Source organism: Arachis ipaensis, chromosome B5 (assembly GCF_059453495.1).
Source record: "Arachis ipaensis isolate K30076 ecotype BB chromosome B5, ASM5945349v1, whole genome shotgun sequence".
Lineage (NCBI taxonomy): Eukaryota > Viridiplantae > Streptophyta > Magnoliopsida > Fabales > Fabaceae > Arachis > Arachis ipaensis.
The window spans coordinates 143,331,777-143,403,865 of NC_142440.1; the positions used below are offsets into that span (position 1 = coordinate 143,331,777).

General features: G+C 31.5%; 4 protein-coding genes across 5 annotated transcripts; all 4 read right to left on the minus strand.

Moving 5' to 3' along the window:
* Positions 1-13,485: 13,485 nt before the first annotated feature.
* LOC110263026 (heavy metal-associated isoprenylated plant protein 47-like) lies at positions 13,486-14,120 on the minus strand. Its single transcript, XM_021103560.2, has 2 exons — positions 14,060-14,120; positions 13,486-13,742 (listed from the first exon to the last, which is right to left on the minus strand). The coding sequence occupies exons 1-2, from the start codon at positions 14,118-14,120 to the stop codon at positions 13,486-13,488; spliced, it is 318 nt and encodes a 105-aa protein (XP_020959219.1).
* Positions 14,121-36,493: 22,373 nt separating this feature from the next.
* On the minus strand, positions 36,494-40,700 carry LOC110263027 (uncharacterized). The gene is made up of 6 exons (XM_088488650.1): positions 40,617-40,700; positions 39,198-39,661; positions 38,983-39,109; positions 38,322-38,600; positions 37,238-37,345; positions 36,494-37,141 (listed from the first exon to the last, which is right to left on the minus strand). The coding sequence occupies exons 1-6, from the start codon at positions 40,698-40,700 to the stop codon at positions 36,494-36,496; spliced, it is 1,710 nt and encodes a 569-aa protein (XP_088344776.1).
* A 175-nt stretch (positions 40,701-40,875) lies between these two features.
* On the minus strand, positions 40,876-44,083 carry LOC148566066 (uncharacterized). The gene is made up of 2 exons (XM_088487360.1): positions 41,432-44,083; positions 40,876-41,343 (listed from the first exon to the last, which is right to left on the minus strand). The coding sequence occupies exons 1-2, from the start codon at positions 43,490-43,492 to the stop codon at positions 40,876-40,878; spliced, it is 2,529 nt and encodes an 842-aa protein (XP_088343486.1). The 5' UTR covers positions 43,493-44,083.
* Positions 44,084-56,082: 11,999 nt separating this feature from the next.
* LOC107642097 (heavy metal-associated isoprenylated plant protein 16-like) lies at positions 56,083-56,955 on the minus strand. Of its 2 annotated transcripts, XM_088488852.1 has the most exons (3): positions 56,934-56,955; positions 56,779-56,857; positions 56,083-56,708 (listed from the first exon to the last, which is right to left on the minus strand). In XM_088488852.1, exons 1-3 carry the CDS (start codon positions 56,937-56,939, stop codon positions 56,359-56,361), a joined length of 435 nt encoding a protein of 144 aa, XP_088344978.1. In that variant the 5' UTR covers positions 56,940-56,955; the 3' UTR covers positions 56,083-56,358. The 2 variants fall into 2 exon arrangements, with proteins under 2 accessions (XP_088344978.1, XP_016200900.1); XM_016345414.3 differs by having other exon boundaries at positions 56,779-56,941.
* Between the last annotated feature and the right edge of the window lie 15,134 nt (positions 56,956-72,089).

Consider the following 72,089-nt stretch of genomic DNA (forward strand, 5'->3'; position numbering starts at 1 on the left):
TAGACTTTCTGGATTCTCATGAATGCCGCCATCAGTTCTAGCTTATACCACGGAGATTCTGATTAAGGAATCTAAGAGATATTCATTCAATTCTAATGTAGAACGGAGGTGGTTGTCAGGCACGCGTTCATAGGGAATAATGATGATTGTCACGTTCATCACATTCATGTTGAAGCGCGAATGAATAACTTAGATAAGAACACACATGTTGAATAGAAAACAGGAATACTTGCATTAATTCATTGAGACACAGCAGAGCTCCTCACCCCCAACAATGGGGTTTAGAGACTCATGCCGTCAGAGAATACAAAGTTTTGATCTAAAATGTCATGAGGTACAAAATAAGTCTCTAAAAGTTGTTTAAATACTAAACTAGTAGCCTAGGGTTACAAAATATGAGTAGACTATGATGGATGATGCAGAGATCCACTTTTGGGGCCCACTTGGTGTGTGCTGGGCTGAGACTTAAGCAATTCACGTGCAGAGGCCATTTGTGGAGTTGAACGCCAGTTTTTATGCCAGTTTGGGCGTTCAACTCCAGCTTTTGATCCTTTTCTGGCGCTGGACGCCAGAATTGGGCAGAGAACTGGCGTTGAACGCCAGTTTACGTCGTCTATTCTTGTGCAAAGTATGGACTATTATATATTTCTGGAAAGCCCTGGATGTCTACTTTCCAATGCAATTGGACGCATGCCATTTCGAGTTCTGTAGCTCCAGAAAATCCACTTTGAGTGCAGGGAGGTCAGAATCCAACAGCATCAGCAGTCCTTTTTCAGCCTGAATCAGATTTTTGCTCAGCTCCTTCAATTTCAGCCAGAAAAATACCTGAAATTATAAAAAAACACACAACTCATAGTAAAGTCCAGAAATATGAATTTTTTTCTAAAAACTAATAAAAATAGACTAAAAACTAACTAAAACATACTCAAAACTATATGAAATTATCCCCAAAAAGCGTATAAAATATCCGCTCATCACAACACCAAACTTAAACTGTTGCTTGTCCTCAAGCAACTAGACAAATAAAATAGAAGACTAATAGGTTGAGAAGCAATAATATCTCAGAGTTTTTTGCATGAAGCTCAGATTCTAATTAGATGAGCGGGGCTAGTAGCTTTTTGCTTCCGAACAGTTTTGGCATCTCACTTTATCCATTGAAGCTCAGAGTGATTGGCATCTATAGGAACTCAGAATTCAGATAGTGCTATTGATTCTCCTAGTTCAGTGTGATGATTCTTGAACACAGCTTCTTTATGAGTCTTGGCTGTGGCCCTAAGCACTTTGTTTTCCAGTATTACCACCGGATACATAAATGCCACAGACACATAACTGGGTGAACCTTTTCAGATTGTGACTCAGCTTTGCTAAAGTCCCCAATTAGAGGTGTCCAGAGTTCTTAAGCACACTCTTCTTTTTGCTTTGGACCTTGACTTTAACCGCTCAGTCTCAAGTTTTCACTTGACACCTTCACGCCACAAGCACATGGTTAGGGACAGCTTGGTTTAGCCGCTTAGACCAGGATTTTATTCCTTTAGGCCCTCCTATCCACTGATGCTCAAAGCCTTGGGATCCTTTTTATTTGCCCTTGCCTTTTGGTTTTAAGGGTTATTGGCTGTTTGCTCTTGCCTCTTGGTTTTAAGAGCTTTTGGCTTTTTCTGCTTGCTTTTTCTTTTTCTTTCTATTTTTTTTTTTCTGCAAGCTTTGTTCTTTGCTGCTTTTTCTTGCTTCAAGAATCATTTTTATGATTTTTCAGATTATCAATAACATGTCTCATGTTCATCATTCTTTCAAGAGCCAACATATTTAACAGTCTTAAACAACAAATTCAAAAGACATATGCACTGTTCAAGCATTCATTCAGAAGACAGAAAGCGTTGCCACCACATGTTACTAATTAGAATTTTTCTTATTAAAAAATCGAAATTTTATTGCCTCTTATTCAAAAGATCTACTATTTTATTCATGTTTGCTGATGATGAGAAAAATAGACTATAACTTAATTGGGGATAAAATCAAACTAGACACTAATTACTACTAATGATCATGTAATGAAGACACAAACATAGATAAGCACTTAACATAGAGAAAACAAAAAATAGAGAAAGTAAGAACAAGGAACGAGTCCACCTTAGTGATGATGGCATTTCCTTCTTGAGGCACCAATGATGTTCTTGAGCTCTTTTATGTCTCTTCCTTGCCTTTGTGGCTTGATTCCTAGTGATTTTTGGTATTTCTATCCTCAGTTGCTTCCAATAATTATGTGGAGAGAAGTGCATCCCCTGAGGTATCTCTTGATTTGCAGCCACATGTTCTACCACTGAGCTATAGATCCTTCACATAATTGTTTTACCACACCAAACTTAGAATGTTGCTCGCCCTCGAGCAAAAGAAGAGGGAATAGATGAAAAAGAAGATGTGGAAAGAAAAAACTAGGATTATGAGGAGGGAAGGTGGGGATCCTGTGGGGTCCACAGATCTTGAAGTGTCAAGGCATTTACATCCCTGCACCAATTTGGGCATGCAAAATGCCCTTGCACACAACTCTGGGCGTTCAGCGCCAGGTTGGTGCCCATTTTGGGCGTTCAACGCCCATTTACTAGCCATTTCTGGCGTTGAACGCCAGAACCATGCTTGTTCTGGGCGTTCAGCGCCAGGATGTTGCCCATTTTGGGCGTTCAGCGCCAGAACCATGCTCTGTTCTGGCGTTGAACGCCAGACAGGTGCTTCCTCCAGGGTGTGATTTTTCTTCTGCTGTTTTTGATTCCGTTTTTAATTTTTAATATTTATTTTGTGACTCCACATGATCATGAACCTAATAAAATATGAAAAACCATGAAAGTAAATAAAAATTGGGTTGCCTCCCAACAAGCGCTTCTTTAATGTCCTTAACTGGACCTTGCTGAGCTTTTAATCTAGCTTCAGCCTTGAGCATTCTTGCTCAATGTTGCCTTCTAGATAATGCTTGATTCTCTGTCCATTGACAATGAACTTCTTATCAGAATCAATATCTTGAAGCTCCACATAACCATATGGTGATACACTTGTAATCATGTATGGTCCCCTCCACCAGGATTTCAGTTTCCCGGGGAATAGCCTGAGTCTAGAGTTAAACAACAGAACCTTCTGTCCTGGTTCAAAGATTCTAGATGACAGCTTTCTGTCATGCCACTTTTTTTATTTTTCTTTATATAACTTGGCATTTTCGAAAGCTGTGAATCTGAACTCCTCTAGCTCATTTAGCTGGAGCAATCTTTTTTCTCCTGCTAATTTGGCATCAAAGTTTAGGAATCTGGTTGCCCAGTAGGCCTTATGTTCCAGTTCCACGGGCAGGTGACATGCCTTACCATACACCAGTTGGTATGGAGAGGTCCCTATAGGGGTCTTGAATGCTGTTCTGTAAGCCCACAGAGCATCATCCAAGCTCCTTGCCCAATCCTTTCTACGGGTATTTACTGTCCGTTCCAGGATTCTCTTTAATTCTCTGTTAGAGACTTCAGCCTGCCCATTGGTTTGTGGATGATATGGAGTGGCCACCTTGTGGCGAATTCCATACCGAACCATGGCAGAGTAAAGCTGTTTATTGCAGAAGTGAGTGCCCCCATCACTGATTAGTACTCTAGGGACACCAAACCTGCTAAAAATATGTTTCTGGAGGAACTTCAGCACTGTTTTAGTATCATTGGTGGGTGTGGCAATAGCCTCAACCCATTTTGATACATAGTCAACTGCCACCAGAATATAAGTGTTTGAGTATGATGGTGGGAAAGGTCCCATGAAGTCAATTTCCCATATGTCAAACAACTCAATTTCCAAGATTCCTTGTTGAGGCATGGCGTAACCATGAGGCAGATTACCAGCTCTTTGGCAACTGTCACAATTACGTACAAACTCTCGGGAATCTTTATAGAGTGTAGGCCAATAGAAGCCACATTGGAGGACCTTGGTGGCTGTTCGCTCACCTCCGAAATGGCCTCCATATTGAGATCCGTGGCAATGCCACAGGATCCTCTGTGCTTCTTCTCTAGGCACACACCTACGGATAATTCTGTCTGCACATCTCTTAAAGAGATAAGGTTCATCCCACAAGTAGTACTTTGTATCAGTAATTAATTTCTTCTTTTGTGTCCTGTTGTACTCCTTGGGTATGAACCTTGCAGCTTTATAGTTTGCAATATCGGCAAACCATGGTGCTTCCTGAATGGCGAATAAATGCTCATCAGGAAACGTTTCAGAGATCTCAAGAGAAGGGAGGGGCGTCCCTTCCACTGGCTCTATCCGGGACAGATGATCAGCCACTTGGTTCTCTGTCCCTTTTCTGTCTCTTATTTCTATATCAAACTCTTGCAGAAACAATACCCATCTGATGAGCCTGGGTTTTGAATCCTGCTTTGTGAGTAGATATTTAAGAGCAGCATGGTCAGTATACACAATCACTTTTGATCCTACTAAGTATGATCTGAACTTGTCAATGGCGTAAACCACTACAAGTAGTTCTTTTTCTGTGGTTGTGTAATTTTTCTGGGCATCATTTAGAACGCGACTGGCATAATAAATGACATGCAAAAGCTTGTCATGCCTCTGTCCCAATACTGCACCAATGGCATGATCACTGGCATCACACATTAGCTCAAATGGTAATGTCCAGTCTGGTGCAGAAATGACTGGTGCTGTGACCAGCTTAGCTTTCAGCGTTTTAAACGCCTGCAGGCACTTTGTGTCAAACACAAATGGCGTGTCAGCAGCTAGCAGATTGCTTAGAGGTTTTGCGATTTTTGAAAAATCCTTTATAAACCTCCTATAGAATCCTGCATGCCCCAGAAAGCTTCTGATTGCCTTAACATTGGCAGGTGGTGGTAATTTTTCAATTACCTCTATTTTTGCTTGATCCACCTCTATTCCCTTGTTTGAGATTTTATGCCCAAGAACAATTCCTTCAGTCACCATGAAGTGACACTTTTCCCAGTTTAAAACTAGGTTGGTCTCTTGGCATCTTTTCAGAACAAGTTTCAGGTGATCAAGACAGGAGCTGAATGAGTCTCCATATACTGAGAAGTCATCCATGAAGACTTCCAGAAATTTTTCTACCATGTCAGAGAAAATAGAGAGCATGTATCTCTGGAAGGTTGCAGGCGCATTACATAGCCCAAATGGCATCCTTCTATAAGCAAACACTCCAGATGGACATGTGAATGCTGTTTTCTCTTGATCCTGGGGATCCACTGCAATCTGGTTGTAGCCTGAGTAGCCATCCAGAAAGCAGTAATAATCATGACCTGCTAGTCTTTCTAGCATCTGGTCTATGAATGGTAAAAGAAAATGATCCTTTCTGGTGGCTGTATTGAGCCTTCTGTAGTCAATACACATGCGCCACCCTGTAACTGTTCTTGTAGGAACCAGTTCATTTTTTTCATTATGAATCACTGTCATGCCTCCCTTTTTTGGGACGACTTGAACAGGGCTCACCCAGGGGCTATCAGAAATAGGATAAATAATCCCAGCCTCTAGTAACTTGGTGACCTCTTTCTGCACCACTTCCTTCATGGCTGGATTTAGCCGCCTTTGTGGTTGAACCACTGGTTTGGCATTGTCCTCCAATAGGATTTTGTGCATGCATCTAGCTGGGCTTATGCCCTTAAGGTCACTTATGGACCACCCAAGAGCTGTCTTGTGTGTCCTTAGCACTTGAATAAGTGCTTCCTCTTCCTGTGAATTTAAAGCAGAGCTTATGATCACTGGAAAAGTGTCACCTTCTCCCAGAAATGCATATTTCAAGGATGGTGGTAGTGGCTTGAGCTTGGGTTTAGGGGGTTTTTCCTCTTTCAGAAGAAAGTTCAGAGGCTCTTTCATGTCCCCTGAATCCTCCAAATCAGGCTGAACATCTTTAAAGATGTCTTCCAACTCTGATTCGAGACTCTCAGCCATGTTGATCTCTTCTACCAAAGAGTCAATGAGATCAACTTTCATGCAGTCTGTTGATGTGTCTGGATACTGCATGGCTTTGACAGCGTTCAACTTGAACTCATCATCGTTGACTCTCAGGGTTATTTCCCCCTGTTGGACGTCAATGAGGGATCGTCCAGTTGCTAGGAAGGGTCTTCCTAGAATGAGAGTAGCACTCTTGTGCTCCTCCATCTCCAGCACAACAAAGTCAGTGGGAAAGGCGAATGGCCCAACTCTGACAATCATGTCCTCAATCACGCCTGATGGGTATTTAGTGGAACCATCAGCAAGTTGGAGACATATCCGGGTTGGTTTAACTTCTTCAGTTAAGCCAAGCTTCCTGATAGTGGATGCAGGTATTAGGTTGATGCTTGCCCCAAGATCGCATAAAGCTGTCTTGGTGCAATTACCTTCTAATATGCATGGTATCAGAAAACTCCCAGGGTCTTTAAGCTTTTCAGGAAAGCTCTCTAGAATGACTGCACTGCATTCTTCAGTGAGGAGAACTCTTTCTGTTTCTCTCCAATCCTTTTTATGACTCAAGATCTCTTTCATGAACTTGGCATAAGAAGGTATTTGCTCAAGTGCCTCTACAAATGGAATCTTTATTTCAAGAGTCCTGAGGTAATCTGCAAAGCGAGCAAATTGCTTATCCTGCTCCTCTTTCCGGAGTTTTTGAGGATAAGGTATCTTGGCTTTATATTCTTCAACCTTAGTGGTTAAAGAAGCCTTTTTAGAGGGGTTGTTATCAGCACTTGTGTATGTCTGATCTCTCACTGGCAATTGAGTGCCAGAGTCAGAAGCTGGAGTGAAACTGGACGCCAGCTCCTTGTCTGCTTCTGACGTCTGAACGCCAGAACTGTGCCCATTTTGGGCGTTCAACGCTGGATTCTGCCCTATTTGGGCGTTCAACGCCAGATTTTTGCCCATTTCTGGCGTTGAACGCCAATCCTGCTTTGTTTCTGGCGTTGAACGCCAGCTTTGGGCATGGTCTGGGCGTTCAGCGCCAGCCTTCCACCAATTCTCTGTCGTTTTTGCGCCAGACTTATTTTTCCCTGGGCTCTTACTGTCCTCAGGTGAATCTTTGGTGGGTTGCTCATTTCTTGACTTTTTGATGCCTTGAGGTGGGGTATTTAATGTTTTCCCACTTCTTAATTGAACTGCTTGGCATTCTTCTGTTATTTGCCTTGACAGCTGCTGCTTTGTTTGCTTAAACTGTTCTTCCATATGTATATTAGCCATCCTTGTCTCTTGTAATCTATCTTTGAATTCGGCTAACTGCCTTGTTAGGAAGTCCAATTGCTGATTGAATTCAGCAGCTTGTTCTACAGGACTGAGTTCAGCAGTTGCTGTTTTAACCTCTTCATTCATGGAAGGGTTGCTGCTTAGATACAGATGCTGATTCCTGGCAACTGTATCAATGAGCTCTTGAGCCTCTTCAATTGTCTTTCTCATGTGGATAGATCCACCAGCTGAGTAATCTAGAGACATCTGAGCTCCTTCTGCAAGCCCATAGTAGATGTCTAACTGGACCCACTCTGAAAACATTTCAGAGGGGCATTTTCGTAGCATCTCTCTGTATCTCTCCCAGGCATCATAAAGGGATTCATTATCTCCCTGTTTAAAGACTTGGATGTCCAGCCTTAGCTGTGTCATCCTTTTTGGAGGGAAATATTGATTCAGGAATTTTTCTGTCAGCTGTTTCCATGTCCTTATGCTGGCCTTAGGTTGGTTATTCAACCACCTCTTAGCTTGATCTTTTACAGCAAATGGAAACAGAAATAGTCTGTAGACATCCTGATCTATTTCTTTATCATGTACTGTGTCAGCAATCTGTAGAAACTGTGCCAGAAACTCTGTAGGTTCTTCCTGTGGAAGACCGGAATACTGGCAACTTTGCTGCACCATGATAATGAGCTGAGGATTCAACTCAAAGCTACTGACTCCAATGGAGGGTATGCAGATACTACTCCCATATGAAGCAGTAGAGGGGTTAGAATATGACCCCAGAGTCCTCCTGGACTGTTCATTTCCGCTTAGGTCCATGATGGAGAAAGGGAGATGATGTAAAATAAAAAAAATAATTTATTTATTTATTTATTTATTAATTTATTTCGAAAATAAAATAAATCAAAATAAAATAAATAAAAATGAGTAAAAGATTTTTGAAAAAGTGAGGAGAGAAAAAGTGGTTAGGAGATTTTGAAAAAGATATGATTTGGAAAAGATTTTAAATTTTTTTTAAAAAAATCTGAATTTTTTTTTATATAATTTTCGAAAATTTGTTTTAAAAATGGAGAGAAAAGATAATTTTGAATTTAGTGAGGAAAGAGAAAAACAATAAGATAGCACAAGATTTAAAATTTTTAGATCTAATGCTCCTTGTTTTTGAAAATTTTGGAGGGAAAATACCAAGGAACACCAAACTTAAAATTTTTAGAAAACCACCAAAATTTTCGAAAACCAAAGGGAAATCAACAAGAAAACACCAAACTTAAAGTTTGGCACAAAATTTAATAGAGAAAATATTATTTATAAAAAAGAAGGTTTTGAAAAGAATATAAAAGACTCTAACCCAATTACCAAGAACACAGATTAACGCTCTAGCCAAATGAGTTATGGAAATTTTCGAAAATTTTAAGAAAAATCAACAAGAAAACACCAAACTTAAAGTTTGGAACAGGATTTAATAGAAAAATTATTTTTGAAAAAGGTTTTAAAAAAATATGATAGCCAATTACCATGAACATAAACACCACGTTCTAACTAACTGAGCTATAAATTTAAAGTGTTTTAACAAGGGATAAATAATAAAAGACTCTAAACCAAAAAAAGAGAAATTTTTCCTAATCTAAGCAACAAAATAAACCGTTAGTTGTCCAAACACGAACAATCCCCGGCAACGGCGCCAAAAACTTGGTGCACGAAATTGTGATGTCCAGGCTCGAACAATCCCTAGTAATGGCTCCAAAGCTTGGTGCTTTGATCTTAATTCATAATTGTCACAACTTCGATACAACTAACCAGCAAGTGCACTGGGTCGTCCAAGTAATACCTCACGTGAGTAAGGGTCGAATCCCACGGAGATTGTTGGTTTGAAGCAATCTATGGTTATCTTGTAAATCTTAGTCAGGAAGTCAATTATGTTTATCAGTTGAATTGCAAATAAACAATAGAGCATGGATTAAAGGTTACTTGTTATGCAGTAATGGAGAGTATGTTGGAGTTTTGGAGATGCTTTGTCTTATGAATCTCTGCTTTCCTCTGTCTTCTTGTTCACGCACGCACGTCCTCCTATGGCAAGCTGTGTGTTGGTGGACCACCATTGTCAATGGCTACCTTCCATCCTTCCAGTGAAAACTACGCTCACGCGCTCTGTCACAGCACGGCTAATCACCGGTTGGTTCTCGATCCGGTTGGAATAGGATTTACTATCCTTTTGCGTCTGTCACTAACGCCCAGCCTTCATGAGTTTGAAGCTCGTCACAGTCATTCAATCCTTGAATCCTACTCGGAATACCACAGACAAGGTTTAGACTTTCCGGATTCTCATGAATGCCGCCATCAGTTCTAGCTTATACCACGGAGATTCTGATTAAGGAATCTAAGAGATATTCATTCAATTCTAATGTAGAACGGAGGTGGTTGTCAGGCACGCATTCATAGGGAATAATGATGATTGTCACGTTCATCACATTCATGTTGAAGCGCGAATGAATAACTTAGATAAGAACACACATGTTGAATAGAAAACAGGAATACTTGCATTAATTCATTGAGACACAGCAGAGCTCCTCACCCCCAACAATGGGGTTTAGAGACTCATGCCGTCAGAGAATACAAAGTTTTAATCTAAAATGTCATGAGGTACAAAATAAGTCTCTAAAAGTTGTTTAAATACTAAACTAGTAGCCTAGGGTTACAAAATATGAGTAGACTATGATGGATGATGCAGAGATCCACTTCTGGGGCCCACTTGGTGTGTGCTGGGCTGAGACTTAAGCAATTCACGTGCAGAGGCCATTTGTGGAGTTGAACGCCAGTTTTTATGCCAGTTTGGGCGTTCAACTCCAGCTTTTGATCCTTTTCTGGCGCTGGACGCCAGAATTGGGCAGAGAACTGGCGTTGAATGCCAGTTTACGTCATCTATCCTTGTGCAAAGTATGGACTATTATATATTTCTGGAAAGCCCTGGATGTCTACTTTCCAATGCAATTGGAAGCATGCCATTTCGAGTTCTGTAGCTCCAGAAAATCCACTTTGAGTGCAGGGAGGTCAGAATCCAATAGCATCAGCAGTCCTTTTTCAGCCTGAATCAGATTTTTGCTCAGCTCCTTCAATTTTAGCCAGAAAAATACCTGAAATTATAGAAAAACACACAACTCATAGTAAAGTCCAGAAATATGAATTTTTTCTAAAAACTAATAAAAATAGACTAAAAACTAACTAAAACATACTCAAAACTATATGAAATTATCCCCAAAAAGCGTATAAAATATCCGCTCATCAGTGGGTACAACCAATCAAAGTCAGATCACATCTTGTTTACCAAACACAAGAGGAGTGGCTTCACCGTACTGCTGGTTTATGTAGATGATGTGGTGTTGGCAGTGAATGACATGAATGAAATCAATTCCATTAGGGCACTGTTGCATGAGAAGTTTCGTATCAAGGACATTGGTGATTTAAAGTTCTTCCTAGGGATGGAAGTTGCTCGAAGCAGGGAACGCATTGTTTTATACCAACGGAAGTATGCTTTGGATTTATTACGAGATTCTGGAATAGAGGAGTGCAAACTATCTTTGACCCTAATAGATTATATCACTAAGATGACAAAAGATGAGGGGAAATTATTACAGCGCGTATAGGAAGCTAATTAGCAAACTACTTTATCTGGCTAACACAAGGCCAGAAATCAGTTTTGCAATTGGCAAGCTCAGTCAATTTCTTAAGAAACTAATTACTTTGCACCTCAAGGTAGCATATAGAGTTCTGAGATACATCAAGAAGTCACCTGCAACTGGGTTGTTCTTCCCGTCCAAGTCTGATCTGCTAGTGTCAGGTTTTAGTGACTTTAATTGGGCAGCGTTCCCTGATTCACGAAGATCCATATCTGCCTACTGCTTTTACATTGGGAATTCGATTGTTTGATGGAAAAGCAAGAAAACAAACAACTATGGCATTATCTTCTGTTGAAGCAGAATATCAAGCATTGGCTTCAGCCACTAGAGAAGCAATTTGGCTAAAGAAAGTCCTAAGAGACTTAGGTTTTGAGCTGGAAAAACCTGTAAGTCTATACTATGATAGCCAAGCAGCCATTCACATCGCTCACAATCTAGCTTTTCACGAATGAATGAAGTATATTGAGGTTGATTGCTATGTGGTAAGAGTCAAGGTGATGGAAAAACTCATCCACCTTCTTCCTATCTCGACTCATGAACAAATAGCAGACCTATTGACAAAGCCACTTGCACTGGAAACCTTCTCCACTCTCTACGGCAAGTTAGGACTACTAGACATTTGTACTCCTAACTTGAGGAAAGGTGTTACCTGACATGTGAGTTGAGAGACTAACAACCTAACCATTTAGTTGCTAAGTAGCTGAATTAGTTAGTTAGCTAGTGAAATATCACAAAGTGGTTAGAGTAGAGTTTTATCAGCTGCTATGCATGTGTATACTAATATAGTGTGTGCGTGAACCTAACAAATGAGTTGAACTTAACTCATTATATCTATGGTTGTATATAAGGCTTGTCATGCCTCATGGTTAATTGAGTTTTGCCATTTTCTGATTCAAGTCACATTTCCATATTTCTCTTCTCTGTTTTCTCTGAACCTGCACAATCTCTAACTACTCTCACTGCACCTTCAACACAAAAAAAGATTTTTTCGAAGCTAGCAAAATACACTCTATCTTACAAGTGATTTACAAGGCCCAAAAGGTAAATTCAAAACTCATGCCTCGTAGCGCCCGATTCAGTAACGACATCTTATTACACTTACACTTAGATTTAAACATGTGTAATCTAACTAACAAAGTAACAAACACCTACTCTTTTAGCTTTCCCCAGCTATCCACATGCAAAACCCTTGCAACGTTGCAGCCCCTGTATCCAAATCTTCATCGCCGGATGTGACATACAATGAAAGATTCTTTCACAGCAACGCGACACATGTTTTCTATAACTGTAGAAAGAATTCTTTTTCTATACCGTAGCATTTGTCTTTATTGTAATGTAGAGACGATAAAAAAAAGCCAAGTCAGCTGATAATGTGTATCATGAAATCACTTATTCCAAGACTTTAAGTTATTACAAAAAGTACATGAATACTTAGATGTCTAACATGTCCCTCACTGCAAGAGTTTTTTTTTTTTTTTGCATAATTTTTTTTAGCTTTATTTATCTTTTATATGCATTACACTAAAATTATTATTTTGGGGTCATCGAAAATTGAACTTTAACTCTTTAGGTAATAGAATAAAAATTTTAACATTATATTATGAAATTATTTATCTCAAAAATTTAACCCAATAAAAAAATATACATAAATAATTATGTATCTAATAATGTTTAAATTACTAGTCTAGCAAATTCATTGCATTTTTAGTGAGAATGATCATATATAACTGGTAAGTTCTGAAAGTCTTTTAATTGTATTTGTTGTGTGTGAACGCGTGTGAATTTTTTAAAAGAAAGTATATATGGATAAATTAATTTTTGGTTAGTTAACATTAGCTAATTTTAAAGTTTAGCTTTATAATTTAGTATTTAAGTTTAAATGTTTATAATTTATAATTTAGAATTTAAAATAATTAAAATAATAATTAAAAAATTGACTGATATTAATAAAAAAAAAGTTAATTAACTATACTTTTTACCAATGCCTATTTTATAGCTACTTATTATATTTACTCAACGTTGAAATCTAACTAATACAAAAAATAACTTTGAATAAAAGGTAAAAACTAATAAATTTACGAATACATATCATCATTTTCTCTAAATTACACTATTACTTATAATTGATCAAAATTCTTTAAACAATACTTTGCCCCATTGAAAAATTTGTCATCTTTTCTATTTATTGGTGATTCTCTATGGGCTATATTATTTCAGTTATTCCCCAAAACATAGAGCAACCCTTCCGAAATAGAAACCTAATTATTCTTCTGTTTGTTAGAAAGATCGAGTTGAATTGACTAAGTTAAAAATCACATTAGTTTTCGATTGGATTGAATTTTACCAATTTAAAGTGATGGAATAATGAAGTGTAAAAGACACACTTCCATGTGACTAGAACAAAATAATTCAGCATGCTCTGTTTTACTTAATTAATTAATAATAAGGATATATTAAAATGAAAGATATCACAACCAACTTCTAAAATTATAGTAATTGGAAAAAAGAAATAGAACATGATAAAAATAAATCGTACATTTATTTAATTTCTTGCAACTACTAACATATAAGAAGCTGAGAAGACCTAGTAAATAATAATTATTATCATCATTAATTATATTAATATCATAATCAGTATAATTCGTCACATGATGGAACAATTATTCGGAGATGGATGAGAATTATAATAAACCGGATAGTAGCAATAAGGAGCAGATGGTGGAGCAGAAGGATTATGTTGCTTGCATTTGTTATCATCTTTCTCCTTCAATTCTTGGACACTCATGAGGTTTACATATTTAAACTTCTTCCTAAGAACCCTAACCAAACACACCGCATCAACTTTTCCAGTCACCACCAGTTGGTCTCTATCATCACCTTCCAATGCCACTGAGCTTACACCTGAATAATAATAATGTTGATGATGATGATGAATAATTTAGTGGTCATCAAAAATTCATTAGGGGAACCAAGTCTTGTTATTAACTAATTAAGATCAAACTATTAAGACCAATATTGAAAAATTTCAAACTTAGTAAGTACTTGTTAATAGGGTTGTGTAGAAGATAGAAGAGAAATATCACAAATGGAGGAAATTCAACAGAACTTTCACAATTCATACCCCTATAAGTAGTTGATGCTTTTGTTACCCCCTTTAACTAATTACTGAATTGAAATCATAGCATTAATTAATTACTTGATAGTTGATACGTGGTTACCTTTTTCTTGAGATGCAAGCTTGAGTGCCTTGCTTCTGCATTTGTCACAATCCAGTTGCATCTTTATGCTTATTTTTTGCTGCACAAGAATACATATATTTATAGTTAGTTAGCGTTTCACATGCATGTCATCACTTATCACACTTCCTTCCTATCATATAATGTTACATATATAGCTAGCTAGCTACTACAAAATTAGAAGCTTTATGTGCAAATTTATAGTTGAAAGTGGTCCTGCACACTTTATTCAAAGCCAAGTAGTTATAATTAAAGCACTATTAATTACAACTATATTAATTATTAAATGTCAAATTGATTTATTTTTAATTTTTTATGAATTTAACTAATATGTGCTCTAAAAGCACATTTTAAGATTCCTCTCATATACTACTTTTTTCAAAACTTTTAACTGATAAAAGAAAACAATGAATAGTTATATTTCTAATAATTTTAAATTAAAAAGATTTGTATAGAAAAAAGAGAAAGTTTAAATTTCCAATAATACATTTGTTGTTTATTTATTAAAGTAGAAAAAATTAAAATTTTTTATTAATAGTTACCTTCGACACAAGTTAACTAAACTCTAATTTTATTTAAAAAATTGTATTTGGATAATAAAAGAGTTTTCTTTAATCATTTTTTAATAGTTATTAAACTTTTAAAATTAAACAGTTTCTATATACAATTTTTTTAAATAAAATTTCAATGACAATAAATACACGGATTTTATTGAATTCTACAAAAACCTCTTCTTCTTCTTCTTTTTTTTTTTTTTTTTTTTTTTTTTTAACTTTTAACGAGTATTGTTAAAGTAATATTTAACAAAACCCATTAAAAATATAGGTGTTTATTAATGTTTAACTCACTCAAAGGATGAAAAAGATATTAGATTATGGGCTTATGGCATACTACAATACAAAAGTGGTAAAGTGTGCTAATATGATAAACTAGAAATTGAATATTCAAAACAATATCTCTCTATAAAATCAATACTAGGCAAAACCAAAGTTATTTTTTTAATCTCTCTCCAAAGACAATGTTCCCTTATTATAATAATCTAATTGACTTTAATTAATATATAATACGTAGGATTAAGAATAACAACGATAAAATGATCCTCTCCCAATAAATTGTTTCAAAGGGTTGGATTTTATGTATAACCCTAAAATTGAAACTGCTATAACGATTAATTTATTAATGAAATAAAAAATTTGCTTATAAGTTATTGCAGGTTTATTTATTTGTAGGTTTTACGAAATAAAAATGTAAAATTTATATCCTTAGAAAACGGTATACACTTGTTAAGGAAGTTAGAAATATCGCTCATAAATCATTGTAAGTGTATGAATTTTATAAACAAAATGTAAAATCCTATCACCTATAGCAATTTATGTAAATTAAAAAATGCAAAATATGTATACAAATTCGGTTTGAGATAATTTAGTAGCTCAATATTTTTTTAATTATATTTATGTATGTGAAAATAATTTATATGTATATAATATATAGTGTGATATGAGATGTTACCTTCATGATTGGAGACAAAATGGGTAGCTTTATGTAGTGTTGTTGAAACCTATCGGTGAAACAAGCCTTTCTTATTGGTTTTTCATGTAAAACTTTAGAATGAGGTGCTTATTTACTTTCTGCCTCTCTCTAAATATATAGTGGAGTGTATAGTAGTAGTTTCTTAATATCTTAATTATTTCATTTTTTAAAAATTTATAAAGTAAATATTCATATATATATATATTCTCCTCTTGATAGTGTAACTGTAAATAAAGTAGAAATAATTAAGGGAGTAGTAATAAGGGGAAGGTATGTGTTTTGGGTATAACTAATGAAATAATGCATCAAGCTGAATTGGTAAACTCTTTTGATGGGCCCAAAGAGAGTGAGATGTTATAATAAAATCTTCTACGAACCATATAAAGAAAGATTTAAGAGAAATTTGGTCTCAAGGAATGTCACATTTAGAGTAACGTGTGTAAAACTGTATATAGGCTAACCGTTCTTTTTTTTTTCCGTGAGAAAAACAGAACAAAGCTTAACTATCAAACTATGAAGCTAAATGTTTATGTAAAATATCTTACATTTAATGTCTTAGTTCTACCTATTCCATATATCCTCTTTTCTAACTAGTAGCATCTTTAAGTTTGCCATTCGATCTTTTAAGGAATTTTCAATGCATGCCCAAAGCCACCTCCAATCACTCCTAATATTTTACATAGGCTTCGACGAAAAAAAGTTGAATCAAGGTGTTTTAAGACTTTTCAGATGAATTTGCTTTCATTTTTTTGTATGAGATGAATTTTTTTACGGACAATTCTTACCATACTTGATAAATTGGGCTTTTTATTTGTTAAATCAATTCCGCTAGGTAGGCAACCGGAGTTGTGAACAATGTGAACAACGAACTGCACCCGCAGACCTAATAATATATTTACTTATTTTCACCTTTATCTATCTTAAACCTTAGTTTCATCACAATCATTCCACTGCCGTCATTATTGTCAAACTCGCGAGTTAACTCGTAAACTCGTACGAGTTTAGATATGGAATTGAGTTGACTCGGACATAGACTCGATCCTGAGTAAACTCGGCTAGACTTAACTGGACTCGGTCAAACTCGCGAGTCCAGAACCGAGTTAGCGAGTTTGTGTTTTTCTCCATTTTTGCTAAAAAAAAAGTGTCATTTTGAAACCAAAAACAATACTATTTCTATTAGGATTACGATAACACTCCCAAAAAATAAAAGAAAACTCACACAACTCACTCATCTATGTTGTTTCTCTCAGTCTCACTCTCTCCTTGTTCTATCGCAGTTACCGTTCCCCGTCGAGCTGTCGCTATTCGACTGCGTTTGCTACCTCTACTCTGATTTGTGCCATTGTCTTTGTGGATTTTATCTTTGTTACTCTCTGCTCTGTATTTCTTCGCGTCTCCACTATCTGCAACTCCGTCGTGTTGTCGTCGTTCACGAGTTCGACTACTTCTCCTATAGTCCTATCTCTGCTCTGGTTCACGCCGTCATGAAGTCTATGACTCTTTGTTGCCGTCGTTTCGTGCTGCTGTTGCACCCTCACTGTCGTTGTCTGCTGCACACTTGTCATCGATCCGCTATTGCTGAGCCTTTGCCCCTTCTTTGCTTCTGTTGTGTATGCCTTTGCTCCTTCTTTGAGTCTTTGCTTTTTAATTTAGGTTTTTTTTTTTTTTTGTTTTTTGAATTTTATTGTTTCTAATTTTAGCCTATTGGTTATCGTTTATGTTAGATGGCCAGATGATCATTCATTCATGTCTGTTAGTAATTAATTATTTTGATTAGAGTTAATTGTAAGTTGTAAACATATTGTTGAACTTGTATTGAATGTTGAATTGTCAAATATTTATTATTTTGGTTATTTAGAGTTAAAAATTTATAATTTTTTTTACTTTCAGTATTGCAGCTTTGATAAATTACAACGTTAGTATAATTTATAATTTGATTATTTGATATTGTTCAATGTTCAATTAAAGATTTAGTATTACAAATTTAGAATTTTTAATTTTGTGTGTTCTATGTTGTATAAGAATAATTATGGAGAATTTGAATGTATATTTTAAAATATTTGTTGTAATGTGTGCTATTTTTTAGTTTGTTATGTGCTTTAAAATTGATATTGTTAATTTTGAAGGGTTAGAATTGAGTATATATATATATATAAACTTCATAACAGGTAAACTCGTATGTGTCTACGAGTTAACTCGCGAGTTGAGTCTAAGTCAGCTCCACGAGTTTACTTAGACTCACGAGTTTGACAACCTTGACCGCTACAGCCCTTGTGACAACGCTCATCCCCTATGACGCCGCTTATTGTCGCATGGCACGAAGCTTCTCAGTGCCGTATTCACCCGCCGTCACCGCAATGAAGCCACCTTCTCCTTTTATATTCCGCCGCTGCCTCGACGCACCTTTGCTAGCATCCTCCCCAACGCCATGTCCCTGCCCAGTGTGGTTACTGTCGCAACCTAGAACCAGCGCCGATCGTCCTCTCTACCGCACATCTTCAACAGCCAAGCCCGACCGGGTCCGTCGTTGCCCCATCACCCTCCCCATCGTGAGTCCCTTGTATTTTTATCACATTCGTACCTGTTTCTTTTTTTAACCCATATATTATAGGGAGAAGAAATTGGAAATTTTCTTTGAGTGGTGTTTAATAATGAACATCTACATCTTAGTGAAAAGAACTATTTGCATACATAGTAAAATAAACATCTTGCAGAGCATGTGCATGCAGAATCAAAAAAATCAATTAAAATACTAATGGTATACCCAAATAAACATCCATTTTATAATGAAAAGAACCATCCGCATACATAGTAAAATGAACATCCTCCAATTTAGTGGATAAAAAACAAGAAACAAGATAGTAGCTGCGGGGGCACCAGGGTAGCGATACAGCAGCGGCGGTGGTGGCACAAAATTGTGAGAGAGCAGTTGCGGCAAAAACCAAAAAAATTCAAAATTATGATTAAACCTAATTAATTCAAAATTTGGTTTTTAAAATTGAAATTAACTTTCCTTTTTTAACCTATTGTTTATGTTGTTTAGAAAAAGCATTGTTCCCTATACTTTCTCTTGTCCAATTTGGGCATACAACACTAATAAGTACGTCTACGTAGCAAGAATATTTTTCTAATTTGTCATGTCTGCATGTCGTACACATTTCAGATACCACACTCATCGATACTCATTCGACAGGTGTATTTTCTGTGTTTAACCGTATCTTAATAAAAAGTAAAAAATTCTTCCTCAGATATTGTTAGACATACTTAAATACTGTTATATGTTAGCGTGTCTAGACTTATTCTTAACATGTATTCTTGAAATGAGTTTAGAAATGGTATATATTATTAATTATTAAAACAAAAAATATTTTAAATATTTTATATAATAAAAACATAAAAATAATAAAGAAATTAATGTATATTTTATTAATAATAATAATAATAAAATATTAAAATATTATTATAATTTATCTAAAAAAATAGTTTATATTTATATATATGTTATGTTAATATTTTATAAAAATTTTAAATTCGTATATCTACATATTTCATATCGTATTATGTTTCATATTCGTATCAAATATCTATATATCATAGACGTGCATTAAACAAGACTAAAAATTTGGACTTATCCAACCAGTGTTTTGTCATCATAAGATATATATATTAATTTATTTCCAAACTCAGTAGTCTTATTTATGAGGTCTTACTAGAACATAATTGTCAAACAATAACAAACTTATCAAGCAAGGCTACATTAGAAATCCAAGAGTCCTTCACTGCCAAGCCATCGTATCTCTTTGAAGCAATCATAGTGATCCAAGGAATAAATGAAATGAATCGAATGTGGCTGCGGACTAAAGAAATTTATATGAGAGAAGTTAAATATAAGAGGAATGTCAATGTCAAAACAAGCAGAATAAAAAAGATGCGAACAACAATAGTTTTTTTTGCAGAAGAGCTCTTTGATCGTGGAAAAAATCATATACACGGGGAGAATTATTTGAAGAGCGTGCAGACAACAGGACCAATAACAAAAGGGATCTCTAATGTTGAACACGACTACACCAAGGATATTAAAACACCTAATAAACCGATGAAGCTCCATTGGAACATGGCGGCGGAGATGATGACATAGGGTTCACAGGAGGATGATTAAGATGAGGGCAGAATGGTTATTACCATTGCGGATTTGGATGAATGGCAGTACGGGTAGGGGAGGATCATCGTTTTTTGTGGGAGAGGGGCATAATTTCAGATGCAATGACGGTACTATTGCAGTGACATGTGATGGCGAGTACTTAGTCATGCGTCTCCATAAGGCTGTGTTGGTGGCTGTCGCGGGGGCTTGTGACGGTGATACTGCGCCATCGAGGTGGAAGAGGGTCAAAGAGTTTGGACTTTGTGTAGGGGATGTGGAGGGTGCGACTCAATGTAGGGCCAATGGGACTGGTAGGAGAGAGGCAATGAAGGGGGCGAGAAGACCAACAGGCGGTGACGGTGACTGTGTGGAGTTTTGGACAGAGTACGCTAGTGTGGTGTTTAGTGGAGAGCGAGAACCTCATGGAGTCACTGTTGAACCAGTTTGCGCCAGGTTGGGGTCTGTCGAAGGTGCAGAAAATAATATAGTGACAAAAGAAACTGTGTTAGGAATGCGGGCACATTCTAATGAGAAGATGACCGTGATGCTCGTTGAGGCTGGTACAAATGCTTACATAAATAGTGACGGTATGGCAGAAAAAACAGTAATTAGGAAGGAGATAAGGAGTTTGAATAGTACTTATGTCACCGCAAATAGGCTAAATGGGAGTGTGAAGATGAACACTGCTCCAAGCAGGATGAGGGATGTTAAAGCGGAAGAATCAGATGTAGGGGGTTGAAAATTCAGTGATGAATGAAAATTGCTTTGAAGAGGAAGGGGATTTAAGGAACTTGGAGGATTCTGGAGGTTCTGGAAAGGATATAGGCAGTGAGCCAAATCTAGAAAAGTAAGGAAGAAGTTGGGAAGACGATTTATTTGAAAATAGAGTGGCTTGGAATTTGGTGGTAAAATCAGGTGCTATTCTTTATGGCGAGGAAGAAGACATTATGGCTATTCTTCAAGCCTCAGAAGCGAATGCACAGAAAAGAAGGCAAGCAAAACAAAAGGAGAAAGCAAGAATGAGTCGTCCTAAAAATTGGATACATGATATAAAGCTGGAGGATTTAACGCTGAATGACCGTAAGTTTACTTGGTTCAGGGGCCAATCGTGTGGTCGCATTGATCGGGTGTTGGTTAGAATGGAATGGGTTGAAGAGTTTCCTGAGACGCGGCTTAAAGGTGGGCATGCAGAGAGGTTTATCGGATCATTGTCCATTGATGGGTTTTGTACTATCATCTGGAATACTTGGCTGAAAAAGAATGACAGGATATTCAGGTATCAAGAAGCAGGTATTGCGGAGGTTATCAACAAGTCGATTAGGAGTTACAAAAAATAGGTTGCTTTTGATCCTTCTAATTGTTGATGACAATGTCGAAGATGACTACAGTTTAATTTTCTAGTTTGTTATCTAGTAACTTCAATTTGTACTTTCTAACTGTTTTACCTTATTGTGTTGAGTTTTTTGTTTTAAAAAAATCATAGTGTTCCAAGGAATAATAATATTAATATCCACCATTAATAAGGCGGCTTTTCACTTAAAATAAAAAATATAAGAAATTAGTTTTAATTTGTTAATATTAATTAATTTTTATTTTTTAATTTTAAAATTCTTATTTTTTGAATATCTAAAATTAAAATTAAAATTTAAAATTTAAAATAAAAAATTTATACTTTAAAATAAAAAACTTTGTTAAAATAGCTAAAAAAATTTAGCTCTCTAATATTATTTTGAAATAAATTAGCAAACTAAACTATCAATAAACTCTTTGAGAAACAAAAGTGACATGCATTCTGTAATTGAAATAAAAGAAATATATAACTAACATTATAATAATTAAAATATCGATTTAAATTTTAATTTTTATATATATATATTATAATTTTAAATGAGATCATTGACCTTGTAAAATTTTCACTAAATTTTATAATTTTACATACAATTTAAATTTTATTATAATTTTATATTTTATATATTTAAATTAAAATTTTAATTTTAGGTAAAATCTCGAGTTTTTTTTTTTTTTTTTTTTGTCTTGAACAAGACAAATGTGGCCAGCTCTATTCTATTGAGAAGCTTCTCCTTCTAAATGCTAAACAGCTCATTCAAGGAATGAAGCTTTATTAATCCTTTCATGGCTCACAAGAAGGATGATCACGGGTTGAGTTGGTTCGGTTTTAGAGTAAAATTAAAACTGAACTAATTAAATTGTAATTGTTTCAGTTTAATTTGGATTTACGTTTTTTTATGTATCTGAACCAAACCAAATCGATTAAAAACGGATTAATTTGGTTCAGATAATTGGATACCAATAAAACAGAAATTTATAAAAAAAAGTAAAAAATAAAATTTTTATTTTAAAAATTCTATAAATGCAATAAACATGTAAAATCAATAAAAATAATTCAAACATATTAAATACCAAACACATTAAAAACTAAATATATTAAAATTCAAACATATTAAAAGATATGTATATTTTAATTTTTAATTTTTTATTTTTTTATTTAATTAATAGATAGTCGGATCTTCAGATTGGTATGATGAGTTCTGCATTGCCAAAATCGTTACCCGAATCAATTACTAGACAGAGTCATTGATTTAGTTCGAATTAAACCTAATTACCCGTTAGTTTCAGGATCAGTTTAATTGGTTCAATTCGAGTTCAGACGGATAATCGAGTATCCAATATCCATGATCACCCCTAAAAACACCTAAGTATTTACCAAATTAAGCCAAAATATTATAGTCCAAAAGAATTAAAGTAAACTTATCCGTCTTTGCTGAGACACATTCTTAGATAAGAAGTGTTGGGTAATTATGATTAAAAAATAACAAAATTTTAATTGTGTTTTAATTTTAAAGTATAATTAAATTGTTTTGTTTAGAGATATATTTGTTTCTACATTTAGTTATTATAGGATTGATGACATTCTCTTAGAATATAATATATAAAATTTATGAATTTTTTAATTAGTAATAATAAAAAATTCTTAACTCTTTTTAATAAAAAAATATTTCAATAGTTAAAATACACATTTAATTAGTATGTATAAAAAGTAGACAAAAGTTTTATTTATATTTATTACACATAACAATTATAATTTGTCACTTACATAAATTGTTATAACTCTTCTATTGTCAATAGGTACATGTTTCAAACATACGCCATTCTTAAAAGAATGCGTCCCTTTAACCAAATGGTATTATGTATCATTATTATAATTAACAATATATGAACAGTTGGTAACCGTTTATTAATATTAATAATATTCATTAATTAAATCTGTAAATACCTTTTAATCTCACACTATTCACAAAATTTTAAATATCATACAAGTATATGCATAAAGAATGTGTCATTAAGATTAAATATTCTTTTAGTGTAAATTTTAAAGTTCTAACGAAGTAAATAAGTGTCTAATCAATTAAAATTATACTCCATATGCTAGTACCAAAAAGCACACACATTACTTATACCCTCCAAGCTCAAGAGTCTATAATTTTAAGCACTTATATAACCGTATACTCATCCTGATTTCATGAATATTTACGAGAATAAAACCTCTAAAATTTTCGATTAGAGCGGCACCACTCCTATATTCATATAGTTAGAATCTTTTGATAAATAATATTATTATTCTATTAAGAGTTTTAACTCACCCTCCTAATTTATTGTAAATAGCACTCAATCATATACATTAGTGCTCCAATTATTAAATAATTTGTTATTACCCATTAAACCTTAAAATGAGTGGTCTACTAAAATAAGGTTGGATTTTCATCATTTAACAATAATAGGTTTTAATCCCATTTTTGCAGTAGTCTTTTTTATTTTATCCGTTGACAAATCTTTAGTCAAAGAGTCTGCTAAATTTTCTTGAGATCTTACATAAGTGATAGTAATTAAATCATCATCTATTGGTTGTCTCACAAACTCATGTCTCAGACTTATATGTCTAGACTTTTTATTATAAACCTTATTATATATTTGAGACATGGTTGATTCACTATCACAGAAGATTGAAATGACTATCATCTGCTGTGGCTAGGGGTGTTCAAAATCGATCTGGACCGATCTAAACCGATCAACCGAACCGAAAAAACTGAAAACCGAACAAACTGAAAATCGAAAAAACCAAAAACATACATTTTGCTGTTCTTATTGCGGTTTAGTTCGGTTTTCGATTCTGACAATGAAAACCCCAACCGAACCGAATCGAACCGGTATATTAAAAATCCTAAAAAACAAACACCCCCCACCCTAATGTGACTCTCCTCTCTTGACTCACTCGCGACCTAACCCCCCTCCACAGTCCACACTCCCAAATGTAAACCTAGATCTAGGCGTCTAGCTGCTCTCTTCTCTCAATCTCGCACTCTTGCTCTCTCCACTGGAGTCTCGAGCTTGAAGCCCTTCCTTCCAGCACCTGGCAGCGCCGCCGAAGCCTTCTTCCCAGCGAGCACGGACCCAGCAGCGCTCTTCCCAGCGACAGCGAGCACGAACCCAGCAGTGTTCTTCCCAGCAGCGCCGAAGCCTTCTACCAGTTCCCTCCGAGCCACCCAACACAGCACAACACAACACAGCACACCGAAACCTTCTTCCCAGCAGCGTTTCTGGCCACCCACAACATAGCACAGCACCGAGCCACTCAGCCACTGATTCAAGTCAGATATGGAGCCCGTTGACTAATTTTTATTTAATAATTATTGATTCATTGTTTTATTCTGTTCAACAGCTTTTGATTGTTGTTCATTGTGTTATTTATTGTTCATTGTTTATTGAAATTGCTTCTGATTGCTGGTTTACTGTTCATTGGTTTATTTGTTATTCATTGTTTAGGGAAATTGCTTCTGATTGTTGGTTATGTGGTTCACTGTTCACTGTATTTGATTAGGAAAATTGCTTCTGATTGTTCAATGTATTTGTTTAGGAAAATTGGTTCTGTGGTTCACTGTTCAATGTATTTGTTTAGGAGATGCTCTGTCCAAGAATTATGTGACTACCGGAAGATGTGTTATCTTGAAAACCTACCTTGGTCAAATAGGTTTTATCATACTCTGAAGTAGCTTAGTGTTGTTTGATGTCGAAGGGTATGTGTTCCATTTCTTCAATCAGATAGACATACTTGTTCAATGATACAATTAGCTGAAAATATCTGAAAACTTTATTTGAAACTGCTTCTGGTTTATTATTATTATTTGATTTTTTGGAAAAATAATATGAAATAAAAAATTACTTTTGAAGTGATTTAGTATGATTTATCAAGTGTTGGAGGTTCTGAATCTTGATAGGAAGAGATTGAAATCAGTATAGTAAGATATTTGAATAATGAAAAAATAGAAGCAGTTTTGAAGTATTAGATTACCTTCGTCATTGATCTAATGATTTAGTATATGTCATGAGAAACTGGATATTGTTGAATTACTTTTGTTCAATTACTTTATTGTTGGTATTGTTGCTGGTTGTTGGTATCGTTCTGTTTTTAATTTATTTGTTGTGTTTCTGCTATTTATTGTTTTTTATCTATTGTGTTCCTTACGTCATGGCTTATTGTAATCCATTTGGGATTGATTTCTTTGTGATTTCATGTCATATTAGATCTTTGTAACTATTTATGTACATCAGTTGCCATTTTAAAGTCCCTTACAATGTTAACAGCAGCAACCATCTGCTGTAAAGCTCCTTCATTGTTTGTTGTACGATGTCATTGCAATATTCTTACTTGATGACTAGAGTATGTGATCTCATCATACCACTGTGGTTTATAATACCGAAATTTTATTCACTGCCACATAAAATGCAGTGACTATTCTTTTGTTCTTCTCTTTTATCTCTCGCGGGTCTACTTAATTAACACAATCAACAAAAACAAAATGACTATTTTCTTTGACCACTGCACTTTGTTTTATTAAGTAATTTATGTTGCTTGTAAACTTCTGACATCATACTATATAGGAGACAAACGCAGATGCACTGGATATGATAGTTGTTGATGCCTTTTTTTTCCTATTTCAAATTTTCTCATTTAAGATGAATTAGAGAAGAATATGCTATGTATTTCAAAATTTAAATCATGGAGTGTTTCAGAAGAGACATTTATATCAATGTGCATTCTTTAGAGTGAAAAATCATTATTCAATAATGTATTTGTTCTTTTAATTTAATTTATTGTTTCTGCTATTTATTTATAGTAAGTTTAATGTATTTTGTTGGATCAAGACTTTGTTAGCTATTGTGTATTTGTGCTTGTCGATTTCAATGTTATGACTTTGTGAAATAGTATGATAGTATATTTTTTGAATTGATTGAAAAAACTGAACAAACCGAATCAAACCAAACCGATTTTAATTGGTTTGATTTGGTTTGGATGGCCTCAATAAAAAAATCGAACCAAACCGAACCGCAGTTTAATTGAATGATTGGATCGGATGACTTTTCTCTCAAAAACCAAACCAAACCACACCGCAAACACCCCTAGCTGTGGCTACAACTTTATATCATATAACAAATTTTTTAACTATTCTGCTTCTTTACCTGCAGCTGATAAAACTACAAACTCAACCTCTATAGTAGAATATAATGTGTAATACATGTTTATTTCTTTGAGACCCAACTTCCACCACCTAGGGTGAAAATTCATCCTAAGTGGATTTGTTATCACTAAGATTTGTAATCCAATTTATATCGGAATAACCTTCTAAAATTGTGGGATAATCACTATAATGTAATCCCAAGTTTATGATTTTTTTGAGATAACTAAGAACTCTTGTTATAGCTTTCAAATGTTGATTGCTAGGTTTTTCTATAAACCTTGATAATTTGCACACAGCAAATAATATATTAGGTCTGGTACAATGTATTGCATACATTAAACTTTCTATAGCACTATCATATTCTAATTGTACTATAGGTCTTTCATGTTTCTTTCTAATTTAAAATTAGGATCATAGGGTGTATTGGATTCTTTAACTGTGAGATGATCAAATTTTTTCAATACATTTTTGATGTAACGAGATTGATTTAAAGTAAAGCCAACTTCATTCTATGCACTTTTATGCTTAATATTATATCAACTTCATTCAAATCCTTCATCTTGATTTTAGAAGTTAGATACTCCTTCGTTACACGAATTTCTTCTAAATTTGTTCCGATGGTTAACATATCATTAACATATAGACAAATAATTACTCCATAATCTTTAGTAAACTTTGAGTAAATACATTTATCTACACTATTATATTGATACCAAAATTAAATACAAAAATTTCAAATCAAATCATACTCTAATTCATATTAATTAGAGATACGGTATCACTTTAATAGAGAACTAATAAAATTTTGTCATTCGTATAATTATGTTGATAAAATAATATAAAATTTGAAATGAACTAAGACTAAGTATTGAAAGAATAAACTTCACTTTGAATTTTAAATCACTATTTATAATAGATGGTCTCACAAATATTCTTGTAGGATTCAAAATAAAATTAAAATTAGAATTAGCATTAGTATTAAAGATGCTCTAATGCACAATAATTAATTATAATTATAATAGTGCACTTTAAATAAAATAATATTTTATTTTAAATAAAATTATCCTTAACACTTAATTACAATCAAAATATCATTCTAAACTTTAAATTAGACTTCTAATTTTTATGAGAACAAAAATATTTAAATAACTAATAAAATTATAATTGTTAACAGTTAGTAAATATTTAATTTAATTATAAATATAAATAATTGTCTAACGTTTTAGATTTAAATTAATTATTTAATTAATTAATATTTATTTTTAGTATGATTCATTTTATCATAATTTATTTATATTTAGATATATAAATTATAAATTATTTTTTAATTTTTTATTTTTATTATTAAAGTAAAAAAAATTAAGTAAATCTGTTAATAAAAATATTAACTTTAAAGATATATTGATATTTTTAAATTTGAACCATATAATTTGAATTTATGGTTTGATTCAATACGGTTCAATATAATTAAAACCAGATCAAATTAAAAAGCCAATCATAATTTGAGACACTTATTTCAATTAAAAGAGGTGACTTCAACAGAAAATATAATGGACGTCTTCATTTAAGTGACGGCCAATTAGGAAATACAGATTGTCATTGTGTTTACTCCTGATAGGAGGGAAATGAAGCAAATTCAGGGGGAAAAAGAGGGGGGGGGGGGGGGGGGATATATAATCTCTTATTCTCTGTTAAAAAATTATATATTGGAAGTTGAATGTTAGGTAGTCGAATTTATTCTTTTTTCATTCAAAGTTTATTATTAAGGACCATGCCACATCAATTTAGCAATAAAATCCTAGCAAAAAGTTAGTTGTGCAGTGTTATATATATATTAAATATTTCTAGACTATCATTGTGAAAAAACAAAAAATATACATTATTACTTTCAAAACGTTACTGACTGTTTATAAAATAATATACAAAATTTGATTCAATGATAATATGAAACTCATGTATCCTAAAAAAAATATAGTAATCAAACTAACTCAAAAAAACATTTAAATAAATTGAGTTATAAAGGACCTATACAAACAATCTACAGAAAACGGTGTCACCTAAACAACTAAGTAGAGAAAATGGTGGGTAGAGAAAGACAAATTAGAGAGGTGCAAATTGAAAGATGGGGCAATGTTGGGATTTAAATTGGAAAATGACAACGCCGTGCATCTTTAGAGGCTGGATTTAAGAAAATGACAAGGAAAAAAATATAAGGAAAAAAACTTATTTTTTAGTTGTCACACCATTCTAGCTAGCTTCTTGCTTATTTCTTAGTAGTTGAACATTTTTTTATAATTGTATTATAAAATATCGTCTTAAATAAGTTTTAGATACTCATAAAAATATATTTTTTAAGTCGTTATATAAAAGACATTTTTTTTGGTTTTATTTCTATAAAATTTTAAAATAGTGTATTTAAATTTATGATATTAGTTAATTCTGTTAAATGCTATTGTGATATTTAACTCCGTAGGTCAGTATTTAACTAAACAAATTAACCAAAAACAAAAATAGATCATTTTTAAAGTTAACTGGACCATATTAGTAAAAAAACCAAAAACAAAATATAAAAATTGACTATGTTACGTGTATACTAAAATTAGCTATTAAAATTAATTACAGTATAAAATATATATTGGAATACCATACACATTAAAAATAAATTAAATTATATATATTTATATACAAATACATTAGTAACTGATTTTAATAGTTAATTTTAATATATAAATAGTATTTTTGTATAAAAATAAATGTTTATTCGTGGTTAAATTAAGATAATTGAATTCACACATTATAAGTTATAAAATCAAAAAAATGATTAAATCTTCACTCTCTGTTTTTTACTCGATCAATTTTTTTTTTTAAATGATTCTTTTACATCTTGAAAATATCAAGTTGAGCTAGTGGAATTTTGCATTACTATCACGTGAAATTCGAATTCTAAACCCTACATACCCACAAGTGTAACAAATAATCATACATACACTAGACTAAGCGTACGTCCCTATCTACCAGCATGTGAGAGTTGGTTGATATGGGCTTCAGTTTTGAAATTTATACCATACAATACGTACATGCATCTAATAAAAAAGCCAAAATGTATTTATTGTACGACATGGATCAAAAAGAGAATAGCTTGACCTGTTGACCAGAACCACGTTACTGATGGATTTTAATTTCTAAAGACTAAGCCTAAGGTCTCTTACTTTAGGGACGTTTCTGTATTGAATCAAATATGAGATTAATTTAAGGAGGAAGACGAGGATGGTTTCAGGGCTTTAAGATTTAAGATCAGATAATGATGACGCTGTTTCAAGCTTAATTAGCGATGGCTTTTAGCCACATGCTCCCACTAAATCAAATTAGAACTAATAGATTTATTAAGCAATGCACACAGTTTCATGTCAGCCATAGTAATACGAATTAAGGTAGTTCAAATTAGGCCAAAGTTTGTAGCCATAGTAATTCAAATTGACTGAATTCAAATTACATCCAAATAAATCGAAAAGCCTTGATTCAATTTATATAGCTTGGTGTTTCAATGTAAATCGAAATAACCTTCATTCAAATTACATTTCACCAAATCATACCCCACTAAATCCAAAAATCCAGAAAAAATAACGCAGGCTATCGAAATGGAAGACGACCCAAATCGAATCTACGATCGGATGGAATTGCACATATCGCTGATAGCGTGCATGAAGAGATTAGTAAATAAAATTTTTTTTTATTTTTTGTAAGAAATAAATAATTGTTAGTGATGATATTAAATCGTTTAGAACTTGATTATTAGAATAATTAGAATGTCTAAACTTTAGTAGTAGTTAGAGTATTAATTTAGGGGTAATAGTGTGTTAGCTAGAAGCTGCTTAGTGATATTAAATCGTTTAGAACTTGAATATTATAATTGTTAGAGTATTTAAATCTCGAATAGTGGTAAAAGTATTGATATAAGGATAGTAGTGTGTTAGAGTATTCAAATCACAAATGCATGTTGGATAAGGGGTAACTAAGTATGTTGACCAATAGATTTAACATGTTTGATTAGAGTTCATGATTTTTTATTATTATAAGTTTAACGAGGTTAGAACTTGCAAATCTTCGTCGCTACCTATGACGAACGAATCGTACTTCACATCATTTCGCAACACGAAAATCAAAATTCTGTTGAATAACTTTTTCACCTGTTTCACGTCTTACAGCCCCAATTTTCGGATTATAGTATTCTGAAACTCGGTGAAACTCGTTAAAGATTTGAAAAAGACATTAAGCGGATCCTTATTAGTAAACTTAATTCTAGAATGCATTTTTTTTCTTAATCGGTTCTCTATAGTGCACCAAAACTATAAAACTCTCATCACTAGTCATTACATGTCACTATGACGAAGAATTCACATTCAACAGCTATTTATATACATTTACACCATAGTAAATCAAATTAACTTACATCCATTTATATATCTTGCTAAATACATAGTAAATCGACTTGCCATATATGTGTCGATTTATTCGTTACATTATGTGCGTGAAAAATCGAATTAAACTCGTTCGACTTACTAGGAATTTTAATCATGCATGTATAAATTAAATGAGAGTGATTTAATTTGCATGTCTCTCTACTAAATCGAATATAGATGCTTCAATTTACTACCAACGATACTAAATCGAGTATGAATGCTTCGATTTATATAAAAATGTTGATTAAAACATACACGCAACGTTTTTTTGTTTAAGTAATTTGCGTAAATTTAAATTCACAATCAGTTTATTTAAGTTTTTATCTATGTTTTAAAAAAATTAGTTAATGTCAATTTAAAAAAAGTTAATTCTCTTACATTATCCGAAGAAATTAAAATAATTTAGTAATTTACTGATGTTCGAATTAATTAATTTAATCTTTAATTTTTTAAAATAACTAACTTATTGACTTTTGTTAGTCTATTATATTATTAATCCATACAAAACTTTCACTTCACAATAATGCTTTGTGGACAATAATTAAATGTCCCTATGTGGTATTGTCGGGGTATTCATTAATGTTGACACATGAACTTAATTATTATATATCAAAAGGAAAAAGTTTGGTAACCAAAATTTTTCAGCCATAATCAGCCAAAATTTTTCATATTTTACTTTATTTATATCATTTAATAACAATTTTATTTTTTACTTCACTCTCTTATCATTTTACTTATCACCGTTTATTCTACTTATCACCATTCTTATCAAATCTGCTAATTAATGATATTAATTAGAAAATCATATCCCTTTTTATTAGGCACTATTGTAATCAATACTTAATATTCCTTTTTATAATTTGATTTTTATATATAAAAATATAATAAAAATTAATAATAATTATATTTTATTATGTAGTTCAAATTATTTTACATATATACTAATAAATCATGATTCAAAATATTTTAATATTTTATTTTTGAAGTCATTATACATTTAAATCAACGTATAATTTTTAAATCACCGTCTTTGATAATTTAAAAATTTATTTCATGTTTTTTAAAGTGAAAATGATTTATTTTAATTCACATATATTTCTAAATTTTACTATAATTAGATTTGAAAAAAAATGTCAAATACCTAAATTAATTTATTCAATTGGCAAATTTATTCATAACATCCACAAGTTCATACACATAACATCCATAATTAAGTAAGATACACATAACATCCAAAATTTTATATTAATAACATCCATAATTTCATACTCATAACATTCATAATTTCATACATATAATATTTATAATTAACAAATTTTTACAATTAATATTACCAAATTTTAAACTATGTGTCTTGTTATATATTTCAAATTATCTTACATGTACACCAAAGGATCATAATTTTAATATTTTTTGTTTACTATTCATATGTATACTTATTTATTGATTTTAATACGACGAATTAATAATTATTTTTTAAATTTTATTTTTTAATTTTATAATAACCTATATGTAAAATATGAGTTGTATACCAGAAGTTGTTAAATTCTCTAATTTAACATTCATATTTTTATACGTATAATATTTATAATTTTATATATATAATATCCATAATCAATAAATTGGTGCTAATTTATTATTATTTATTATTTTATTTTGCAGGTCATGAACCAATAATTTTAGATATTTTTAATTTTCAATAAATAAAAATTGATCAAATTTAAAATATTTTATTTTTTATAAAATGTATTGAGGTGATTTGAGTTTTTTTTTTAATTAAAAATATAAGAATTTGAAATTTTTATTTGGAAGAAAAAAATTATACAATTATAAATACATGTAATAATAATGAAGGAGAAATTTTTGCAATTTGATTCACATTAAATTTGGAATTAACTTTTTGTATAATTAAATAAGGAAAGATAATTAATGATAGAAAGAAATTAATTACATCAATTAAATTAAGAGAGTGATTCACACTCTCTTATCAATGCAAATACTATTAATCATATACATTTATTTATTATCTATAATATTTTGGTTACGTAGCATTGCCCATATCAAAATTAGTAGACACTAATTAAGTCATATGAAATTATAAACTAATTTTAAGACTATAACTAAAAGCTATCTACATCAACTAATTACTGCAAGAAAAATTAATTTTAGTAACCATTTATTTGATCTTAAATAATAATAAAAATAGTCACTAACATATTTGTTGATAATTAGATATTAGTTATTTTATTATGTTTTGTTACTAAAAATTTTAGCATCAATTATAAAAATTATCGATAAAGACTTTTAGTGATCGCAAAAAATCTATAAATTTTAGCAATTATTTTTCATCAATTTTGTGTGGCCACTAAAATTTTATAATACTGAAATTAAAATTATATTTATTGTTAGTTGTTATTTTTATTATTGCTAAAATAATACTAAAATTTTAATGATGTTCATTTTTAGTTCTCATTTTTATTACGTTAAAATCTTGAAATTAATTATAATTATATTATATTCAATGTTTTTACATGAGAGACAACAACCTATAAAATAAAATATTTCATTAAATTTAGAATATTTACACAAATTTCTTTTAAAAGCTAATAAATCATAATACAAATTTAAAGAACTCAAATGCTATAAGCCTATAACTATTTTATATTAGTATTTATTATTCTTAGCTGCATTCTTCTCTATATTTTCCATCCCAAGTGCAACCACTATTTTCTTCAAGATGGCTTCTGTAGGCTTTTCTAAATGCCTTCAAGACACCTTATCATTTTCCCCACGTTTTGGTTTATCATGTAATAATTATTATTTTAAAACCCATAAGTAGATAAAGTCGAGCAGAAAGATTTCAACAGGAAAATAATTAAAATTAAAATTTTATTCATTCTCGTTTACTTCACTTGCGTGTGATAGAAGCCTTCATCGTACTCACAAACTTCTCAGACATTGCTGCCTACAGCATCACAACAAATGATGATCTTTCTATAATAATCTAATAATAAATAATAAGTATGATGATTTTTCTAATTAATTCTTGGGTCCATTTAGTGTACAGATGTGTTTTGGTACAGATTTATAGATTTTTGTTTTTATTTGGTTGTTTATTAATTTAAAAGCGTATCACTAAAAGTGTTGCTTAAAGAAAAAGTGTTACCCTTAATCGTTAACTTGGCTCTGATACCAATTTTACTCCGAATAAGTTTATGATTTGTATAGATCCGATTGGTGATACTGTTGTTTAATTTTACTCCGAATAAGTTTATAATTTGTATAGATTCGATTGGTGATATTTTGTTTAAATAATTTGCAAATTCATAAACAACAGTATTGACCATTTCTACTATTACTAGTATTTATAATTCTGATTTCATTTTTATAGTTTTTCAATCTTGTTTTAGTTTGTAATATTCTTTTTTGCATGGATTATTGTATATAAAATCTTTTATCTGTTTGTCTTTTTCTTTAATATAATTTTTCAAATCCTCAAAAACTTCTTTTATTTCTACACTTTCTGTTGTTTCTAAATATCTTTTTAATTTTTCAACTTCATTCTCCATTTTTTCTTTTAACAGCTTTAATTCTTTTAAGTCATAATATGGTTTTCCAGGCATTTATAAATTTTTTAAGTTTAACTCCAACTTGTTTATATTTATTCTTATTTCTACCCTTTTTATTATAAGGTCATTAATTTCGATCTGAAGATTATTTAATTCCCTTTTATACTCCTTTATTTTACTTTTTAATTTTTTCGTCCTTTTTCTTTTTATTTTATTTTCTGGTCTTTCAATCTTTGTATGCTTCATTATTTACCTTAGAATTTCTGCAAATTCTATCATCGATTCATCACTATTTTCTAGAGATTCTATTAATTTTTCTAGCTCTTCAACTTCTCTTTTTAACTTGTCATAGATTATTTTTAGAGCTTCAAATGCTCTTTGATTTATTTCAGAAAACTGTAAATAATTCAACCGATTTTCTCTTTCAAAGAGCTCTTGTTTCTTGTCTTGATAAGTTACATATATTTTTTCTTTATTTATTGTCATAATTTAGTGTTTAGGGTTTCATTTAATTTTTCGACCTTTTTTGTTAATTCTTTTATTTCAGAATTTTCTTCTTTAGTTTTTAACTTAGATAAACTTAAAGGGCTATTAATTTTAGATTCTCTTATTTGAAAATTCGATAAAATTAATTTTCCTGATGGTTCTTTTAATAATAGAACTAGGTTTTCAATAGCCTTATATTTTGGTATTTCTGTTTTTACAATTTTCTGAAATAATTCATCGACATAAATTCTTTCTCTGTTTTTAAATATTATACTATGATGGCTATTTGTTAAAGCATAATTTATTGCATATGTAATTGAAAATGGTTCATCGTCTTGTTCCATTAGATTCTTTCTGTGGAATTTATAAGCCAGACTTATAGATCTTCCAAGATTTTCAGTTGATAAAGGTATAGCATATCCAAGATGGGCATTAAATTTAACATTTACGTTTTCCAGGTTTCCATGAACAATTTCAATTATTTGATCTATTGGGTCATCAGTAATTCTTTTGTCACAGATTGCTAAGCTTATTGGTGAATTAATTCCTTTCATATATGTAGATTTGATTAAGACTTGTATAGTACTAATATGAATCCATCCAATTTTAGATCTTTTTTGTTGATCCTTAATTTTCTCGATCTGTTTACTCAATTCTTCATCATTTATCAAAGCTATTTCAAGTTCTCCATTGGCGGATTTTATCTTTATAGGGGCTTCTAGTTGAATTTTTCCATAGTATATTATATTTTTTCTATTAAAAACTTCTTTTAAAAGATTTTGTTTATTAAAATTTTCATTTGATTTGAGATTTAATTCTGTTTTTAGAACAACCTGTTTTTCATTATCTAATAAAGCAGTTAATCTATAATAATCAGATTCTCCTGCTAACACTACAAGAAACGTCGTTAAAATCGACGGCCAAATCGACGGCTTAGCCGTTGATAATATTGAAATTCGACGGCAAAATAAACGGCGCAGTTGGTCGCTATAAAGCCTGTCGATTTTTCAAAATGCTAATAAAATCGACGGCTTTCATAGCCGTCGATAATAATCTAATAAAATCGACGTCCATTCCGTCTGTAATATGGGTGTGAGAATTTTACATTCTTAATAAAATCGACAACATTGCCGTCGATATTATTATTTAAAATCGACGTCCTTTCTGTCGATAATTGATTTAATAAAATCGACAGCCTTTTTGTCGATATTTAACTTAATAAAATCAACAACATTACTGTCTATAATATGTTTAATAAAATCGACACTGTTGCCGTCGATATTTAACTTAATAAAATCAACATCATTGTTGTCTATAATATGTTTAATAAAATCGACGCTAAAGCCGTTGATATAAGCTTGAATAAAATCGACAACATTGCCGTCGATTTTAATAGTTATATGTTTTAATTTTTTTTTCTATTTGAAAAATAGTAAACCGTTAATATAAATAAACTTTTAAATATAAAATAAAATTTAAACAGAATATTAGATAACAAGACAAATAAACTTTTAAATATAAAAATAAAATTTATACTAAATATTAGATAATGAGTTTACAAACTTATCAAAATAATAAATAACCCTCTAACATAAAGACTCAAGACAAGATAAATAACTAAACTTAGACTTATATTCGTTTAAATTGCAATCTACTAATAATACAAAATATTCAAAGTAAAGTAATTAAATAACCTACTCATACTCGTCTAAATAATCATCTAAGTCATCAAAATCGTCGTCAGAATCATCCTCCCTTTGAGAACTCTGTGGTTGTCCTGGTCGCTGCAGAATAGGTGGAAGTTTTCTACCTGGGGTTGGGGTTGGGACTGGGGCTGGGGCTGTGCTTTTCTGAGAGCTTGGGAAAGTAAAAGGAGGAGGTGGGGGAACACGTGATCCAGAACTACTAGGACCCATGGCTCTCACATACTCAGTCAAACTGCTCAACTGATGACTAAATTGATCCATCTGTGAGTTACTGGTGTTGAGATCCTCACGCAAGGATTCAACAGTCTGTTGCCACTCTCTTTTCTCCCTTTGGTAGCGGTCTTCAAGCTCTCTATATTTAGCGGCATGTTGTTCAACTTCCCTATTGAGTATTATGATTCGTTCTCTAAGATCCAAAACATCAGCGCTGGTGGTCGTGGTTGGCCCATCAACTCGAGGCCGCACCATGGAAGAGTCCCTTACCTCACCCATGCCATATACCCTACCTCTTTGTTTTCCACCCACTGTCTCAATCCATATGCTTTCCTCAGAGACAGGCGGTGGATCAATTACACCAGCCTCTATAGCAGCCTGCCGCTCTTGGTCAGCCTGAAACATACGCTCTTGAAATATATCCTACAATGAGGAGAAATTATTGATAAACTACTATAAGTATTAATAATGTATAATAATTAGATAACAAAATAGTTACAATTAATAAAGGTAAGTTACCTTTGTCTTTCGGGAGTGTTCATCAACCCATTGAGTCCTATCCTCTTTGCGAGTATGAGTGTGCTCAAAAAACTCATCCATACGTGATTGTCTTCCAAGTGAATGATTCTACATAATGTAACCAAATTATCATGTAATATGGGATGTATTGTACTAAGCAATTGATTAAGCAGAAAATAAAACTCAGCAGTTTGCATCAATTCAAGAAGAAACTAGATCAAGATCATTATTAAGAACAGATTTCACTCTCTATTGATTAAGGCTTACCAAAGCACAACCAGATTTCACTCTCTTTTGGTACCAACTTATAGAGCATATGTCTACTTCAGTAATAATCCAAATTGGTCATTATGCCATAATAAAAAAAAAGGTACTTAGGTACCCTTCAATGGCCCCCAACATCATGTCTTGCAATTCATGAAGCACAAGATAAATAGATAATGACTTACTTAGAAGACTGCATACAGTAATTAAGTAACACTCTTACATGCATAAGCATAATAATTAACTATGAAGCATGATCATAATTGGAGTTAGAAAACCTTGGCTTAGTCATCAGAGACAAAATAATGATGTCTACTTTAATGGAATAAATATTATTGCTCGGTGCTGACTTACTAAATCAGAAGAAAACCAAGATTAATGGTTGGAAAAGTTATAAGCAAAGTAGTAGTTCATTGTTAAATGTTTAATGTACTTGTTTCTTTCTCCTGCAAGATTTAATAATTGATTAATTATATAAATAAATAAATAATGTGGGGTCCAGCAAATGGGCCAAGGAAATCAGTTAAACTCCCTCTTCCAAAGAAATAATTGATGATTGCTTTGTTTTCATGTGTGGGATGGGAGATATGTTATGTGCAGTTCCCACTTCCCACTGTGCTTGCTAGCAAAACAAAAAGCTCTCATCTTTGTATATTTGGAAAATAGCAGCTTGATGATATCAGCATGAAGTGTGATGATGATCCATATACTGTGTCCTTTCTATGTATAGTGCATGCAAATACATATTATTTATTTTATCAATTTATATTCAAATTCTGTATAATATAAATATAAATTACAAATTCTATAAGCAACTTACTAAGCGTAACCTCGCTTCTGGAAAGGTGGTGCCTCCTGCAGTGTGAAGAGAAGTACCTCGAGTCGATTTCCTGGCAGTTGTATTTCTTGCCTGTAATTGTCTATAGGCATCAGTGTTCCAACGTCTCATCAATTCACCAAGAACTTCTGGTGGGATCCAATATGGACGGGCACCTTTTTTGCGAATGGCATGGAGCATACCTCGCAAGCGCTTGGCAGCCCTAAACCTCCAAGCTTGATAGATATCATCCTCTTCCGTATCAATAATGTCAAAGCATTTCTATTTTAAAAAAATCATTGGAATAAAATTTAGCCTCTGAACAGATACAAATTTATTTTGTTGATAAATAAATAACAAGTAATGCTGAGTTTAACAAGTAATAATAATCTAAAGATATCAGAATTCTCTCTAATAGCAAAATTATGTAAAATATTAGGATAAAACAAAAAACAATAATGAGGTTTAGATAAAATTAGTTTAATAGTACTATTGTCGAGAATCCAATGGGTGTCATGTTTGATGTTTGTGAAGATTTAAATTCAAATCAAAGGTTTGCACATGGATGGCAGCAGGGGTAAACTTCAACAATATTAGGCTTTAATAATCAAATGAAGCAGAAGAGAGTTCATTAACACAGTAAAACAAGGTAGATAAAATTTACCCTCCACTCAGTCCACCATATTTTCCGAATATCATCATCTGCCTCATCAAAACTCAGCCAAGGCTTGTTGTAGTTTTCTTTAAAAACCTGAGAAATACGCTTCAATCCAAGCTTAGGTGGGTGCCAACTACATCAAAAACCAAAAAAATGATAATGACATATTACTTAGTAAAAATGAGACATGTTATTCATAAAATTTAAAGCAAATAACAAACCATTTGGCACCATCATATCTAAGCTTTGGAGCACTTGTGCTGGAGTGACCAGTGGCAGTGGATGCTCCTTGACCCTGAGCATCTTGGGTACTATTAGATGTGGTTTGTCTTTCCCCACAAGATCCTGGTCGACTGGGAGCTACAATAGCTGGATCACTCTGCACACTATGTGAGGCAGTATTGAAAGGTTCATTGGCTTGTTGAGTGCATGATCTTGGCACACCCGGAGTAGGCATCATTTGTATCTGAGGCTCCTGACGGGAGGGGGTAGTAGTAGCAATAGGTGGCGGTCTCCCATTGGTTGGAGCAGTCGTGTCAAATGATGACCCAACGAGAGAGTATGGATCCGCATGCAAGTCAAGGGGCTGACCAGTAGAAAGCCTAGGCCTCCCCTTTCGGCCTCGGCCACGGCCACGGCCACGGCCACGGCCACGGCCGCGATCTCCGTCTCTACCAACCATATCCTGTACACATTAAAATAAGCAAGTTATTATCCATACTAATTAAAGTAAAATGCAATTAAAAAATGAATAGCAGAGGAAGAAGAGAATAGAAAGCAATAAAAAATGAATCTGAAGTTTGATTTAGTATTTGGAAAATTATTACAAGCCTCGAGTCTTCTACCTAAGTCAGAGGCTATATATATATATCAATTAGTCTTCATCAACTGCCATAGTAACTAACATAACTAAATTACTATATCTGGAAATTCATAACTAACTTCAACCAATTCTATTTTGACAGCAGAATCTGGTTTCCCATTATCTCTTTCATGCTTCCAATACATTATGCATAGTGCAGCAACCAGATCAATTTGTTCAAGAAATTAATACTTATTTTGATTTATCTGGTTGCTCCTTCTATTGTCTTATTGTGCATCTCCGGTTTCCCTCCAGCTGACACAATTATACACAACAGGATCCTGATAATAACATCTGCTGCTCCTAACAAAACCCATAAATCATATTCATCACACCCCACCTATTATTTCTTTATTTTACTAGGATTCTTAATGTAATCATTTATTCTAATCAGATTAAGAATGTTATTGTATTAAAATATTACTTATGGTATATAGCTAGATATGGTAGAGATCATAGAATCTGAATTTGGTTTTCGAAAATATATATTAAAATAAAGTTATTAGAAATATAATTATTTATGTTCTATTTTAACTACATGCGATTTTCAAAATCAGATTTGATTTCAAAAGGGAAAAAAACCTATAATAAATAAACAAATTGCGAATTAATTAACCATTCTGATGATAAACTCCATATACAGATTAAGAAAAAGAAATCACAAAACAAAAATGACTTGAATCCAAAGTCATCACAGTATCACACAGTTCAATTGGACTTTAGTCATTGGACAGAGTTGCATGTCATTTTTTGGCAGTTGGAAACTTACAACTAAAACCTCAATCCGAGAATTCTGAACTTCCATCATCATCAATGTAAGCATTATCGTCATCATAGTTCTCAATGTCATCGTCCTCCTCATTATTTACGTTAGGAACCTGGAGGTCAGCTACTTGAAGTTGTATCATATCAACATCTCCTGACGTAGATGCTAATGATGGTGGAAACTCGGTTTCTGAAATGATCCTAGCATGTGGAGGCTCATCATTCTGATACACCTCAGTTTCAGATTCATTTTGTGCCTCCTCCATTATTTTTCATGGTTTACATGTAATCACAACCTTCCAATTAGACTTACAGCCTTGTGGATATGGCATGTAATACACTTGTCTAGCTTTTTGCGCAAGAATGAATGGATCGTAACTCCCATATCTTCTAGTGGGTAATACTTCAATTATTTTGTAGTCTTTGTGCCTACGCGTTCCCCGAGGCCTAGTAGGGTCATACCACTCACAGTAAAACAAGGTGACTCTTAAACTAACAAGACTTGGATATTCAACAATCAAAATCTCTTTAAGAGTGCCGTACCAATCAGATGCATCATTCCCTCCATCACCTTTAACATATATGCCTGTATCATCTGTCTTCTTTCCAGATGCATGCTCAGGAGTATGAAATCTATACCCGTTAACCTTGAACATACCAACACTCGTGGCCCTAGTTTTTGGCCCGAATGCTAAACTCAATAAATGAGGACAAGTTATGTCATTACTGGGATTTTTTACCTGATTTTGTCAAACAAAATATAGTATTTAGAAAAACAAGATTTACTTTGACATATTTTGATACAGTCAACAAAATGTAAAAACTTACATGCTCACGGAACCATGATGGAAAGTTGGATAAAGAATTATTGCTCCCATGGATATGCTCGTATTGACTTCTAAATGTATCGACTTCAGGACAATTCAACAAGATATGTAAATGAGCAGCTTTCATTTCCATACTAGTTAACCATCTGTCTTTGTTGGCTCCCCCAGCAATACCCGGTTGATCAAAAATAGAAAGGGTAGGCTCAGATGAACTTACACCACTATCATCATTCCGATTCGGCCTTGTTCTCTTAGACATGACATGTGGCTCAAAGTAATAAGAACAATAACTTGATGTCTCTCTAGCCAGGTATGCTTGACAAATTGAACCCTCTACTCTAGCCCGATTCTTCACTGATATCTTATATGTGCCTATTTCACGCTCAAAGGGATACATCCACCTATACTGAGCTGGTCCACAAACACGTGCCTCATATGCCAAGTGAACTGGTAGATGCTCCATTACATCGAAAAAAGCTGGTGGAAAAATTCTTTCTAACTTGCACAAAATAACAGGAATATTAACTTCCATTTGTACAAGATCGCTAACCCGAAGAGTAGATGAACAAAGGTCCCTAAAATATTGACTTATTTCGGTCAACGGTTTCCACACGTGGTCTGGTAACTCTTTGAAGGCTAACGGAAGCAAACACTCCATAAATACATGACAATCATGAGTTTTCATCCCAAACAATTTTCCTCCTTTGACATCGACACACCTTTGTAAATTTGAAACATATCCATCTGGCATTTTCAACTCTTGTACCCATTTACAAACATTTTTTCGTTGTTGGAGTGTCAAGACATAGTTGCCCTTAGGCTTTGCCCAATGACCTTCGCGTACCTGCACCAAATTCAAATCTGGTCGCTTACAAAGCACAGCCATGTCTAACCTTGCCTTTTCATTGTCTTTTGTTCTTTCAGTATCCATAACAGTATTCATTATGTTATCAAAAAAATTCTTCTCAATATGCATTAGATCCAAACAATGACGAACCAAATGATCTTTCCAATATGAGAGATCCCAAAATATACTCCTTTTGGTCCAATTGTGTTCCACTCCATATCCGGTCAATCTCACTTGTCCTCCTGTGTCAACTATTTTAGGATAGTGTCTAACTCTTTCCCAGATCTGTTCGCCACTAAGCCTAATAGGAGGTCCTTCATCCTCCTCAACATTCTTCTTAAAACCAACTTTATTACGCCTATAAGGATGACCTTCAGGTAAATATCTCCTGTGACAGTCAAACCATGAATTCTTTCCGCCATAATCTAACCAAAAGGCCTTGGTATCCTCCATGCATACTGGACACGCTAATCTTCCCCCCGTACTCCAACCAGATAACATTCCATAAGCAGGAAAATCGTTAATTGTCCACATTAATGCAGCCTTTAACTGAAAATTCCTCTTGCTATGAATGTCGTATGTTAGGACGCCTTCATCCCATAACTCTTTAAGTTCATCTATCAATGGTTGAAGATGAACATCAATTTTTGCTTTGGGATTTTCTTTTCCGGGTATGATGCACGTTAGGAACAAAAAAGGGTCTTTCATACACATATGAGGTGGAAGGTTATAAGGGGTAACTATAACAGGCCAACAAGAGTACGGTGTGCTAAAATGAACATTAGGAGAAAACCCATCAGAACAAAGTCCAAGTTTAACATTACGCGGTTCGCTTGCAAAATGAGGATGGTTGGTATCAAAATGTTTCCATGCTTCACCATGGGAAGGATGTGTCATCACGTCGTCATTTCTGCGATTTTGGTGATGCCACAACATATGAGGGGCAGTACTCATTGATGCATACAACCTTTGTAGCCTTGGAATCAATGGCAAATAATGCATTCTTTTATATGACACCTCTTTATTTTTTCCCTTCCTAGGCTTAAATCTCTGCTCCCCACAAAATTTACATTGTCTAAGATCTTTGTCCTCTTTGTAATATATCATACAACCATTGACACAACAATCTATCTTAACCTCCTTAAATCCAAGTTGGGAAACAATTTTCTTAGCTTCATAGTAATTAGCAGGAATTTCATTTGGAGTTGTTTGCATTTCTCTAAACAAAGTTGCCCACTAGTCAAAAGATCCCTGAGATTGGTTTCCCTCTGATTTTATACTCAGCATCCTACTAGCAAGTGACAATCGTGAATGGATACAATTTTCCCACAAGGGTTTACTAACTGAATCTAAGAGGTCATAAAATCTCTTGGCATCTCGATTTGGTTCCTCCACTGTTGGTTGCATGTACATGTGAAACTCAGGTTGCAAAGCATCAACAACCATCTCATGATAACGATCAAAATTTTCTTCCCATGTAACACCACCTAATTCAGAGCTACTTTCAATATCTTCTTCTATCCTAATCTGATTCTCTGTGGGTATCTCTTCTCCATGCTCTGTCCAAACCCAATAATTAGGTTTAAACCCATGAGTATATAGATCAATCTTAATGTCGATCAACTGTTTAAACGTCCCACATTGACATCTGGCACATGGACACCTAACTAAACCTCCTCTGAGAAATTCATGAGTTCTAGTACACACATCCACAAATTCATTTACCCCTTTAATAAAACTGGGTTTAAGACCCCGCCTCTGATCATATGTTCTATCATACATCCACCTTCGGTTCTGGTTTTCCATTATTAATGAATTTAATTTCCTACATATCAAAAGGATAATATTCACTTTTTAATTTTTTTATTCAACGAGAAACCACAACAAATAAATCTTATCATCAATATAATTTATACTTTTACTATGAATGGTTTACACAAACAAGCATACATAAGTAAGTATAGATAAGCATGCATAATAAATAAAAAAGTAGAAGGTTAAACCTTGAATACCTTTTTTGGGAGTCTTAAACTCTACCAATACTTTGTGATAGTGTATATGCTGAAGAACCAAATACTCCACTATTGTTTCTTTGATCAAAAGATTCTATTGACCCACACCACTACAATTCCCACTATGAAATGCTGCATAGAAATATCAAATATTGCAAAAGAGTATATCAGAATCTTGAGTTCGGTAGCAGAAAACTGAATATTCTTTCAATATTGATGATTTCTCATACTTCACAAAGAAGCAGAAAACTAACTAAGCTCCAAGAAGCTAAACCAGAAAACAGAATCAGCTAGTAACAAAATGCTTAATCAGTAACCGAATATCATAACAAATTGCAAAATCAACACATGAAGAATAAGCAGAAGTTGGCAATTGCTAATACCTGAGCTGAAATTACAGCAAGCAATAATTGAAGAAATGAAAAGGGTAGTGTACCTGGTCATAGGAAACCCTAACTTTGCAGCACCAGAGAGAGAGGGAATCTTTTAAGAAAGCTGCTTCAAATGTATATGTTGTTGTTAGAAAATCAAAATATATAGTTAGGAACAGGGAATCATTGCAATCTATAGATATAACTCTAGATATAACTCTAAATTTCCTGCTAGTTTCAAGGATAAATAATTGTATATCTTCATGAAGCAAACATACAAATTGAATATTATTCAGAAATATACAAGTAATTTGACGTGGGATGACTTTATAAAGTAGTTGAAAACCAAAATGAGATACAGTTGAGCACCTTAGAGAAGCAATCAAAGAACTGTATTGAAAGCAAATTATGAAATGCCTGTCATTTTGCCTATGTCAAAAAATGTGCCATATAGGTTTGTGATAATGTTATATGAGTATGACAGCACATAATTACATCAGAAATTTTGTGAGGCCTAGCAACAACTCTGTCCAATTAGTCTTGATCTTACCGTCTGAAAGAACCTGAGAGAAATTTATGATTTTGGGTTCAATTAATTGAATTCTTTTTTTTTCCCATAATTAGTTAATGCAAACATGATTATTCACTATAACTAGTTACTTCAAAAGGGAAGGAGAGTGATTACTGTTTGCATAATCAGATTGCTGATTAGTGATTGCCAAATAATAATATATTAGCTTTAAAACCACTGATCCATAATTATAAATAGATAAATCTATGATCTGTGTCCTGTGATGATAGCCCCACTAAATAATGGATCACTCATCCATGGCAAATATATCAAAAAAATGATGAGAAAGTGCATAATCTTTGAAGGCATGTGACTTAAGCCACACTCAATGGAATAATCGGTTAAAAAGTAAACACCCACTTAAAAGATATGGGGGTTTGATTAGTTTGCTTGGGAAGTGATTATAGACATAGACATATATATAATAACAGAAGATAGTATTGTATTATTAAAATAATAATAAATAAATAACAAATAACAAGATTCTATTTATATTATACGATTAATTAATATATGGAGGATTCATTTTCATGCCCTGCTTAACAAAAAAAAAAAAAAAACTCATGGAATGTCATTGGACCAATCAAGGGAAAACATTAAGTATACCAACTGTATAAATATGATATATAGTTGAATTCTTCTCCTTGGATTTATTGCTTATCCCTTTTACGGTATAAATGTGAAACTCTCTTTCTTTTACACAAGTTGTATAATATAATCATTAATAAGGATATATTTTTTTCAACAAACAATCACTTAAGCCAGAATGGAACACTCTGATTCTTTTCACACAAAGATTAATCAATCATATGATTATATTATACAAATACTTTCCTTGTAGAACAACACTCTCTTCTGTTCTCCACTTGTTCTTTGATCTTTCTATTCCTCCTAGAATTCTGGCAGCCACCCTTTCTTTCCTTATTCTGTTTTATTCAGCTTTACAAATTTTATCAATATCATTTGGTTGTTAGTTAGTGCATGTGCTACTTTTTGTTATAAAATCCCTTCAACTTCTGAATTTATGAATTTTAATTTCATTTAATCTAAAACATATCAAATCAAAGCAGCTAACTCTGCTGTTCTCCAATTTTTCTCCTCTTTTTATTCTTTGACCTTTCTATTACTCTCTAAAACAGCTACACACTCTTCCTTTTTTCTTCCACTGTCTATTAAGCTTTTTAAATGGGAACATTGTGTTCCTAAAGTCAAAACTCAAGACAAGGGATTAAAACTTTAAAATTGTATTTTTGTTATCAAGATCTATAATTATACCATCACCTTTGTCCTTCTTTCTATATGATTAGAAATTTCTATTTTCAATTCTTTGACCATAGCTTAATTTCAAAGCAGCTATGATACCTCCTTCTTCCTCCTGTGGTAAATTCCAAATATCACCCATTCGTTCTAATCAATATAATTCTTGTTATTAGATTCTTCCCTAGTTAGATACAATTCACTATTTACTATTTTACTCTATCAAAATGTTATAAAATTGAAAAAATAAACCTAATAATAATCATAATAATAAAGCCTTACATACAAAAATTCCATTCAGGCATTTCTCCGAACATGTGGTGTGCAGAGTTCAAAACAGTAAATTTCAGTTTAATCTAAGCAACATTCAACCCAGTAATTTCAGAAAGATACAGCCAACAACAATTTCAGTCCAGAAACACAAGTTTTAACAAACCTAAGCCTAACCAAAATTTCTAAAAACAGAATTAAAAAGCAGTGAAAATAAAGAAAAGAAAGACAGGGAACAGGGGAAGGGAACCTGCATTGATGAAAGGAGGAAGAAGAACGGAGAGGCGGTGGGGTGGAGGTGATCTCGCAGTGGCACAGAAGGTCGCCGCCGCTGGTGGTTGCTTGTCGGTGCTTGAAGACGCGGACAGAGAGTGACTCCACGAACAGGGGTGTCGCACGCAGGAACGAAGAAATGGAGAAATGGGGAAGAAAGAGAAGAAGGAAGAGAGAGAGGGTAGGCGATGGTGGTCGCCGGTGGTGGTGTCGGACGGAGGCGGTGTTGAAGAGAAAGCGTTTTTAGGGATAAAAATACCTAGCTTGAATTTGGGGAAGACATGCGTTTCTGAACTTTGGAAGCAGGAGTTGAGAAAATGTGTTTTTAGTGATAAAAATCGACGGCCTGTTTGTCGATTTTATTCAAATTTATCGACGACAAAGGTGTCGATATTTTAAATAATAAAATAGACGACAAAATCGTCGATTTTAATATAAAAAAAACAACACACATATCGTCTATTATATAAATTAAATTTAGACCTTCCATTCCATTTTAGAAAGTAATCTAGATCGTTCAAATTTATCGACGGCAGTGTTGTCGATATTTAAAATAATAAAATAGACGACACGTTCGTCGATTTTAATATAAAAAAACAACACAAATGGCGTCTATTATATAGATTAAATTTAGACCATTCATCCCATTTTAGAAGGTAATCTAGACCGTTCAAATTTATCGACGGCAAGGTTGTCGATATTTAAAATAATAAAATAGACGCCATATTCGTCGATTTTATTTTCGACTGCTGGTTCGCCTCTAATATGACGATAATAGGGAAATAAATTAATGCATTATAAAAATATCGACGACAAGGCCGTCGATTTTAATATTTTTATTTTTAATTATTTTTTCTAGTAATATCGACAGCAAGCTGTCGAAAATTATCGACGGCAGAAATAGCCGTCGATTTTTGCCGTCGATAAACACGCTTTTTCTTGTAATGTAATTCTAAACTTTCTAAATAATTCATAATTGAAAGACTAGAATGAAGATGTACCTTTCTGGAGAAAAACTTCCTTTATTTAGTATATTTTACATAAGGTGTTTTTGTCTCCAGTGGAGAGATTGTAGATACTAATTCCAGAGGGGAGTTTAGAATTATTTTTTCCCTAAGGAAATTCTTCCTCAGACTATAGAATCGCCTCAGCAGCTTCCTCCTTGCTCTCCTAGCATATGAGTACTCTTAGCCTCCTGCTTCCTATTGTCTGATGATTTCTACAATTGCCTAAGCAACCTATTTATAATAGTTGGGTTTGATGGACAATTCCCATCCTTACCCTTCTTATGACGTCATTGCTTACGTCATTGTTTGTTCTCTTGCACCAGCTATATTGTTGGTGCTCTATGACCTAAGCGCTTACGTCACTATGCAATAATGTTGAGAGATGCTTCAGATGCGCTGTCCTCCTCTTTTATCATGTGACCCTCAGATGTATTGTCTTCTTCCTTTATCATGTGAGTTGATTCCGTTTCATTATTGCTTTCTTCAGATATCTCTGAGGCACATAGCTGGCACTTGTGGTCTTCTCTGTCTTTTATCAAATAGCAGAGATTCTTCTTTATCCCTTCAGGGAGCTTTTCTAAAAGTCCAGATAAGTTGTAGAATTCTGATTCAAATTCCACCAAGAGTCTCATCTCTCTTTCTTCAATTTCATTTCTTTTACTGGACACAAGCAGAGTATTTCTACTTTTATAATTAATCCTTGTGTGAGATTCCTTCGTTATTTTTTGAGTTCTTTCAAAGACCCTTGCTAATGTGCTGGCTAGCCTTCCTTCATGACTGTAAATCGTTAAATCTTGAATCTAATCAATTGGTTGAAAATTTTCTGGGAAGACGGACATGAATATTACTTGGTGTGCTGGAACCAAGCATTCTTCTTCTTCATTAAAAATAGGTTGACTGTTTGTAAATTTTAGGGATATATCCCTTGGATTTACATTGTCAATCATATTTTTAAATCTCTTTACTGCATCAACGAATCCTACAGGAAACTCACTAATAATTTTTAGATCATTAAAAATTAAGATTGTATCAATTAATCCATACTGAAAAAACTTATAGGTGTCAGATGGGGAAGCATCTGGAAATATAACTAGCTTTGTTAGTTGTTCTTTGGCAATAGGATAATATCCCAAAATTGTCCTTTTTTCTTCAGTCCAATTCAGGACTATGTTAAGGGTTTCTCTGAGATTTGATCTACAGACCCTTTTCTTTTCCTTGATTTCAGCCCTTGTAGGAATGTTTCTGATTATCCCTGTTCTCTGGGTTTGAATTGGAGCTTTATCTGCTCTTTTTAGGGTTTGCTCTGGATGGAGAGCTTCATATTCCCTGAAGGATTCCTTTGCCTCTTCCAGTGTTAGAAACCCTCCTTTATGAATTATCCTTGATTGATGTGTGAATGGTGCTGCTTTCTCCCAGGCATCATATACTCCTTTCATGGGGCCATTATAAATTACATAATATTTTTTTATCTTGGGTGGATTTTTTAATGATTTCAGCAATTGTTTTATTTTCTGAAATTTTTTCTTCACCTGATTTGTCCACCATGCTTAGCTGGCTGAACTCTGATGGTTTTGCTTGCTGTGTTGATTTCATTGCTTCAATGGCCTTCTTGAGAGATTAGATTTGTGTCCTTATTTACTGACAATGCTTGCATTTTTCGAGTTCTTGCTCATATTTTTGAATTTCTTGATCTAATGTGTTGTAGACGAACTCCATTCTCTTGTTAATGTATCTACAATAACATTTTTGTCACCCTTAATATATTCAATTTTTATTGGATATTGTAACAAAAATAATTGCCATCTTACCAATCGTCCATGATTATAATCAACTTTTAAATTATATCGTATAAAACCTGTTAGGTAACTTGAATCTGTCCTTAACGTAAATTCTCTGGGTAGTAAATCAATTTTCCATTTCTTAAGAGATTTAATTGCTGCTAGAGTTTCCTTTTCATGAGTGGTATATCTCTGTTCTGTTGGAGTAAAAGTCCCTGAAATATACCTGCAAAGTAATTCCTTTGGGGAATATTTAGAATCTAGTGATTCTTTTTCTTGTTCCAAACTTTTTATAGCTTTCTTAGCTTTTAGACATCCTGACCAGGTTATGTCTGAAGCATCTGTTTCTACTATTAAGTAGTCATTTTCTTCTGGAATATAAAGTTCTGGAAGTTTTTCACATAATTCTTTAATTTTTTGAATTTGCATACTATCTTTTTCATCCCATTTTCATTCTTTTTTAGTACTTATTTTTGGAAATAAGCTTTTAGTGTATTCTGTTATATTCTTTAAAAATCCTTGATCAGAAATATAATTTATACACCCTAAAAATCTTTGTAATTATTTTCTATCTTCTATTTTATTAGGAAATAAATTTACCTTTTCTAGAACATTTGGTTGAAGTTTTAGCTTTTCTTGAGTGGATAGAATTAATCCAAGAAACTCTATTTCTTGTTTTGCTATTCTTGCTTTCTTTTTGCTAAGAACTAATCCTTTTTCTTTACATCTTTCTAAAACTATTAATAATTTTTGAAGATGATCTTCTTTATCCTGTTTTGTAAAAATTAGTATATCATCAATGTACACTAAAACAAATTCATTTAACTCTTTTAGATTTTCTTCCATAAATCTTTGATAAATACCTGGGGCTTGTTTTAATCCGAATGGTAATACATTCCATTCATAGAGCAACACACTTGTTGATTCTTTTGTTGGGCAAGTAAAAGCAGTTAATTTCTTTGTTTCTTCGTCTAAACGAAGTTGCCAATATCCTGATTTTGCATCAAGAGATGAAAACCAAGTTGCTCCTTTGATTTTTTCTAAAATAGAATCTTTTCTTGGAAGTTTATGGGCATCACCAATAGTTGCTTTATTCATCTTCTTATAGTTAATAACCATTCTTCGTTTTTCCCTTTTAATTTCATTATTGTTTTCGACATAAAAGGCTGGAGCCGCATGAGAACTTTTACTTAATCTTATAATTCCTTTTTCCAAAAGATCTCTACATTCTAATGAGAACTCTTCTCTATCTCTTGCGGAATAAGGAATTTTATTTGGAACGTTTATCTCTTTTGTAGGATCTTTTAATTTAATGCTTACTAATTCGTTATTTGTATTTTTAATATCTAAAGGATTTTCAGCACAAATTTCATCCAAAAGTTCTTCTATCTTTATTTCAAGATTATTTTTTGGGATATTTATCTGAAAGTATAAATTTAAATAACATGTTTCTAATATAAAAAATATTTTAAATTTTAAGATCTTATCTATAGTAGTAGTTGGTATTTTTATACGTTTTAATTTTTGATTTATTGAAGAATCGTGTGGAGCTTTTAAAACTATATATGTTAATTCTTGAATGAATGGATGATATAGCTTTAAAAAGTTATTTCCTATGATAAAATCCATTCCAGAATCTAACATATATATAGATGGAACAATGAACCTATAATTTTGAATAAAAATTTCAGCCATCTCTGCTTTTTGGTCAATTTTATGTATTGATTTGTCAGCTATTCTAACTCTTAATGGTTTCTTTAATTTTTTCCAATCAAGTTTTATATTTGTACTAGCAAAGCATTGTGTTGCTCCAGTATCTATGAAAGCATTTATGAATTTTTCTGATATTTTTATGGTAATAAATGTGGCATTATTACTCAGTCTCTGAGTCTGTTTCCGAGACATATTCAAAAATATAGTCTAAGTTATCATCAGATTCTTCTAATGGTTCCATGAAACAAGACTTAGTAATTTCTATTTGTTTGGTAAGATCCTTTTTATCCTTCTTTTTTGGACATTCATTTGCATAGTGTCCTTCTTCTTGGCAATACCAACACTTACAATTTTCTTTTTTATTTGGACAATAGTCATTTTTTTGTCTTTTGTTTGTATTGTTATTTCTCTTTCTAAAATACCTCTTTTTTCTCCAGTTTGGATAGTATTTTCTTTTTCTAAATTGATATTTTCTTTTTCTTTGAAAATTTTTATTAAGACCATATTTTTGAGATATCTCTTCATTATCCTGACAGCAAGTTCTAATTATATTTGCAAATCTTTTTTGAGTTGCTTCTTGCATACAACGTTCTTTTATTTCCTCTCTTATTGCAGAGGTTGCTCCTCCAAAATTATTTTCAATTGTCCCTCTATTTATTTCTCTTATAAATCTTCCCATTATAAATTCATTAGCAGGATATGGAAGTTTTGTTATATACATACTAAGATAATGATTTTTATCTTCTTTTAATTTGTAATAATGTATTCTATATTCACATATATAATACTCCACATTACATAAATCATATATCTGAATGTTAGCTAAATGATTTTTTGCTTCTTGATATTCTTTATTATAGACTTCTTGTCTATGATCTATAATATTTTTTCCAAAAAATTCTTTATATAGAATCATCATTATATATAATATCTTATCATAAGCTGTTATTTTTGTTGCTAATTCTTCTATTAATTGGTTTTCTATTGATGTCATATAATCTCTTATAGCTCCTTTAGTATGAAACCCTATGTAATTCCAAATGTCTCTTCCAGACAATTCACTAAGTTTTGGATTAGTAAAGGCTTCTAATAAGAAGGAATTCAATCAGTTTTCGAAAATTTCTTTTTCATTCTTTTTACAGTCTAAATCAAGCATTCTTTCTCCTTCCATTTTCTGGATTTTAGGAACGTATTTTGATGGTATTTTTGTATATTTTGATTCTTTATTTATAAACCCTTTTTTAAAAGCATAATTATCAAAACCTGTCTCCCATTTAAATTGAGATTGATTATCCTTAGATGTTCCAGCTTCATTTTTTACTTGTATTGGAATTGCTGGTTCTTCATCACTTGAATAATCTAGGATATGTTCTTCATTTTCTATATTTTCAGAATTTACTCATTCTTCTTCTATTTGAAAACCCTGTTCCATAATATTATTTTTTTGAGCCATTTTTAATTGTTTAAAAAGCATTGTAACTTCTTCTAATTTTTCTTCAATATTCATAATTTTAGTGGTGGTTTTACTTTTAAATCTGTTATGTTGATTATATTTTGAAAATTTTCTTCTTTAGGATTCTCTTTTTCCTTATTTCTTTGAAATTTTATGGATACTAATATTTCTTCAAGCATATCTACTATAGAATTTAATTGTGGTTTAAAAGTATGATAAAGATGTGGGGAATCATTTCTATGGTAACATTTCTTAGAAATTCCGTGTGAAAAATAAGTTTTTTCAGGTTTTTGAAGTCCTTCAATAAAACTTATAGTAAAATAAAGATTTTGAAAAAAATCATTTTGTATTGATTTTAAGAATTCGGTGTCATTACAGTTAACATTAGTTAAAATCATTAATTTTTGATCTATTAATTTTGATAACTTAATTATTTCTTCTCTTAAATCTTCTAATTTACTTTTTTCTATTAGGTGACGCTTTTCTTTATGAAGAGTTACGGTTTAAAGTGAAAAGCGTGGCTTTAGAAAGTGTGGTGTAAGCATATCTTTAAATCTGTATGACTTTTTGGTCTGTATACTAAAATTCACCTTAATTCTTTGCAAATGAAATAATAAAAATCATGCAAATTTTTTTGGAAAGTCAATTACTTTTTTAGGAGAAGGTATATGGCCATTCCAAAAGAGTAATATTACATGATTAATAAAATTATTATTTTTAATTAATATTTGACTAATATTTTAAATTTTAATTTTAATTCTTAATATTTTTCGTTCTAAAATATATAGGTTTATATAATATTTAAATTTTTTTATGTGTGTTAGTACTATTTTTTTTTTAAAGTTTAAGATGATAGAATAAAATACATGAATGATTATATTTTTAAAATATCTCTTAAAGTAAGATTTTTTTTTTCTGGTTGTCTTATGTTTAATTTTTTTTTGTTGGTTCAATAAAAATCAAACTCTAAACCTTAATTTTAGTCATATAAATTTTAATATCATATTATGGTACTATTTTTTTTTAATTTAAGTTAAAAAAAAGACATATAATTATAAAAAATTTGGTAATATTTAGGGAAACAATAAAAATCAGCTAAAATAGCTAAAACTTAGTATTTATTAATTATTGAAATTAATAAATAATAAATAAAGTAAATTTATATTAATTTTTTATTGCTTCTCAAACATTATTGTAAAAAATTATATTTCTTCAAATAAATCTGCTCCCAACTCGAATTACTATAGGCATCGGTTTTAGAATTTTTTTCAGTTCAACTGGCTTGTCTGGTTTGTTTCCCAAAACAATGATCTCTTGTGAATAATAGGCCCTCATCAGATTGAGTATTAGTGAACTCGATCGAATTGTGCTAAAGGCTTATTGTTTCTGGACATAATTAAAGTAAGATAATATTAGAATGAACAAAAGTATAGCAAGTTGCTGCATGCAGCATGTGCTGCCAAGTCGTCTTTATTTAAAGTCAATTTGTCTTAACCAACCATTTCTAATTAATCTCCACGTTAGAGACATGAATCGGTAAAAAAAAAAAAAAAAAAGTTTAAAGAGGTGGCCACATGTATATAGGGTAGTCATTGACTTTTCTCTAGTTTTATTTGATTTTTAATCAGGTTTTACAGTTTAAAACCATGTTAATAAATTTTTACGCTAAACAAACCATTGGAACATGTAATTGTTGCCTCCCTCCTCTTCCTCCTTTCTCAAATTATGGTATTTGAACTTGTAACACTAATATTTGATCTTTTAAGTTTGGATCTGTTTGATTATTTCATACTTTATTCAATTTGGTTAAACTATTGAAGCTAGATGAAGACGGCAAGAAAGTGACCTCAGAGAATTAAGATGAAGAGGAATAAACAAATTTGAATGTATAAACTATAAATGCAGTGTCAACCATAAAACTATACGGGTAAGGGAGCGTTTGATTACAAACATGTCACACTAAAATATGATACAGAGATATAAAATCGTATTTGACAAATAAGATATAAATAAAACTATTACTGTGTTATGAAATATTGAATTTAGCATATTTTTTGTTTTTCTTGTAAAAAAAAAACCATAAAGATATTGGATGGAAATAATTTATTTTTTTCTTTCTATTGTTAATACCAATATTTTATAATTACATTTTTTACGAATTTATTTTTCTTTTTAAATTTTGTATGAAAGAAAAAATAAAAATAAATTGTATTTTTTGGTATTTATTTTATTTTATATTCATTTTATCATTAAAAAAAAATATAAAAATATTAATTTTTGTATTTTATCTTTAATGTCTTATCTTATCCTATTTTTAAAATTAAAAGTAATCTAAAAGAATATATATTTAGCATAACTGTTTTTTATTTTGGATAAGTAAAAATGCTTTTAATTAAAATATTTTTTTTATTTACAGTATTTTTTAATTTGAATCGAATAACGACTAATTTATGCAAATCAAAATTCTATTTAAAATAATCTATTACTTATTAACAAATTATTGCATATATAAAATAAAATTTAAATTTTTTAATATTTATTTAAATAGATAAATAAATTAACTATTCCACCGATCTAAATTAATTACTTTCAATAAAGAAAGTCCTAAGCCACCACATATATTACGCACAAAAAATTATTAAACACAGCTTAAAAGTAAGCGAAGATGACCCCATTGTGTGATTTGATACGTTGTCCAGGGAAATATACAATTAACCATTTATTGAACATGAGACCTAACTATACTTTTAAAAAAAAAATATTAGGTAAATAAATTATTTTTAATCAAATTTAATTAAGTCTTTTTTATTCTTCTTATAATTTTTCTTCTTTTTTTTTAACTAAAATTTTTTATTATCAATCACTACATTAGACTAATTTAGTTAAATTTAATTATTAAAATGACTTGGTCTTATAGTATATGGTTATATATATATATATATATATATATATATATATATATATATATATATATATAACTAAGGATTGTCCAACTGAATCAACCCTAATAATGATAAGGAAAGTTGAACACAAGGGTATTCAACTAAATCAACCCTAATTATTCAAGTGTACGTGCATGCTTGTTCGAGGAATTATAGTATTGGAATATTAACAAAGACAGATTCATAAACTCATGTCTTTGTGTTAAATATAGACAGGAACCAAGATTTTAATAATCATTTATCTAGTATTGTACGTGAAACCATACAAGATGGATGATTAAGATTCTTGCATTATGTCTATAGTTTAGCAAAAACTTGATGAGTTTTCGAATAATCACTTGTCTAATTTTTATTAAACCATATATATATATATATATATAGATGCAGTAGCCCTGCAGTATATTATTGGCGTGGTGGTGAATATCCATCCATCATCAGAAGATAGTGCAACCAGGTTCATAACAGTCATTGTATGAATCACAGACGACAACCACCACCCGATCACACGGTGGATAATACCGTCCCGGTATGAAAGGGATGTTGCCGTCACCACCGCCGCAACCACAACCGTCATCATCACCACGAGAAGGGTTTTCTGCTTCTTCTACTTCTTCTTCTTCTTCTTCTTCTTCTTCTTCTTCTTTGGGAGGTTTCAGTACTTCCACAGAGAGGATTTTGACTGAGCAAAACTTCTTGCTGAGCTGCTTAGCAAGGCAAACCGTGTTCACGTTGTCACCAATCACTTCCAATTTGTTATCACCATTCACTGATACCGAAGTCACGCCTGTGCGACATGAAAATTAACCTTATTGAAAAACGAATGGTACGCATCATGCATGAGATTATTCACCCACCTTTTTCCTCTGAAGCAGTTTTCAGAGCCTTACTTCTCCATTTGTCATTCTCCATTGTGACCTCTATTACTATTTTTTGCTGCATGCAGATCAACACATAGCCTTTAATTTGGGTAGATCTATAGTTAATTAATAAAAGAAAAGTAAAGTTATACCTTCATGTTTGCTGAATACTGATGTATATAGCCGGTTTATATAAATATATTTATAGCGAGTATATGCGCGTTTTTTATGACTAACTGCGTCACTTAGCTTTTTAGATTGGGAGCTCCAACACGTCTCAAACGTCTTTATTTTTAAAGATATTTTTTAATAATTAAAATTTAACATATATAATTGATTAAATTATATTATTTTTATTAAAATTAGATTAAATAAATTAATTTAATCAAAAAATAATAAATTAAATTTTGAATAAATCTAAATTAATATTATTTTTTATAAAAAATTACTACAATATTTTTATTATAAAAAATAACCAAAATATTCTTATTATATATATTAATTTTAAAAATTTTAAATTTTAATTCTTTTTTTCTCTTTCGTAAGGTTAGAATTTAAAATTTTTAAAATTAATATATATATATATATATATAAATAATAATAATAATAATATAAATATTTTAATTATTTTTTATAAAAAAAATATTATAATTTTTTTATAAAAAATATTAATTTATATCAATTTAAAATTTAATTTATTAATTTTTTGATTAAATTAATTTATTTAGTCTAATTTTAATAAAAATAATATAATTTAATTAATTATATGTGTTAAATTTTAATTTTTAAAAAAAAAAACTTAAAAAAAATCGTTTTTAACATCTTTTTCTAAAAGCCTTCTTTTTAATATTTGATATCCCATGGCCCAGGCCCCTAATGCTGGGGCTATCTGTCGGGCGATTACTTTTCTCCAACTTCCATTTTTGTCTTAAGCTCTCATTTAATTTCTTTGTTTTCTTAAGAGTACAATTATTTAAAAAACACAACATAAAAATCTTTCTACATTCATACCTTGTGAGTTGTTTCAATCACAATATAATTTTTAATCTAGTATTAAATTTATATAATATAAAAATTAATAAAAGAAAAATTTAAGAACCAAATGAATTTATTATTTTTAATTAACATTTTTAATTATAAATTTAATTTTTTTAGTTTAATAATTTAACAACATATTTTTAATCTGCAGTTTTAAATATGAGAAATATTAGAGAATCATCAGTATTTATTATTTTTTATCACCAGTTAGTCATTAATATTTTAAAATATGAAATAAAATATATTATTAAATTGTTATACTAAAAAAATAAAATTAAAAAAATTAAATTAATAGTTAAATGATGGCTAAAAACAATAAATTCTAATGACTTTTAATATTTTTCGTAAAATATTATTCATTAACGGTTAATCAAAAATAATAAATTTGATTGACTTTTAGTATATTTTTATAAATAAATATTTAATAATTTTATATCGTTAGAGCTGGATGGAGACACTTATCTATGTGTGGGTTGCACGTAGAGAGCACGGGAGAACTGACGTCAGTTAATGGAGTAGGAAAAGACCTGGAAATTACTGGGACGACACAGACCTTTTAAGTATATGCATGCATGTAATTATGTAAACGCTATCATTGTCCCCTGGCAATTAAAAAAAAAAAAAAAAGAATTTCAAGATATACGCATGTCTAGATTGAACTCCAAGAAATTTATAGATAACAAAAAAAAAAAAGAAAGAAAAAAAAATCAAGCATGCTGGCCCGCTGCTAATGAGTGGACTACATTTTGTTTTTCAGTTTTACCGTGGTTGCTGAAGAAAGAGTTGAGGATCACCAGATGGTTCACCAAGCTGAGTAAGTTTAATATTTTTTTTTCCATCTGATGTTGATGTATTGGACTTTTGTTTAAACAAAAACATTGCTCATAATGGTTCGTCCGTGCAAAGTTTATGAAAACCTTTGGAATTATGAATAAGTCATTCCACTAGGTATACGTAATTAACTTGGATTTATCTATTAATTAATTCATTAATCTATTTAATTAAATATTAAAAATTTAAATTCTGTTTTGTAGTCTTGTATATATATATATAGAGTAATTTATTGACCGATTAATTCTTAAATAAAACTTCGATTCAGAACGAATTAATCATTGACTTATCGAATTAGAGAATATCTTATAAAAAAAATTACTTCCAAAATTGAGTGTTCAATTCTCAGTCCAAGTTTCAAAATATATTTTTTGTCTAATTTATCGGGTATTCTGTCATTACTTTTGGATCTAATTCCAACTATATTTTGGATAAATCCATCTAGATTCAAAATAATATTTTTTAAATCAAATTAAGGATTAAATCATAAAATTTTTATGTTTTAAATTAATATTTTTATATTATAAAATTTATTTTCAATGTATATTTATATTTTAATATATATTTTATATTGATAGTTTGATAGCTGATTTTAGTGTATACATATTATAATCGGTTAATTAAATATGAAGTTACTCCCAATCCTTTTACGTTATATTAGAGTCAAGTTGGTTTTAAAAAATGACTCAATAATATTAGAATCCAGCACAAATTTAGCTATATCCAACGTGGTCCACATTTACACAACATTTCATTATCATAGAATGACAAACTATCGGTGTTAGCCATCGTTATTTCCTTGACACCATGTCAAAATATAAATAGTTTAAAGAAGAGAGATTACAAATTTGATATTATATCTTTGTTTGTGTTGGATTCTTTTCACTAAGATGTTTAAGATTTTTTATCATATACCAAATTTCAGTGGGTGCTTGATAAATTGTTATAACAACGAATATTTCGTTAATTTTTTTGAATGTCACACCACCTTATCTTTTGTAACAAGCTTCAATTTTAAAGACACTAACTCTAAGAATACTTTAAAGTAATCCAAACTTCAAGACATTGAAAGAATTATAATTTTTTTTTTTTTTTTTTTTACAGTACAATACGTGAATGACTAGAATCTTAATCTCTCTGGGAAGAATATATGTATACAAATAAAATTCTATAAATAATAAACACAAGTTCATTTTCGAAATTATGATAAAAATCATTCTAAAACTCAAGGATTGAAATCAATTGGATAAAATAAGTTTATGGCAATAATTTTTAATTTTTATATTTTTAATTAGACTTCTATTTATAGAGTTTCGAATTCTTATGAGGTATTAGGAGCAGCCGGGCACAGAGATTAAGGCTGAAAGTGAGCTAAGCCATTTTATGAGCTAGTTTAAATTTGACTCGTTAATAGCTCAATAAGCTAAGCTCGTAAACTAATGAGCTGAGCTTGAGCTTGGAATTAAGCTCATAAATTAAATGAATCGAGCTTGAGTTTGGATAAGTTCAACTCATTAACTCATGAGCTGATTCAATTATATATATTTTATACTTTTAATATTATATATATATATATAATAGTAATATATAATTTTACATATATTAATTTCTTATTTAAAATTTTATAATTATTTTTTATCTAATTTTGATGAAAGACATAAATAAAAATTTCATAATTATTAATAGATACGCAATATATAAAATAATATTTTTTTAATATACATATATAAATTATAATTTATTAATATAGAATTATAAATTATGTTCCTATTATTTAAGCTAGTTTGTGAGCTCGAGTCAGTTCATGAGTTGATGAGTTGAGTCGTGAGTCAAACTCAATTTTTATGAGTCAAGATTAAGCTTGATCTAGCTCGACTCAGCTCGACTCACTTTCAGCGTTAATGATCCTCAACTCTATCTTCTGCAATGCAACAATAGTGAAACTAAAACATAAACAATAAGATAGGCTGCTGTATGTGGTCGAGACTTTAAGGTAATGATAATTCATTTGTCTCGTAAACAACCATATTCATAGGGATGTTTATGGGTTTAGCCGTTTAAGTATTTATTTGAATCTGACTCGAACTGACCAATTTAGTTCTACAATTGACAGATTTTTTAGTATAATCAAGTCTGGCTTAATAGTACATGATCATAATTGCTTCACGTATTAATTTTCGGTTCACAGAATTCAAATCAATCTGTAAATTCAATTAGTTTATTATTAATAAAAAATATAAATTTTAATATATATATATATATATATATATATATATATATATATATATATAACTTTTAGTTATAAACCTAACTCTAACAGCAACAACCACACCTTAGTTCTCTCCTATCTCCTTCAAATTGAAATCCTAGCATAGGTCAGCAATCTCTCGCTCACTCATTTTTAAATTAAATATATATTAAAAATTAAAAGATATAAAATATATTTAAAATTATGAATTAAGATATAACTAAATTAATACTTTTTTGTTTGGTTACTTTTTATTATTCTATAACATAAAAATATATAATATCATGTAAATTACACCTATATAAACCTTTGAAATACGATTATTTTTTTTATTTAACTATTATATTACACTACAAAATAAACAGTAAATTGCGACGGATAATTGTCAGTGATTTCTTAAACCGCCGTCAATCGATGAAATAGCAACGATTCTGATAGTGTACACATGTTCCATTGAAAACTGATGAGAATAACGGCGATTTGGTGTCCAAAGCGCCCCAAATGACATTTTGGGAGGAGTTTATTAAAATTTGAGGCAAAAAGATAAACGGCACCATTCTTCACATTTTTGCGCAAACCCTAGAGGAGCAAATGCGCTAATCACCATCCCTGAGATACTCCGCTGCTGTGACTCTTCCCTCCGTCAATTCCAATCGCTATGTCTGTGTCATTGTTCTTCTCAGTCATTGGTCTGCTCCCTCCGCCATGTAGCTCCCGCGTGCGAAAGTAAAGTGGAAGGGGTCGTCTAAGTCTTCTCACTCCACCGTGCACGTCTGTGTTGTCCTTCCCATCCATCTGTCCTGGTGTTGTCGTCGGCAGCCTTCCTCCTGCCCTATTGTGTGTTGCTTGATTGCTTCCTCTCCCCTCTCTCTTTCTCTTTCTAGTCTGTTCTTCTCCCTTGTCCCAGTTTGTTCTTTCTCTCTTTCTCTTTCTAGTTTGTTCTTCATCCCTGTGCCTTCTGAATTTTGGTTCGAACAATATTGATCGATTAATTTTTGTTCCAATTTTTCTTCCACAATTTAACATTCTGATTTAATTTTGCCTCAATTTTTGAACCTCCTGAGCCTTGATATTTGGATTGGTAGTATTTATTTCTTGGGGTCATCACTGAATAAAATTAATAAGGAGGAAGAGCTCCTTCCTGAACCCAGGAGTGGCCTGCAAAATATCAAGCTATAATGTGTATTTAAGAGAAAATATTCTTCAATTTACAAATAGTACAGAAAGTATGATTAGTGTGTTGCAGAAATATATCTTAATTTATGTATTCTTTCAGGAAGAGAAAATTCTTAAATTTATTATTTTTCCCCTCTTATTGGTTTTAACTGTTTTTTAAAGTCTTTTTTGATGATGGATTTTGTTACCAAAATAAGGATGCAATGGTTTTTGGTTTCTTGACTTGCACCTTTTCAATTTTTAATTCAACTGTTGAAATCGTGAAAATCTTATGCTTAAAATCTTTTAATGCACTAAGTGAGACTTTGTTATTGATCATGTCAAGGATCAAGATCAAGATCAAGAAGCTACAGATTTTAGTTAACTATGTTTAGCTGAGTCAATAACTGAAATTCTGTTACAAAATTTAGTTACACAATATGTCTCTATGCATCTATATATAGCAATGTCTTATATATAAAGAAGTTAGTTTAATACATGATAGTTAATTATGATTTTCTCTCAATTCACTTCTCCTTTATTCTTCTCTCTGCATTCTACAATTTCATTTTCTGCATCATCAACCTTACTACTTCTTATCAGAAACCTTTTCATGGTATTCAGAGCCTAATGGTTGACATCATGGTTATGATCCTTTCTAATGCTTCCAACTCCAAATATTGTTTACCAGTTATCTCTGATAAGCTCAATGACAACAATTTCCTAACGTGGAAACAAACTGCAATCATCATAGTGAAAGCCAGAATCTTAAAAGTCACTTCAAGAAGGAGATCATCTCAGCTCAAACGGTGGATTTTGGAGACCTAGCAAAGCCAACAAAGACTGAATCAGAAACCTTCAAAGAATGAAGATTCCAGGACAAATCTCTTATGATCTGGCTATTGGCATCTATGGATACAACCTTAAAAAACAAGATTGTACACTGTAAATTCTTCTATGAGATGTGGAATACTATTCTTGAATTCTTTACAGCATCATCAAGGGCAAGAATTCATAGTCTTCGATCACAATTAAAGTATGTAAGACTCACTACTACCACTATTGAATATCTTACAAAAATTAGATAATTAGTAGATTCATTAATTGCCTTAGAAGCACCGTTTTCTGAAGATGGATATATTCAAACCATTCTTGATGGAGTCACTGAAGAATATCAAGGTCTCATTGGCACTTTCATGGAAAAAATGGGTAAGTTTACAGTAGTTGAAGCAGAATCATACCTGGTAGCATATGAAGATATGCTAAATCGATTCAAGAAACCTTCACAACCAATTCTTTTAGCCAATTTATCTCAATCTTTTATCCCTTCGGATAAGAATTTTCAAAGAAACTTCAATCCTTCTAGAGGTAGAGGAAGAGGAGGAAGATTCATGAGAGGTGGCAGATTTACCAACTCAACTGCTTGTTTTGTCAGATTTGTAATCGCCTTGGACATGCTGCTTGGAGTTATTATTACAGATTTGACCAGCAATTTGAGTCACCTAATGCAACATTTTCAGCTCAATCATATTATCCTCTAACTTCTCCACCATCCTTTTATCAACCTAGGGCATTCTTGGCAGCACCACCATCATCATCATCCTCACAAAATACAACATGGTATCCTAATTCTGGAGCCAGTCACCATGTGACAGCTGAACCTAATAACCTTCTTCAAGCTGCTGAGAATCAGATTGGATTAGATTAGTTGTATATACGTAATGATCAAGGTATCAAGATTTCTAACTCTGGTTCTTCTATTCTTTATGATTCAAATACTGCTCTTTCTTTCAAATTAACCAATCTATTACTTGTGCCTCAAATAATCTAAAATCTCTTGAGCATTTCTAAATTTGCAGTTGATAACTCGGTCTTTTTTTAGTTTTGGCCTCACCATTACTTTGTTCGTGATCAGGCTACCAGAAATCATCTATTTCAAGGGATAGCTAAGAATGGAATTTATGTGTTTTTCAATCTATTTGTACCAAAATCTCTTTCTCCAACCCCAAATTGTGTAAAGCAACAAACCGCATTGACTGCTACTTCTATTCTCAATAATTCTATAGATATATGGTATAAGAGATTTGGGCATCCCTCTATGAAAACTGTCTCACAAATTCTGAATAAATATCAAATTTTATATTTAAAATGCTCTAGTCCTATATCTGTTTGTGAATTCTGTTCTATGGCAAAGTTATATCAATTACCTTTTTCAGATTCTCAATCTGTGTATGTGCATCCCTTAGAACTTGTCTACATAGATATTTGGGACCAACTCCTATAGTTTCTAAGAATGGTTTTAGATATTATATTAGTTTTGTAGATTCTTATAGTAGATACACTTCTCTTTCTCTTCTGGTTAGTAAATCTGAAGCCTTAACGACTTTAAGCAATATAAAACTACTTTGGAAAGACAAACTGGACATCAACTTAAAGCTATACAAAGTGATCATGGTCTTGAATTTTTGTCTAATTCCTTTAAGACTTATTTGATTGAGCAGGGAATCATTCGCAGACTTTCATGTCCTTATACACATCAATAACAAGGGACAATGGAAAAAAAACATCGACATCGTATAGAAGTTGGTCTATCACTTCTTGCCACAACTGCTCTTCCATTACAGTTCTAGGATTATGCATTCCAAACTGCTGCTTATCTCATTAATAGACTTCCCACTCCTGTTCTCAATCAATTATCTCCTTTGGAGAAACTCTTTCATCACCAACCAGATTACACTTTTTTCAAAGTATTTGGCTGTGCTTGCTACCCTCTCTTGAGACCTTACAACAAACATAAATTTGATTACAAGTCTCATTTATGTTTATTCTCAGGCTATGATTTTAGCTACAAAAACTATAAGTGTCTTTTTCCATCAAGTAAATTATATATATCAAGAAATGTTTTTTATGAAACAAGATTCCCATACTCTTCCCATTTTACTTCGAAACATTCTTCTATTTCAGACTCCTCACCTCTCTTACCTACGGCACAAGTTATTCCTGGACCACCATCACCAATTCAGCTACACACACCTCCTTTAAAAATACCAATTTCTCCCTCCATCTCCTCCCCTCCCTCTTCAAATCTGTCTCACTTAGCTTCACATCCTATATCAGTAAATCGTGACCTTCAATATCCCACAATATCTATTGGCCCAAACTTCAGATATGGAAATAGTGTTACCTCTGTAACCACCTATTATCTCTTCTTCATCACAAGTTTCACCTCCTCTTCCTCCATCACCATCCAACATTCACCCAATAAAAACTAGATCTAAATCTGAAATTTCTAAACCTCGAGTCTTTTTAACTATAACTTTCTCATTGCATAGTGATTCAGAGTTTCTACATCATACACCAAAAACAGCTTCAGAAGTATTAAAACATGCTCATTGAAAACAGGCAATGCAGACTGAGTATCTGCACTTTTAAAATGTCAAACATGGGATCTGACCTCTCCACCACCTAATGTTGTCATTATAGGCAGAAAATGGGTGTTTGCATTGAAAAAGAACCCTCAAGGCCAAGTCATTAGATACAAAGCTAGACTTGTGGCCAAGAAATTTCATCAAAGAGAGGGTGTGGACTTTGAGTAAACCTTTAGTCTTGTGATTAAATCTCAAACCATCCGAATTGTGCTCTCAATTGCCTTATCTCGAGGCTGGCAATTGAGACAATTTGATTTTGACAATGCATTTCTCAATGGTAATTTGCATGAAACAGTTTATATGCAACAACCTCAAAAATTTTGTGACACTAACCCTTCTATTGTTTGCAGATTATGGAAAGCTATTTATGGACTCAAACAAGCACCTAGAGTTTGGTTTCTAACCTTATCTGCCACATTAAAGAAGTTTGGTTTTATTAGTACTCATTCAGATCCTTCTTTATTCATAAGACATACTAATACATCTGTAACTCTATTATGTGCATATGTTGATGATATTCTATTAACTGGAGATAACCCATCTGAATTACAAGTATTAATTCAGCAGCTTCACTCTATTTTCTCTCTTAAAAAGACCTTGGCAAATTCAATTTTTTTCTTGGCTTAGAAGCCAATTATGTGAATGATTCTCAAATTTTACTGTATTAAAAGAAATATATAACTGACTTACTTGATAGAACTAAAATGACCATGGCTAATTCAGCCCCAACTCGTATGGTTGCTTCTTCAAAATTGTCAGCTAATGATTCCTCTCATTTTGAAGATCCAAAATTATTTCATTCTATTGCAGGGGCCCTCCAATATCTGACACTTACTAGACCAGACCTCATATTTACTGTTAGCAAGATTTGTCCATATATGCACAATTCCACTGTTAATCATTAGAGAGCACTCAAAAGGATACTTAGATATATTAAAAGAAGTATGGATCAGGCTCTCTTATTTATAGCCTGTACTGACTTTCGATTATTTACTTTTTTCGCCGTTGATAGAAAAAGTGTTATTGGATATTGTGTCTACCTAGAAACAAACTTGATTGCATGGAAAAGTGACAAGCAACATGCCGTTAGCCGATCAAGCATAGAAGCTGAGTTTTGTGCAATTGCTGTAGCTCAATCTAAAGTTATTTGGACACAAAATCTACTTCACGAGTTACATCTCTCTCTCACCACAGCTCCTACTCTCTACTGTGATAACCAAAGTGCTTGCCTTCTTGCTGCAAATCTAATTTTACACAGCAAATCTAAGCATTTCGTGCTAAATCTTCACTTTGTGAGGGACCAAGTTACACATAAGAGATTATTTGTCACTAATATTCCATCCTAAAATCAGGTGGCTGACATATTTACTAAGCCACTATTGATGACTCTCTTTTCTAAATTTTGTGGCAAATTTCGTGTTTGTTCATCCCTTACACTCAGTTTGAGGAGAGCTGTCAAGGATCAAGATCAAGAAGCTACAGATTTTGGTTAATTATGTCTAGCTGAGTCAAGAACTGAAATTCTGTTATAAAATTCAGTTACACAATATATCTCTATATATTTATATATAGCAATGCCTTATACATAAAGAAGTTAGTTTAATACATGATAGTTAATTCTGATTTTCTCTCAATTCACTTCTCTATTCTTCTCTTTGCATTCTACAATTTTATTTTTTGCATCATCAACCTTACTACTTATTAGAAACTTTTTCAGATCATGATAGTTTATTTCTTTTCTTTTTTTTCTTAGTAGTTTATTTCAAGTTAATAAGTTTCAAATTAATGCCCTTTTAGATATGATTATTGGAACACTTTGAATATGAATTAAATTGAGTGAAGTGTTATTGGATCCTCCAAACTTTTCACCATCATTATATTGATTGAAATGTAAAAATATTTTTATTAATAATCAAAGAGCTTAATTTATGTATTTTTATTAATAATCAAAATCTTAATTTATGTATTTTCATTCACCATACATATTTACGTACAAATCGAATTGATTTAATTCGAATTATGATTAACCATTTCAGTACTGAATTGAATTAACAATATTCGAATTAATATGGTGCCAAAAGTTGGACACATTTCTATCCTTGAATTGATTTAATTCGAATTAGTCATTCGAGTACTAAATCAAATTAACAAGATTCGAATTAATATGGTGCAAAAGTTGGAAGTATTCTCTCCAAGTAAATATGTCGAATCAAGTAGTTCGATTTACGTTTTCATATGTTTCGATTTACAACCTTCGATTTACTTGAAGACCACAATTCATCTAAATCATACTTATCAATTTAATTTATTCTTGAATTTTTTGTTTATATATATATATATATATATATAAAATATTTGTCAGTTTTTATCATTATAAAATTTTTGGTATTCTTTATATTCTATATCGTAAAAATTTTTGGTATTTTTATACTGTTAGTACTCATATTTTTAGTAAAAATATAAATTAAAATTTAATTTTGTCTTTGTTCACCCTTACAATATAAATAAAAAATTTAGACTTTAAAATGAGTTAAAAAATAATGTCATTTATATCACTATTTAATATTATTAAGCAATTGTGTATCAATATTGTTTAATTCATTTTGAAGTCTAAATTATACTTTTAATATAAATTTTTTATTTTGAGTAATTATATAAATGACATTATTTTTATTCATTATCACTATTTAATATTATTTTCTTTTATAATTTTTTTATGATGAGAGCATAAGTCATATGTCAAGTAGGATAAAAGCCAAATATGATAATATTGGATAAATCTAAAAACTATAAATATGTTTTTTTTTTTTTTTTTTTTTTTTTTTTACCGAAGATATGGAGATTTGAACCCGCAACCTCTTAATTGAGTATGGAAAGATTATGCTATTTGAGTTATTGCTTCTTGGCATAAATATGTTCTTATTGATTGTCATAAATTGAATTATATTTAATAGGGTCTCGTTGATACTTTTAATTCAAAAGTATATGGTAAATTTTTGTCTTGGTTCACCCTTATAATATTATTGTAAATTTTTTATTTCTATTATAAGAGTGAATGAAAACAAAAATTAATTTTTTATTTATATTTTAACTAAAAATATGAATACTAATAGTATAATAATACCAAAAATCTTTACGATAGAAAATACAAAGAATACCAAAAATTTTATAATAATAAAAACTCAAAAATATTTAAAAAAAATATATATATATATAAAGAAAAGAAAATATTTTAAGAATAAATCGAATTGATAAGCATCTATTTAGATGGATCATAACCTTTAAATAAATCGAATTCAATCGATTTACCGTTCGAAACATATGAAAACATAAATCGAAGCTACTTGATTTAATTTATATAGAGAGAATATTTCTAACTCTTGACACTATACTAATTTGAATCTTGTGAATTTGATTTATATGTAGGGTGAAAATGCTTCTAACTTTTAGTATCATATTAATTTGAATCTTGTTAATTCGATTTAATACTAATGAAATGGCTAATTTAAATTAAATCAATTCGATTTATATATAATATGCATGGGAATATACATGTAATAATATTTTTTACTTTGAGACTTTTACATAATTTTGATCTCTCTTTAGTTTATTTAAATATTTTACTCTTATTTTATTCAATTGTTTCAATTAAATCATAATTAAATTAGTTAAATTAAAATAATTCAATAAGCGATTCGATTTTCAAAATATTAGTATATAGATAAATGAAAATGATACAACAATATTTTGATTCAGTTTCTAAGTGCAATGAGATCTACATATAATTTTTACTATAAATTATAGTAAAATTTTTACTATAATAAAAAATGATTATAATCATTAATTCTAAGAGTGACTCACACTTTTATAATTCATTTAAACTATCCCAAATTTAGTAACTCTTAGATATTAATCTAACCTAATTAAGAGAATTCAAGTGCACTCTAATCCCAGCACACTTTTAAAATTAAACACTAAAACAAAAGAATTAAATAGATTTTCTGTATGTACACTACTGTCTTTGTTTTTTTGTATTTTTCAATGTAAACTTAATTAAAAATATGAACACACTAAAAAATAAGAACATAAGAATGTGTGTGATCAGATTTTATTCGAATAGTTGTTTTTTTCTTTGGATGATTTCTTCATATACACAGCTTGATATTTCATCTTCACTATTGAAATAATTTTCTTTTCGATCAAGCTAGCTGTTGCACACATCATCAATGCTTTAGCTATTAGTATATATTGAAGAGAGAATATTTTTTTTTTTTGTTCTTCATTTTCAAGTGCAGCAACTTCTCTAGAATATATGATCTGATCTTGTTAGTGTATATATCAATCATATGTTATTTTGCTAAATCATGAATTCTTAATTGAGATCTTTGATTACTTTTTTTTTCTTTAATTTATCCTTCGAATTGGAGATATATATAATGAAGATCAATCTTTAAAAGTGAATTTTCTTTCTTCAATATTAAATATGATCTCATAGAATCTTTTTTTTGTCTTTTGTTGTCTTCTTTATTTTAGTAAAAATATATCACAATGAATACTTATTTTCTTAATATGTTTCTTGCTAAAATTAAAATTTTAATAAAAAATTTTTGCATTATGTAAAATATATAATTATCTTATTCAAATATTTATCATTATCAAAATTGTTAGATATTTTCTGAATTCAACATTAAAAAATAAATTATTAGACTAGACATGTTATATGAACCTTAACATAATATTGTAAACTTATTATACCAATTATGTCTGACCAAAATTTAAAAAAAGAAAAAAAAAACATTTTCTACTTGTCACTCTTTCACTTTTTTTTCAAAATCATTCAACAATCAACATACAACACACATGCATATTATTAATTAGAGACCCGCTAGGGAGACAATGAAGTATCTATACAATATGTACAATGGGTTATTTATATGGTCTAAATTAAATTAAAAATAACAATAAATCCCATTTACTCTACTTCCTATCCCTAAATCAAATTACCCCCAATTTACCATTGTTGACCATCCATTACCCTAACCCTCAAACACGTCACTGTTGCTCACCAGCCCCCTTCGCCGCGTCACTGTCGCTGGTCACCAACCCCTCCTCCGTGCACCCGCCATTCTCGCGACCCGCATCAGCTCCGACGAGAACTACGTCGGTGACCCCTATTCGCTGCCATACACCATCGCTGGCAGCATCCACATCGCACCGTCGGCGCTGAACCACCAGACCGGTGCCTTGTTGTCCAACCTTGCACATCCGTCACCGCCGACCCACCCAGCATCGCCCAGTCTTCGCGCTTGTACGCCGTGGCTGGAAGCATCCCCGTGGCACGGTTCGCAGCTGAGGATCCACGCCTTGTGTCGCCGCCTGCCGTGGACCATTCACCGGGACCAGCACGAATATCATAACCAGACCGTCGCCGACCATCCACGGTAAGTGGGTTAGTTTCTTCGTTCCGTAATTCATTATTGCTATTGCATCTTGTTCTAGAGATAGATTATGTTGCTGGGATGGTTGATTCTACATGGTGAAAATGCAATAGGTGCAGTTTTAGTATCCTGGAGCATGTGGGATGAGAAATTGGTTGAGATTGTTGCAATTGATTTAACTTTAGCGGGAATAGTTTTAAAATTTTGGTATTCTTGATCATGATATTGAAACAACTGCTTGACTTAATTGTTTGCTATTTTCATATAAGCTAATTTGGTAAAGTTGGATAATTTAGTGATTTAGCCCAGTTTTGGATTAGGTGTAAGGGTCTCTCTCTTTTGTTGTTATTATTATTTTAGCTTTCCTTTTGATCGGTTATTTTAATTTAAAAAAACTGGTTTGATTTTCTGGGTTTGTTGATTTATGTTATTTATAATGAATTGTGATCATATTTTGTATCATGGCCTTAATATAATGAAGATGGAAATGATGAATGAAATGAGATATTTAGATAAAACAATTATGGTGGTGATTGGTTTTTGTGATGATCAGTTTTTCTTGGACTGACATAAAAACGGTTTTTTGGAAAAGAAAAGAAAATCACTTGTGTTTAATATGCATCATCTTCTCCTAGTTCAAGACGTAATTTTTAAGAAATGTGTAAGAGAATTTTTCTTGGTGGCTTGTCCTACGCTTATTCAAAACTTAAGATATACAACACAGCATTTGAATTAATTCTTCAGTTGATTTTCTTAAGCTGTCAAGTTTTGAGTTTGCAGGATGTATTTAGAATTATCTAATGAATTAAAGAAATAAAGACTATCATATACATCAAGTTCAGCTTCAATTTTTTTTTTTGGTTGGAAAACCATGTACATATCTCTAATTTAATCTTCTTGTTCCATTCAAAAAGTAAAAGCATGCTCCTTTTTTTATTATTATCTTTGTTCTAATCATTGTGATAGTAAATCATTCACTGAATAGGGTTCACCCGGTTCATTTTTCTTGTATATGATAGCTTTCCTTTTGGGGAAGGGGAAAAAAGGTTTTTTCCTTTTTACTATTGAGTTGTTGAGTTCTGTATGGCTTTTTTTCCAACTCTGGAAAGAAGAGTTAGAAACTGCCATAGCACTATATAAAGCCTTTCTAATTATTATGTTTTTTGGTCT

Coding starts and splice junctions, on each gene's coding strand:
- LOC110263027 (XM_088488650.1), bottom strand. CDS start 40,700: ATGAGGAGGACGATGACATTGAGAACTATGATGACGATAATGCTTACA. Junction 39,110..39,197: donor AGATATGATGGTGCCAAATG/GTTTGTTATTTG, acceptor TTTTTGATGTAG/TTGGCACCCACCTAAGCTTG. Junction 37,142..37,237: donor AACACTCCCGAAAGACAAAG/GTAACTTACCTT, acceptor TCCTCATTGTAG/GATATATTTCAAGAGCGTAT.
- LOC110263026 (XM_021103560.2), bottom strand. CDS start 14,120: ATGCAACTGGATTGTGACAAATGCAGAAGCAAGGCACTCAAGCTTGCA. Junction 13,743..14,059: donor GCTTGCATCTCAAGAAAAAG/GTAACCACGTAT, acceptor ATTATTATTCAG/GTGTAAGCTCAGTGGCATTG.
- LOC148566066 (XM_088487360.1), bottom strand. CDS start 43,492: ATGCAAACAACTCCAAATGAAATTCCTGCTAATTACTATGAAGCTAAG. Junction 41,344..41,431: donor CATCATGGTTCCGTGAGCAT/GTAAGTTTTTAC, acceptor TGACAAAATCAG/GTAAAAAATCCCAGTAATGA.
- LOC107642097 (XM_088488852.1), bottom strand. Junction 56,709..56,778: donor AACTGCTTCAGAGGAAAAAG/GTGGGTGAATAA, acceptor CATGTCGCACAG/GCGTGACTTCGGTATCAGTG.